Source organism: Aegilops tauschii, chromosome 7 (genome assembly GCF_002575655.3).
Source record: "Aegilops tauschii subsp. strangulata cultivar AL8/78 chromosome 7, Aet v6.0, whole genome shotgun sequence".
In the NCBI taxonomy this organism is placed as follows: Eukaryota; Viridiplantae; Streptophyta; class Magnoliopsida; order Poales; family Poaceae; genus Aegilops; species Aegilops tauschii.
In genome coordinates, this window is record NC_053041.3 from 106,847,222 (window position 1) to 106,918,568 (window position 71,347).

Here is a 71,347-nt window from a genome sequence, read left to right on the forward strand (position 1 = left end):
TTTGGTGCAAAACAAAACGTGGTCTCTGGTTGCTTGTCCCGCAGGTGTCAACTTGGTGTCCGGCAAATGGATTTTTCGCCACAAACTCCACCCCGACGGCTCCCTCGCTCACTATAAGGCACGTTGGGTGCTTCGAGGTTTCACTCAGCAGCCCAGCGTCGACTACGGCGAGACCTTCAGCCCGGTGGTCAAGCTGGCCACCATCCACGTCATCTTGAGCGTCGCCGTCAGCAACAACTGGGCCATCAACCAGCTCGACGTCAAGAATGCGTTCCTTCACGGGACGCTCGACGAGGTCGTATACAGTTAGCAACCGGCCGGCTTCGTCGACAGCGCGCGGCCTTCTGCCGTGTGCAAGCTCCACAAGTCCTTGTATGGGCTCAAACAGGCTCCCCGGGCCTGGTTCCACCGGTTCACCACGTTCCTGAAGGAAATATGCCCTAGAGGCAATAATAAAGTTATTATTTATTTCCTTATTTCATGATAAATGTTTATTATTCATGCTAGAATTGTATTAACCGGAAACATAATATATGTGTGAATACATAGACAATCAGAGTGTCACTAGTATGCCTCTACTTGACTAGCTCGTTAATCGAAGATGGTTGAGTTTCCTAGCCATGGACATGAGTTGTCATTTGATTAACGGGATCACATCATTAGGAGAATGATGTGATTGACTTGACCCATTCCGTTAGCTTAGCACTCGATCGTTTAGTATGTTGCTATTGCTTTCTTCATGACTTATACATGTTCCTATGACTATGAGATTATGCAACTCCCGTTTACCGGAGGAACACTTTGTGTGCTACCAAACGTCACAACGTAACTGGGTGATTATAAAGGTGCTCTACAGGTGTCTCCGAAGGTACTTGTTGGGTTGGCGTATTTCGAGATTAGGATTTGTCACTCCGATTGTCGGAGAGGTATCTCTGGGCCCTCTCGGTAATGCACATCACTTAAGCCTTGCAAGCATTACAACTAATGAGTTTGTTGCAAGATGATGTATTACAGAACGAGTAAAGAGAGTTGCCGGTAACGAGATTGAACTAGGTATTGAGATACCGACGATCGAATCTCGGGCTAGTAACATACCGATGACAAAGGGAACAACATATGTTGTTATGCGGTCTGACCGATAAAGATCTTCGTAGAATATGTGGGAGCCAATATGAGCATCCAGGTTCTGCTATTGGTTATTGACCGGAGACGTGTCTCGGTCATGTCTACATAGTTCTCGAACCCGTAGGGTCCGCACGCTTAACGTTTCGATGAAAGTTATATTATGAGTTTATATGTTTTGATGTACTGAAGGTTGTTCGGAGTCCCGGATGTGATCACGTACATGACGAGGAGTCTCGAAATGGTCGAGACATAAATATTGATATATTGGAAGCCTATGTTTGGATATCGGAAGTGTTCCGGGTGAAATCGGTATTTTACCGGAGTACCGGGAGGTTACCGGAACCCCCCGGCAACATAATGGGCCTAGGTGGAAGAGAGGAGAGGCGACTAGGGCTGGGCCGTGCGCCCCTCCCCCTAGTCCGAATAGGACAAGGAGAAGGGGGCGGCGCCCCCTTCCTTCTTCTCCCTCTCCTCTTTCCCCCGTCCCAAGTCCAAATCCAACTAGGAAAAGGGGAGGGGGGGTCCTACTCCCGGTGGGAGTAGGACTCCTCCTGGCGCGCCCCAAGGCTGGCCGCACCTCTCCCCCTTTGATCCTTTATATACGGGGGCAGGGGGCACCCCATAGACACAACAATTGATCATTGATCTCTTAGCCGTGTGCGGTGCCCCCCTCCACCATATTACACCTCGATAATATCGTAGCAGTGCTTAGGCGAAGCCCTGCGTCGGTAGAACATCATCATCGTCACCACGCCGTCGTGCTGACGAAACTCTCCCTCAACACTCGGTTGGATCGGAGTTCGAGGGACGTCATCGAGCTGAACGTGTGCTGAACTCGGAGGTGCCGTGCGTTCGGTACTTGATCGGTCGGATCGTGAAGACGTATGACTACATCAACCGCGTTGTATTAACGCTTCCGCTTTCGGTCTATGAGGGTACGTGGACAACACTCTCCCCTCTCGTTGCTATGCATCACCATGATCTTGCGTGTGCGTAGGAATTTTTTTAAAATTACTACGTTCCCCAACAGTGGTATCAGAGCCTGGTTTTATGCGTAGATGTCATATGCACGAGTAGACCACAAGTGAGTTGTGGGCGATATAAGTCATACTGCTTACCAGCATGTCGTACTTTGGTTCGGCGGTATTGTTGGATGAAGCGGCCCGGACCGACATTACGCGTACGCTTACGCGAGACTGGTTCTACCGACGTGCTTTGCACATAGGTGGCTGGCGGGTGTCAGTTTCTGCAACTTTAGTTGAACCGAGTGTGGCTACGCCCGGTCCTTGCGAAGGTTAAAACATCACTAACTTGACGAACTATCGTTGTGGTTTTGATGCGTAGGTAAGAACGGTTCTTGCTCAGCCCGTAGCAGCCACGTAAAACTTGCAACAACAAAGTAGAGGACGTCTAACTTATTTTTGTAGGGCATGTTGTGATGTGATATGGTCAAGACGTGATGAGATATAAGTTTTTGTATGAGATGATCATGTTTTGTTAAAGTTATCGGCAACTGGCAGAAGCCTTATGGTTGTCTCTTTATTGCATAAGATGCAAGTGCCAAATAATTGCTTTACTTTATCGCTATGCGATAGCAATAGTTGCAAGAGCAATAGTTGGCGAGACGAACATGTGACGACACATTGATATAGATCAAGATGATGGAGATCATGGTGTCATGCCGGTGACGATGGAGATCGTGACGATGCTTTGGAGATGGAGATCAAAGGCACAAGATGATGATGGCCATATCATGTCACATATTATGATTGCATGTGATGTTTATCTTTTATACATCTTATTTTGCTTAGTTCGGCGGTAGCTTTATAAGATGACCTCTCACTTAATTATCAAGGTACAAGTGTTCTCCCTGAGTATGCACCGTTGCGAAAGTTCTTCGTGCTGAGACACCACGTGATGATCGGGTGTGATAGGCTCTACGTTCAAATACAACGGGTGCAAAACAGTTGCACACGCGGAATACTCAGGTAAAACTTGACGAGCCTAGCATATAACAGATATGGCCTCGGAACACTGAGACCGAAAGGTCGAGCGTGAATCATATAGTAGATATGATCAACATTGTGATGTTCACCATTGAAACTACTCCATCTCACGTGATGATCGAACATGGTTTAGTTGATTTGGATCACGTGATCACTCAGAGGATTAGAGGGATGTCTATCTAAGTGGGAGTTCTTAAGTAATATGATTAATTGAACTTTAATTTATCATGAATTTAGTCCTGGTAGTATTAGCATATCTATGTTGTAGATCAATAGCTCGCGTTGTTGCTTCCCTATGTTTTATGTATGTTCCTAGAGAAAACTAAGTTGAAAGATGATAGTAGCAATGATGCGGACTGGGTCCGTAATCTGAGGTTTATCCTCATTGCTGCATAGAAGAATTATGTCCTCGATGCACCGCTAGGTGACAGACCTATTGCAGGAGCAAATGCAGACGTTATGAACGTTTGGCTAGCTCAATATGATGACTACTTGATAGTTTAGTGCACCATGCTTAACGGCTTAGAATCGGGACTTCAAAGACGTTTTGAATGTCATGGACCATATGAGATGTTCCAGGAGTTGAAGTTAATATTTCAAGCAAATACCCGAGTTGAGAGATATGAAGTCTCCAACAAGTTCTATAGCTAAAAGATGGAGGAGAATAGCTCAAGCAGTAAGCATGTGCTCAGATTGTCTGGGTACTACAATCGCTTGAATCAAGTGGGAGTTAATCTTCCAGATAAGATAGTGATTGGCAGAATTCTCTAGTCACCATCACCAAGTTAGCAGAACTTCGTGATGAACTATAGTATGCAAGGGATGACGAAAGTAATTCCCGAGCTCTTCGCGTTGCTGAAATCGACGAAGGTAGAAATCAAGAAAGAACATCAAGTGTTGATGGTTAACAAGACCACTAGTTTCAAGAAAAGGGCAAAGGGATAGAAGGGGAACTTCAAGATGAACGGCAAGCAAATTGCTGCTCAAGTGAAGAAGCCCAAGTCTGGACCTAAGCCTGAGACTAAGTGTTTCTACTGCAAAGGGACTGGTCACTAGAAGCGGAACTGCCCCAAGTATTTGGTGGATAAGAAGGATGGCAAAGTGAACAAAGGTATATTTGATATACAGATTATTGATATGTATTTTACTAGTGTTCGTAGCAACCCCTCGGTATTTGATACTGGTTCAGTTGCTAAAGAGTAGTAACTCGAAACGGGAGTTGCATAATGAACAGAAACTAGTTAAGGATGAAGTGACGATGTGTATTGGAAGTGGTTCCAAGATTGATATGATCATCATCGCACACTCCCTATACTTTCGGGATTAGTGTTGAACCTAAATAAGTGTTATTTGGTGTCTGCGTTGAGCATGAATATGATTTGATCATGTTTATTGCAATACGGTTATTCATTTAAGTTAGAGAATAATTGTTGTTCTGTTTACATGAATAAAACCTTATATGGTTACACACCCAATGAAAATGGTTTGTTGGATCTCGATCGTAGTGATACACATATTCATAATATTGAAGTCAAAAGATGCAAAGTTAATAATGATAGTGCAACTTATTTGTGGCACTGACGTTTAGGTCATATTGGTGTAAAGCGCATGAAGAAACTCCATGCTGATGGGCTTTTGGAATCACTTGATTATGAATCACTTGATGCTTGCGAACCATGCCTTATGGGCAAGATGACTAAGACTCCATTCTCCGGAACAATGGAGCGAGCAACTGACTTATTCGGAAATAATACATACTGATGTATGCAATCCGATGAGTGTTGAGGCTTGCGGCGGGTATCGTTATTTTCTGACCTTCACAGATGATTTGAGCAGATATGGGTATATCTACTTGATGAAACATAAGTCTGAAACATTAGAAAAGTTCAAAGAATTTCAGAGTGAAGTGGAAAATCATCGTGACAAGAAAATAAGGTTTCTATGATCTGATCGCGGAGACAAATATTTGAGTTACAAGTTTGATCTTCAATTAAAACAATGTGGAATAGTTTCACAAATTCGTGCCACCTGGAACACCACAGCTTAATGGTGTGTCCGAACGTCATAACCGTACTTTATTGGATATAGTGCAATCTATGATGTTTCTTACCGGTTTACCACTATAGTTTTGGGGTTATGCATTAGAGACAGCTGCATTCACATTAAATAGGGTACCATCTAAATCCGTTGAGACGACATCTTATGAACTGTGGTTTGGCAAGAAACCAAAGTTGTCGTTTCTTAAAGTCTGGGGTTGCGATGCTTATGTGAAAAAGTTTCATCCTGATAAGCTCAAACCCAAATCGGAGAAATGTGTCTTCATAGGATACCCAAAGGAGACAGTTGGGTACACCTTCTATCACAGATCCGAAGGCAAGACATTCGTTGCTAAGAATGGATCCTTTCTAGAGAAGGAGTTTCTCTCGAAAGAAGTGAGTGGGAGGAAAGTAGAACTTGATGAGGTAATTGTACCTGCTCCCTTATTGGAAAGTAGTTCATCATAGAAACTGGTTTCTGTGACGCCTATACCAATTAGTGAGGAAGTTAATGATGATGATCATGGAACTTCAGATCAAGTTATTACTGAACCTCGTAGGTCAACCAGAGTAAGATCCGCACCAGAGTGGTACGGTAATCCTGTTCTGGAGGTTATGTTACTAGACCATGACGAACCTACGAACTATGAAGAAGCGATGGTGAGCCCAGATTCCGCAAAATGGCTTGAGGCCATGAAATCTGAGATGAGATCCATGTATGAGAACAAAGTATGGACTTTGATTGACTTGCCCAATGATCGGCGAGCCATTGAGATTAAATGGATCTTCAAGAGGAAGACGGATGCTGATAGTAGTGTAACTATCTACAAAGCTAGAATTGTCGCAAAAGGTTTTCGACAAGTTTAAGGTGTTGATTACGATGAGAGTTTCTCACTCGTATCTATGCTTAAGTCTGTCTGAATCATGTTAGCAATTGCCGCATTTTATGAAATTTGGCAAATGGATAAACAAAACTGCATCTTAATGGATTTATTAAAGAAGAGTTGTATATGATGCAACCAGAAGGTTTTGTCAGTCCTAAAGGTGCTAACAAAATATGCAAGCTCCAGCGATCCATCTATGGACTGGTGCAAGTATCTCGGAGTTGGAATATACGCTTTGATAAGTTGATCAAAGGATATAGTTTTATAGAGACTTGCGGTGAAGCCTGTATTTACAAGAAAATGAGTGGGAGCACTACAGCATTTCTGATAAGTATATGTGAATGACATATTGTTGATCGGAAATAATGCAGAATTATTCTGCAAAGCATAAAGGAGTGTTTGAAAGGAGTTTTTCAAAGAAAGACCTCGTTAAGCTGCTTACATATTGAGCATCAAGATCTATAGAGATAGATCAAGACGCTTGATAAGTTTTTCAATGAGTACATACCTTGACAAGATTTTGAAGTAGTTCAAAATGGAACAGTCAAAGAAAGAGTTTCTTGCCTGTGTTACAAGGTGTGAAATTGAGTAAGACTCAAAGCCTGACCACGGCAGAAGATAGAAAGAGAATGAAAGTCATTCCCTATGCCTCGGCCATAGGTTCTATAAAGTATGCCATGCTGTGTACCAGATCTATTGTATACCCTACACTGATTTTGGCAAGGGAGTACAATAGTGATCTAGGAGTAGATCACTGGACAGCGGTCAAAATTATCCTTAGTGGAATAAGGATATGTTTCTCGATTATGGAAGTGACAAAAGGTTCGTCGTAAAGGGTTACGTCGATGCAATTTTTGACACTAATCTAGATGACTCAAAGTCTCGGTCTAGATACATATTGAAAGTGGGAGCAATTAGCTAGAGTAGCTCCGTGCAGAGCGTTGTAGGCATATACATTTGCAAAATACTTACGGATCTGAATGTGACAGACCCGTTGACTAAAATTATCTCACAAGCAAAACATGATCACACCTTAGTACTCTTTGGGTGTTAATCACATAGCGATGTGAACTAGATTATTGACTCTAGTAAACCCTTTGGGTGTTGGTCACATGACAATGTGAACTATGGGTGTTAATCACATGGTGATGTGAACTATTGATGTTAAATCACATGGCGATGTGAACTAGATTATTGACTCTAGTGCAAGTGGGAGACTCAAGGAAATATTCCCTAGAGGCAATAATAAAGTTATTATTTATTTCCTTATTTCATGATAAATGTTTATTATTCATGCTAGAATTGTATTAACCGGAAACGTAATACATGTGTGAATACATAGACAAACAGAGTGTCACTAGTATGCCTCTACTTGACTAGCTCGTTAATCGAAGATGGTTGAGCTTCCTAGCCATGGACATGAGTTGTCATTTGACTAACGGGATCACATCATTAGGAGAATGATGTGATTGACTTGACCCATTCCGTTAGCTTAGCACTCGATCGTTTAGTATGTTGCTATTGCTTTCTTCATGACTTATACATGTTCCTATGACTATGAGATTATGCAACTCCCGTTTACCGGAGGAACACTTTGTGTGCTACCAAATGTCACAACGTAACTGGGTGATTATAAAGGTGCTCTACAGGTGTCTCCGAAGGTACTTGTTGGGTTGGCGTATTTCGAGATTAGGATTTGTCACTCCGATTGTCGGAGAGGTATCTCTGGGCCCTCTCGGTAATGAACATCACTTAAGCCTTGCAAGCATTGCAACTAATGAGTTTGTTGCGAGATGATGCATTACATAACGAGTAAAGAGACTTGCCGGTAACGAGATTGAACTAGGTATTGAGATACCGACGATCGAATCTCGGGCTAGTAACATACCGATGACAAAGGGAACAACGTATGTTGTTATGCAGTCTGACCGATAAATATCTTCGTAGAATATGTGGGAGCCAATATGAGCGTCCAGGTTCCGCTATTGGTTATTGACCGGAGACGTGTCTCGGTCATGTCTACATAGTTCTCGAACCCATAGGGTCTGCACGCTTAACGTTTCGATGACAGTTATATTATGAGTTTGTATGTTTTGATGTACCGAAGGTTCTTCGGAGTCCCGGATGTGATCACAGACATGACGAGGAGTCTCGAAATGGTCGAGACATAAAGATTGATATATTGGAAGCCTATGTTTGGATATCGGAAGTGTTCCGGGTGAAATCGGGATTTTACTGGAGTACCGGGAGGTTACCGGAACCCCCCGGCAACATAATGGGCCTTAGTGGGCCTAGGTGGAAGAGAGGAGAGGCGGCTAGGGCTGGGTCGTGCGCCCCTCCCCCCTAGTCCTAATAGGACAAGGAGAAGGGGGCGGCGCCCCCCTTCCTTCTTCTCCCTCTCCTCTTTCCCCCCTCCCAAGTCCAAATCCAACTAGGAAAAGGGGGGGAGTCCTACTCCCGGTGGGAGTAGGACTCCTCCTGGCGCGCCCCAAGGCTGGCCGCACCTCTCCCCCTTTGATCCTTTATATACGGGGGCAGGGGGCACCCCATAGACACAACAATTGATCATTGATCTCTTAGTCGTGTGCGGTGCCCCCCTCCACCATATTACACCTCGATAATATCGTAGCGGTGCTTAGGCGAAGCCCTGCGTCGGTAGAACATCATCATCGTCACCACGCCGTCGTGCTGACGAAACTCTCCCTCAACACTCAGCTGGATCGGAGTTCGAGGGACGTCATCGAGCTGAACGTGTGCTGAACTCGGAGGTGCCGTGCGTTCGGTACTTGATCGGTCGGATCGTGAAGACGTACGACTACATCAACCACGTTGTATTAACGCTTCCGCTTTCGGTCTACGAGGGTACGTGGACAACACTCTCCCCTCTCGTTGCTATGCATCACCATGATCTTGCGTGTGCGTAGGAATTTTTTTGAAATTACTACGTTCCCCAACAGTTCCTGCTCACGCTGGGGTTCCAGGCCTCACGCAGCGACTCCTCGCTGTTCATTCTCCGGCGAGGCTCGTCCGTGGCCTACCTACTCCTATATGTCGATGACATAATCCTCACAGCCAGCACCGCCGCGCTCCTCGCCTCTCTCACCACCGAGTTCGCCATGACTAACCTCGGCGCCCTCCATAATTTTCTTGGCATCAACGTGCAGCGCAGCTCGCGCGGCCTCTTTCTCTCGCAGCAACAGTACACTCTCGAAATCCTCGACCGCGCCTCCATGCTCAACTGCAAACCCATAGCCACTCCCGTCGACACCAACGCCAAACTCTCCGCCACCGACGGTGCTCTCGCACCGGATCCCTCTCTCTTCCGCAGTCTCGCTGGGGCACTCCAATACCTCACGCTGACCCGCCCTGACATAGCCTATGCCATCCAGCAGATCTGCCTGGTCATGCACTCCCCTCGCGCACCGCATGTCACCCTGCTCAAACGCATCCTCCGCTACCTCCGTGGCACAGTACATCTCGGGCTTCACCTCCGCCCATCTCCCTCATCTCAGCTTGTGGCCTATACAGATGCTGATTGGGCGGGGTGCCCTGACACCCGCCGGTCCACCTCCGGATACTGCATGTACCTCGGGGACAACCTCATCTCCTGGTCCTCCAAATGACAGGCGACGGTGTCTCGCTCCAGCGCCGAGGCTGAATACCGAGCCGTCGCCAACGCAGTTGCTGAATCATGTTGGCTGCGCCAACTCCTGCAGGAGATCGGCCGCCCCCCGGAACGAGCGACCATCGTCTACTGCGACAACATCTCTGCCACGTACCTCTCCTGCAACCCCGTCCAGCACCAACGCACGAAGCATGTGGAGATCGACCTCCACTTCGTTCGTGATTGAGTGGCCTTCGGCGACGTCCGCGTCCTTCATGTACCATCATCCTCCCAGTTCGCCGACGTGTTCACGAAAGGGTTGCCGACGAGCGTCTTCCTCGAGTTCAGGTCCAGCCTCAACGTCATCGCCGATCCCGTTTCGACTGCGGGGGGCTGTTGGAAAACGGCTCCTACGACCACGACTGCACCTCCTGACCGAGTCCTGCGGCTGCACCAGATCACTCCCACGACGCCTCTCTTCGTGCGTCTGTTACGCACGTCGCCCTTGAGTATAGCTCGGGCTGTTGTAATCTCAAGTGTATATATTGTAACTCTGTATCAATGATAAACAGTGCGTGAAATATATCTTCCAACTGCCGGTTGGCTGCTTGCTTGCTGATCCTTTTGCTGGAACGGAAGGATAACTACGGCACGTGCGCTGACTGCTCCGCCAATACTAGACTAGGCTTCGTGCCAGTTGGAACTTGCAACGAGTAGCTAGTAGTAATAAAATGTATAATATTCAGTACAACTTAACCTGGCAAACAAGCCGTCATAATGGAGTACTCACGAGCTCGGGACAACTTAGTACGATCCATTGTCGATGTATACCACGAGTTCTCGACAAGTATTTGGCAGATTATGAAACCACATCTTCTGCTAGCTACTCGTAGCTTTATTGTCTGGTTAACTAACCTCGAACTAGCGAGAGATGGGTGGTCGGTCAGGCTAGGCGATGGAGACGTAGGAGGCGGCGGCGGCGGGGTCGTCCTCCTCGTCGACTTCTCCGTTGTCGCCGTTGCTGGGGTAGCGGACGAATAGGGCGAAGACACAGACGGCGCCGAGGTAGCTGTGCAGGTAGTCCTTGTTGGGGTGGTAGCCGAGTAGGAGGAAGACACCAAGGAAGGCGAGCAGGTTGTGCAGGTAACAACCCTTGCTGCAGTGGCAGAGTAGCACCAAGGCACCAAGGAGGGCGAGGTAGTCGTGCAGGTAGCCCATGAAGGGGGCCTCAGTGACGAAGAAAAGGCAGGCGAAGTAGCCGAGGACGGTGCACGGCACGCTGATCCAGAACCGCGTCTGTTCGGGCAACAAGCGGCGAGAAAGAGTGGCAGCGTCCGGTGAATCAGCTGGTGAAAGGGATGCATGGAGGGGAAATGAATGTGTGAGTTGCGTACGTACGGAGTAGCAGCCGTGGCGGAGGTAGACGCCGAGCGGCGGGAGGAGGACGTCGCACAGGATCTCCAGCTACCGGCGGCGCCGCGAACCCGGCCCCATCTCCATCTCCTCCTCCGGCGGATGCTGCTGTACGGTGCTGCTCGCCTGAGCGGTTGTGGAACGAGCTGTAGGGGGGACGCTCGGTGCTTCTCTTCTTCTTGTTGGAACGGAACGGCGCGTGCGCTGACTCCTACGTGAACGCCAGACTAGACTATTTCAGGCTTTGTAGTACGAGTACAACTGTGCCAGTCGGAACTTGCGATGGGCAGCACACCAAAGTTGTAAAGTTAGACCCGCCGAGTCCACACGTTCCGCAGCAGCTTCCGAGGAAGCACCTCCCTTGGACTTGAACTACAAATGAGCAACCTCCATGCGGAAAACTTCCATCGGCTGAATTCGGCGAATATTGCTCTCATCCTCAAGAAAGATGGTGCCGAGGACATCACGGATTTCCGACCTATCAACCTCATTTATGGGGCCAATAGCTCCTGTGCGACACATTTGAGGTGAATCGGCAAGAGTGCGACGTTGTTCGAGCGAATGGCTGTGATGCGACAATTTTGAGCAAGTAAATAGCCCACGTGCGACATGGCTGTTAAACTCAACTGATGCCCTCGTTAGCTGTTGGGGGCTGGACTCACCACTTATCCACGTAAGCGCGGGACCCATCACTTGTCTATTCGCGGGACCCACCTCCTCGCAGCTAGAAGAGACGAGTGCCCGTGCCCGTCTGCCCGCCGCCGCCCATTCATCCCCTTTCCCCAATCTTTCTCTTCTCCGGCGACCTAGCGCAAATGTCTACCTCCTCCGCCACGCACTCAAAATGGCGACAGTATGGACCAGTGCTGCTCACAAGGTGCCCTGACTGCCCACGCCCAGACCCTCTTAAACGGTTGGTCACTAAGAGGGATGACAATGGCAATCTTGGGCGGGAATTTGTGAAATGCTTGAGCAAACCAATGGCAGGAAGGGATGGCAAGGTTAGATCTCAGTTCTTAGCCCGTTCTTTCGCTGTCTTTTGCTCTGATTTCTCCATATTTTGTTTTTTCTCCTCAAATTTGGGATTTAGGGTTCATGTTGTTCTTTTCAGATCTTGAAGAAATGTTACCATTTCGAGTGGATTGATGAATATGTTGATAGGATTCAGTTTGAGGGCTACGTTGATTCGAGCGTGGCCGCAACCTGGGAGCTCAATTTGGGCGAGGTGCCTCCGATTGCTGTGGAGAATACGGGGAGCTCGGGCGGAGGGGCGAGCAGAGTCGTGCCGATGGCGATGTATGCACGCAATGCTGAACTGCATGCGGAGTCCGAACTGACCGAGGAACTGAAGAAGATCAAGAAACATCTAATGCAGATGATCGATTTGCAGAAGCAAGCAAATATTATGGCAGGGGGGTTCTATTGTTGTATCATTGCTCTGTTTTTGTTTTATTTGTTGTTCATTCGTTATTAGAATGGGCATTTAGGCCTGTCAGGGTAGAGGATGTGATCTGTGCGCCATGCCAAGTTATGTATCTGAATTGAAGCAGCAATTTGGAACACAAATTATTCAGTGTTCATGCATGCTCTGTTTCCTCTGTTTTTGTTCTTCAGTTAACACAGTACACACCCAAATTCAGTTTCTAGTAAAAAACAAAATTGGGCTGCCGAATAGATGTTGGGCTGTGACCAGCCCACCCGCGTAGGGGCACCAGCCCACCTCTAACTTCGGCAAATAAAATGGGGCCCAATAAAATGTTACTTGTTTTTATTTTGGCCTTTTTCTTGCACTAAATTTTGTGATGGATCATTTTTTGATGCACTAAAACTAAATGTTAATTGTTTTTATGCATGTCTACGGTTCCATGAACTAAATGAGTTGATGCTTGCATGAAGTGCCCGAAGTAAATTAGTTTGCATTTCCTAGTTGCACCCATGTCCATAGTGGGTTTGCATGGGGCTCCTAGTTGCATGTCCATGGTTTGGCCAATATTTTAAAGATGGTGTGTGTGGTGATTGTGGTGTAGAAAGCCGGGCCCGTAGCAACCCATAGCAATACACGAATAATAAGCAAAAACAACCCATAGCAATCCACAAATAATAGCACGAAACACACAATATATATAGTAGCATAACGATTATATAGAAGCATAACGATTGCAACCCATAGTTCCACGATAGCCTTACAACTCCATGATAGCCTTACAACTTAAAGTACTAATAAAACTTAATAATAGTAGCATAACGATTACAACTTAAAAAAACTAATACGACAGATCTATAGCAAGCTAGATAGATAGGGGGGCACCAAACGCGGGTTCTTCGGGTTCTTCTTCTCCTCCTCCTCCGGGGCCACCTCGCTCCTCCGGGCGCCGCCCTTCACTCCTCCCCGTTGTTGATGGGGTACGGGAGCGTGTGCATAACGCCGTTGTTGGGGAAGATGCCGTTGAAGTCGGTGAAGATATTGTAGGTTGTGAAAGCTATGAACTCACAACCAACCCAATACGCTCGCCCGAGGAGATGGAAAGCATCGAAAGGGTTAGTGAACGTGGCGAGGAGCCCAACCACAACGCCGTTGTGGTTGACCTCCTCAAGATGGTACATCCGAGGAGAGCCGCGGGGGAGGTGGCGGAAGCCGGCCGCAAGGAAGAACTCCGTTAACTCCCTTGCGCCCCTCCACCTCGAGATCGCCCAAACCCTAAGGGTTCTCTCTACATACACTCCGGCCGGGTAGAGCCTTTCCGGCACGGTTGGGGGGAAGCGGTAGGTGGGGCCGTTGTACTGCATGGTGGCGGGGTGGCTCGAGGGCTCGATCGGGTTTGATGGAGAAGAAGGAAGAAGGAGGGCAGATGAGGCAGAGGATGGGGTGTGGATGACGAGGGAGAGGAAGACGATAGTGCCCGGCTTAAATAGCCCAAGTGTGACGTGGTTTCACCCCGTAGAATTAATGGGCGGGCGGCGTTTGGTGGCGCCCCATGAAAGTGTGTACACGAGCGTGGGAAACGGGCTGCGATCCTTCTATGCCACCGGTCGCGGGTCAAGGGGGACGGGCTCACGCACGCGTCTGTGCCGTCATGGGTCAAGGGGACACGCCAGCCCCGGGTTCTCTGCGTGTGCCGCCCGTGCATTCATGCCGTAGCCCATTAATTTGCACATCTTGCTAGGGCCTGGCTAGAGGGCAACGTTTGGTCGATGGGAGACGTGACAATAATGGACGCCTTCATTTGCCCATCTTGTAACGGGCAGCACGCCATTTGAACTGCATCGATACCCACATCGATACCCCATGCCAGTATTGCGTCCTCAAAGAGGAGCACCCCATGTACAGCACGCAATTCAGCGTTGGCTTTTTGGTTGTCTTCATCGGGCTGCTGCATTGTGGCCGGGTGCATGCTTTCATGCGACGATGCATCAGTTCTAATGGTAGGCATGCGACAGGTTACTGCGTCGATAGGGGTGGCGGAGCAGGGCTACGTCGAGGGCATGCATGCAACGCACGGGCGCAGTTCTGCGGGTGGGCATGCATGCTGCGGGTAGGCACGGGCACGCATGCAACGATGGAAAGGGCACTGTGTAGGCTTGGTCCATGCACCGCGTCAACTCTTGCCGTTGGATTCAAATGAACGGTCCTGATGCCCCAACGAGAGAGGCTGATCCAAACCCCACTGATTCAACCAATCAGCGCGTCTCATGCGGATCGATGCACACTGATTCAACCAATCAGCGCGTCTCATGCGGATCGATGCACACTGTAGCTAACCCTAGCGCCTGATCTCAACCGTCCACGCATAACGATCGACGACCCGGTAGTGTGCGGGGTTTTGAGGGGTTTTCAGAGGGGTTTTGACTGATTAGGGTTGAGCATAACTAATTCAAAAAAATCAAAAAAATATAAAACTTGCACACATAGTCTTATTATGTCATATAGTAACGAGAAAAAATATAAATATGGTTTACATACATTTTTACGAAAAATCCTTCACAAAATTGTCATTCCTCAAACAATGTAGTATGGAGTTCAAGGGAGAGAGTAGTGGGCACCCGAGAGTAGGTGGGGTTTGAAAATGAAAAGTGTGAAAACCTCACCAAAACTTCATTTTGGATTGACTAAGAAAGATCTTAACTTACTTTTCTCATTTTCATGTTTTAAACTTGTTTTATTTATAATTTTCTATTAAACCTTGTTTTTTCAAAAAAAGTAAATAATAGAAAATTAATTCAATAAATAGTGAGACTTTAGATTTACACTATATAGGTAGAATAGATGTGTAGAAAAATTATTTGGCTGGTTTAGACAAGGGCAAAAAAACTTGCTTAAATATGAGGCCGTTTATCCTACCTTTGGAGGTCATTTGAGACACACTTTTCATGACTATGAGTTCAACTTACCAAAAGGGCTCGGAATGATCAGCAAGCAAACATATTTCAGTTGAGATACTTTAGATAGCATTAAAACATCAATACCCCATCCCTAATTCAAATTTGAGCCCAAATTTGAATTTTATTTGGCTGGTTTAGACAAGGTACCAACAAACAAGTTCGAATAGAAATACGGGGATACATAGTGACTACCAATACGCACCAAGTTACAAATATTATTACATGCCCCAAGTTTTCAAAATGTTCTCTGTTCTACCTCTTCCTACCATGTCGCGTGCCCTTCTTCGCCTTAGCACTTCTTGTTTTTGGTTCTACTACACACACAAGTTCACTGATCATCTTGGTTTTCTTCACTGGTCTTTTCAACACCTCGCCAACACCCTCGTGATCAGTGTCTTCAGTCTCAATGTTGACAGCAGTTTCAGTTTCTTCGGTGTGTACCTCAACATGGGTTTCTTCAGTCTGAACCTCGAAACGCTCAGGTTCAGTTTCAACCTCGAGAGCAGTTTTTTCAGTCTGAATGTTGACTGCAGCAAGATTTTCTTCAGTCTGCTCAGGCTCAGGCACACTTCTCTTCTTTCTACCGCCATTGACTCTTGCTTTTTTTGTTGGCCAACACTGTTCAACAACAAGGGGTTGACTTGCTCGCTTCCTCCTGGCCATTGGGAAAATGTTATAGATATAGTAATTGGAAAAAAGCACCAAATCAAAACACAAACAAATACACAAGAACATACTTTGGCTTATCAGGAGTGTAACGGCATTTGACAGATCCCACTCTGTGCCCAAGTTCCTGGCACAACTTAAATCTGTTCTTGTTACCTTTTTGGGCCCTTTTTGGCTTTCCATCTTTCTTTCCCTTCTTACTACTCCCACCTTTCTCAAACCATGCCTTGAATCTACTCTGTTTAGGCCCGCCAGCCTTTCTTTTCGTCAAGGGAGGACACATGGAAAATTCAATGTCCACTTCAGGCCACTGAGACTGATCTGTAAGTGCGGGAATTGGAGTAGCATATGCAGCTTTGAATCTTGCTACCGAATAATATTCATGCAAATATGGGTGCATGTTTATCTTCGGTTGGGATGCTAAGAAGAGAATGGCATGCTCACATGGTTTACCAGTGTGTTGCCACTCGAGGCAAGTGCAATCATGCAATTCAGTGTTAACAACATGTCTCCTTCCAGTTTTGTTATCTCTAACTTCAGCACCCCAAGGTGAAGATTTTTCAACAAACAAATGTGAAAGACATCTGCTCCTATTGACCACCTGTTGTACCACTGCTGGAAGCTTATCACCTTGCAGACAATCACCTATCCTTCTTCTCAATTCCCACAACCGCATGAGCATGATCCTGATTTGGTCAACCATGTCATGCACAGGCAAATCTTTTAACTCCTTCACCTTGTTGTTGAAACTCTCTGCCAAATTGTTGTTGATGTGGTCACACTTGATGGCAGTGTTGAATGCTGACCTGTACCATAACAAAGAATGGTAGGTGTTCAGCCATGGACCAAACTCATCACATGCTGCCATTATCTTATCAAGATGATATTTGTGTGTCTGTCTAGTGTAAGATCTTGCTGCTGGCCACATGCGCCCAAATTCTTCTCCTCTAATTTTTTTTATCAAATTCATCCACAAATGACCGAAGCACTCCCTCTGCTCAGCATGTGGGAAAACATTTTTCACTGAATTTTCAAGCCCCTTACATGCATCTGTGTGTATAGCCAAAGGTGACACTGGCCCTAGGCATCTTTTCAACTGGATCATGAACCATGTCCATGAAGCCTCTGTTTCTGACTGAAACAAGCCAACAGCAATAGGAAACATCCAGTTGTGTCCATCTAGAGCATTGCATCCTGCCAACTGACCATTCCACTTGCCTGTCAAAAATGATGAGTCTATGCTCAAATATGGACGGCACCCTGCTTTGAACCCATCGATGCAAGGCTTCAAAGCCATAAAAAACTTGGAGAACTTGACTTCACCTTCGGCTGATACCTCTGTATCTATCTCCACAACACTGCCAGGTGACCTCTTTTCCACCTCTGCTTTGAAGTTGTAAAGCATCCTAAATGTATTTGCCCAATCACCATATAAATTTTTCATTGCCCTTTGTTTTGCCTTCCACACTGTGGTATATTTCAGTTTAATGGGGTACATCGTTTCCAAGTCTACTTTGAGTTTCTTGGCAGTAGTGTTTGGTGTTTTGGCTAAAATTGGGGTGATCTTTTCTGCAACCCAAAGTTGTGATGTCATGGTTGATACTCTCTGTGAACTTGTAATACAAGTATGTTGATTGGGGATTTGGTTAACCCTGACAGTACTTCCATCGGGTTGCAGTCTAGCAGATATGTACCACTTGCAAGGCTTCACACTACCATCAAATCCTCTGCACCTCGCATAAAACTTCTTTCTATCAATCCAAACAGTCTTGGCATCAAACTCATGTTTCACTGCATAAGTCTTGAAACACATCCTAAACTCCTTCATGCTTGGAACAACTTGCCTACTTCAATGACATGGTTTTCTTTGTCATACACATGCACCAGCTCATCATCATGCGCATCATCTACTTCATCCGCAGCTTGTTCCATCAACTGTCCATCTACTTCTTCATCAGCATTAGCAGGCAAACTATATTCGCCCCTCTGCTGCTTATCTCTGTCATCGACTGGAATGCCAAAAAGTTTGGCCATCTCAATGTCAGGCATTGGTGCAATGACCAAATCAGTAGGCTCATCTAATTCAACTACATTCCAATCAACAGTTGTTGCAGTTTCAGTTTCAGTTCCAGTCACCTGTCCCTCTTCGGCTATTACTGTAAGTTCAGTATACATGGGAATCAATGGCCTCTGTGTAGCCCAATCATCATCTACCATCTGCGCAGCCAATTGTGATGGCACATATCCAACCTTCGAAAAAATGTTCAGATCAACGAGCTCAGCAAAAAAAATTAGCCCGTTTGCTTGTCCAGCCGTTTTGCCGATCGATTTCTTCAACAATCTGTTCACCATCTTCTATTCTCACATACTCTCCTTTCCAATCATCAAACCGCAACAGTGATACTTCTTTCTCTGGACCCCAAACAATATTCTCCCCAATTTTTTCCACCCATTTCTTCACTGCCGTCTCTCCCATGTTCTGTAGAACTCGTGGATCAATCTCTGTAAACTCAACCTCCCATTTAACAATTGTGTCTCTCTCAATGTTCTGTATGCTACCATCAACTAATTTTGCCTTTGATGGAAAGAAATTGACTATCAATTCGAAGGTCCGAGCGGCAGCATCCCCTCTGTCAGTGGCGGACAGTGTGAGCCCGTGAGAAAGAGCAAACGAGGCCACCCCCTAATTGCATGCAAAGTTGGATCGGAGAGAGGCGCATTACCTATTCGAAGTTGAATCTGGCGGCTCCATCTCAGTATGCCCACGGGCTCCCCTCACAACCTATCGATTCCGCAAGCGAAAACAGAGGAAACGAGCTGAGATCTACGGGCCCGAGAGAGGAACGGGAGGGCGACTAGGGTTTGAATTCACTCACCATTTTCTTATGATGAAGGCTCCGCTGCCATTGAGAACGAGGGCTCCGCCGCCGCCACCGAGAACGCAAGATCCGCCGCCACCGGAGAAGAAGGGGGGCAGAGTGGTGGGCCCGGCACGGTCGGGCGGCAGGGCACGGTCAGCTGTTTTGAGGAACAATTAAGTTGGACCCACATGTCCTAACATAAATGGGCGGGCTTGGTTGACGACCAATTTAACCACATTTAACACCCCATGTGGCCCTGGGCTATTTACACGCTCAAATATGTCGCACCACAGCCATTCGCTCGAACAACGTCGCACTCTTGCCAATTCACCTCAAAAACGTCGCACAGGAGCTATTGGCCCTCATTCATGCCGTGGCCAAGCACATTGCAAAAATTATTTCTATTCGGTTAGCTCCGCACATCAACAGATTGTTTCAATTGCACAAGATGCCTTCATCAAAAAATGAAGCATACGTGATAACTTTCTATTTGTGTGTAATCTGGCCAGAAGATTCCACTGCATCAAAAAATCCAATGTTCCTTCTCATGCTCGACACCAAAAAGGCTTTTGATTCCGTTAGGTGGCACTACCTCATGGACATGCTCAACCACCACTGCTTGGCTTCACTGCTCGCTTCCGCGGATGGATCTCGGCCTTTCTATCATCGTCATCTTCTCGGGTCTTGCTAAATGGGATTGTGGAGGACATGATAAAGCACAGATATGGCCTCCGGCAGGGAGACCCACTATCTCCGTTGCTATTCGTGCTAGCCATCGACCCGTTGCACCACATTCTAAGCAAATCGACCCGCTCCACCACATTCTAAGCAAGGTTGTTGATCAGGGGAAACTTCACCCTCTGGGAAGACGACGCACGTGCATTCGAGCTTCTCTCTACGCCAACGGTGTGACTGTTTTCTACGCCCCGATCAAGGAGGATGTCTAATTCCTTGCTGCCACTTTTGCCTCCTTTGAGAATCTACCGACCTAGTCACAAACTGCGCCAAGAGCCTGGTTGCACCTATCCGGTGTGAGAACATTGACCTCGATGACACGCTACAATCATTTCCAGCCTGTCGGTCCTCCTTCCCCATCAGGTACCTGGGGTCTGCCACTCATGATCAGAAGGTTACAGAAGATTCACCTACAACATTTTGAGGACAAAACCACAGGGAAGCTTGCACCATGGAGGGGGAGGCATGTGGCCAAAGGCGGTCCTCAGGACGGTGACCATATATCATCTCACGCCACTTGATCTCCCGGTCGAGGTGCTTAGGAAAATTGATCGTTTGTGGCACGCCTATCTTTAGGCTGGCTCTGACACGGTGATCGGTGGGAAGTGCAAGATCAATTGGGAGAAATTGTGTAGGCCTAAAGAGTTCGAAGGCTTGGGAATTTAAAACCTTGAGAAGTTCGCTATTGCAATTCGGTTGAGATGGCTATGGATAGAATGGAACACGCACCGGCCGAGAGCGCCGCCCACGTTGCGTCCCTGTTGTCCATGTCTGTTCAATGTCTCCGAGATGTTTACTGTACGGGACAAGACGGATATCTACCACGCCCATTCAATGCCCGTTCGTCCGTATGCCGCCATCAAGCAGGCTCACCGGCCGAGGAACCAACTCCGGCGTTGCGCATTGACGCACCCGGACGCTTGGCCTTACTATAATCCACTATTTAAAGGAGGCGACACCTGGCTAAACTCCACAACGCAACACTTTCGCTCCACATCCTCGTCCCTTGGACCGCATCCACCATGACTGCAACCTCTAGCACGATGTAGGAGAGCCTGTCATCAGAAAGAATCACGAGATGGTCGCCCTTGCAGCTGCCTAGCAGACTCACCGTGCCTGGCGGATCGAGCATGGTATGTCGACCAGCTCGCCCAAGGTCTCCGACGATGACACGACGTCAGACCCCGCTCCTGTGCATGCCAGCATGACTATGAAGTAGGCGTAGGCACACTACAACGTCGCCATAACGGAGGAGGAGCCTGCCCGACTCCTATGTTGACCTTCCAGCAGGTGCAGGAGGAGCAGAGGTACAACATGTTCCTCCCCGAGTAGCACTGGCAGGCGGAGGGCCAAATCTACGGCAAGAGCGCAATTGAGTAGGCCGGGGCCGCCATGAGCGCGGCGAACCCGAACTTCTTTGTGGAGCAGCGGGCGCTCTACGAGGCCACACGTGCTCAAGGTGTCGCTCGAAACACAAAGCAAACGCAGCCGTGCCCGCACAAGCACCGGCGGCGCAGGCGGTCGTGGACTCCAGCACCGCCAGCTACACATCCTACGCGTCACCGTCCAACTTTTGGGGGCGCATGTGGCATGTGGACAGTGACGGACCGTCCATGTCCATCATCGACCTCACGTCCACTGGCGCTGGCGACGGACAGGTCGGGGACACCTCTGAGGATGAGTAGGGCATGGGAGGCGACAGGGCACTCTGTCCCAAGTGGGCCGGTCTGTCTCTCATGTTCTATCCTTCCTCGCCGGAGACTGTACCTTCACTTCACGGGTTTTGAACCCTGCCGTCGCTCATGGAAGCAGCAGATGGAGAATGTGGTCACCGATGCGGAATACAAAGGAAGTGGACGACGGGCGCCGCCGTAGGATAGGTTTAGGGTCCGGCTGCTTCTTTAATGAAAAATGTCTGAATTGTAACGAATGTGCTCCGGTTTATATGAAAATCCGTCGTGCTTGCATGAAATTTATCTGGTTAGTTGAAACCGTGTTTGAAATGTATGCGGCTAGTGTTGGATGGCCAGCTCCCATATCCATGTCCACGGACGAATGTAGAAGCAAATTTACGGGCCAGCGCTAACTATGCAAAGACCGGGTGTGTGCTAATTGTATATCACTTTGATGCTCCGTTTTTAAGCTAGAATTCACCCTTTTGTAAAAAAACACAAGGAGGCACAATAAGGAGGTTGGATTTAAGTGGGTCAACTCAATTTTGGTACAGTGACAAGACCTCGCCCAAATAATCTCGTTGTGGGCCTGGCAATCCACACGGCATGGAATCTTCAAACACGGTCAGGCGACCAGGACGGAGGAGGCGGCGGTGGCGGAGTCGTCGACGTCGTCGTTAGCGCCATTACTGGGGCAGTTGAGGAATGCGACGAGGAGCAAGACACAGAAGAAGGTGAGGCAGTTCCGCACGTAACCCATGACGGGGGCTTGAATAACGAAGAGAAGGCAAAAGTAGTAGCCGATGATGGTGCGCAGCACGCTGATCAAGAACCGCATCTGCTCCGGCACCAAGCGGCAAGAAAGAGTGAGCGGCAGCATGCATCGGGTGAATCAGCCGGCGAAAGAGATGCACGCATGGAGGAAACGAAACATGCACGGGGATTTCGCCAACGAGCGTGAGCGTGAGTGTATCTTGTGTACTTACGGAGCAGAAGCCGTGGCGGAGGTAGACGCCGAGCGGCGGGAGGAGGACGGCGCACAGGATCTCCAGGCACCGGCGGCAGCGCGAACCCGGCGCCGTCTCCATCTCCTCCTCCGGTCCGGTGGGTGCCGCTGTCCCCGGTGCGGCACGCGGTCGCCGGAAGCGGAAGCGGGGGTGGGACGAGGAAAGGACTGATGGAGCACTCCTTGCTTCTGTCCATTCGGTGGAACGGAAGGGTATAAACTCCTCCACCAGCGACCGACCGCGCGTGCGCTGACTCGTGTCATGATATTTGGACTAGACTTTTCCGGGTACATATTTCCATACTCGTGCCGCTGTGCCAGTTGCAACTTGCAGATTTTAGACCAGGGTTGCAAAGTTAGACCCGTCCCGTCGCCAGGTTCCACGGGAGCTTGCGAGAAAGCATGATGCCCCTTGAACTTGAGCTACAAATGAGCAACCCTGCAACTGGCACACCACGGCATCACAATCACACCCTGATTTACCTCCGTCCGGAATTACATCCATCTGCACGACAACTAATTCCGGACGGAAGGAGGGAGTACGTGCTTGACTTACCAGAGAACTGAACCAACACCGAGATCTGATACTACATCCCCTCAAAGAACAAAAAACAAAAACAAAAAATGATACCACACACCAGGATAGCAATATGCAGGATTTCGTGTCTGGCTTGCTACGATTGGCAAAGGATCAAAACTCAATCCATTTGTTACTACCGATATAATCGACCAATTTTTGTTGGTTCCAGTGCTGGACACTGCACAAACACGGATGTTGGTAAAATTCAGAAGAAAACCACTTGTGCGAATTCACATGCACAATATAAAAGCGAGGCCTCACCATGGTGAAGGTTGCAATAGCTTCCAGCCTACTGTTCATTTCATAACAATAAATCATGTTAAACTGTCTCCAGCCACACTCTCTGGGTAGTTTCTTACCCAGAGAGTTGAATGATGTTGTACACCCGAAATCCTGGAACATAAGGATGAATTGCGTTCTCATTTGTTATATCAAGAGATGTAATGCGGTATGAAGGGTGTATTGACAGACCATACTATTTCGGAAGGGGAAAAAAGGGGCACATGATGCACTATTCTCACAGATAAATATCTATCATGAACAAGGTTCTACAATACAGATTGTGTTATCAACACCAGGTAGAGAAACAAAGAGCAAATTCTCACAGGCATAAACACTTATTCTGTGACTGAACTTTACGAGCAAAAAAATTAAAAATGTACCACACTAAAGTATTGTTGTGTAGTTCTTCATATCATACAGTACATGATACCTGGAACAACCTTTTCTAGATGCCACACGTGATTTACTTCGGAAATTGCTATTGTCAAGCAAGTCCAGCGACCGTTGCTGCCAGCAACAAGCAATATTTTTTCTGATCCCACATCTCCAACAAAGACATTTTGTGTATCTTCTCTACCCCGTGGGTATTGCATCAATCATGACAAAAGCCGTAATTGTGCATAAGTTTGAGTCAACCAGGTCAAGGCAGTTCCTCCTTATGCTCTTCCGCATTTCTGCATCAAAACATATTGAATCTATCAAGCAGAAGTACATTCTTTCATGAATTAGAGCTTCTATGACTGTGATTCGCCACTCGATAGCACCAAGACATGCAATTTTCATCAAAGTATTTCAGTCATGAGATCCCCTATCATCAGAGGCAGAGCCCCTGTCACGGCGAGGAAGACTATTATTCTGTTGTGGCTGAGAAATCCAGTGCAGCCCATCGAGCAATTCCGAGTACATCCTCTGGTCCAATGCTCCTCGCTTCCGCTCTTTCAGCTCCTCCAGCAACTGGAACGCATCCTCTGTCCGCGTAGCTCGGCACAGCTCCTCGAGCAGCGTCCTGTAAGTGATCATATCTGGCTTCCGCTTGCTGTCCAGCATATCCAAAAGCACCTCTCTCGATTCCTCGAACCTCCATTCCAGTGCTAGCGCGGCCACCGCCGACATGTACACGCCGCCGCTCGGCACGAACCCCTTCTCCCTCATCGTCTTGAGATACACCAACCCGTTGTCGGTCCTGCCCTTCTGGAACATGGCCTTGACGATGTAGCCGTAGGTGAACTCGTTGGGCTCGCAGCCGTAGAGGGGCATTTCGCGGAACACCTTGAGGGCGTCGTCCACCTCCAGGCAGCGCCCATACGCCTTGATGATGAGGTTGAGCAGGTAGGTGTCCGGGACCACGCCCGTGGCCTTCATCTGGCGGGAGAGGGATCTGACGGCGTGGAGGTAGACCAGCGACGCGGGCGGGCGGCGCACGCGGCGGACGACGGTGCTGAGGAGCAGCGTGAAGGTCTCGACGTTGGGGCGGCAGCCGGCGTTGGCCGGGAGGGCGCGCATCTTGTTGAACATGTCGAAGGCGATGGGGAAGAGGCTGCGGCGGTCGCAGCAGAAGCGGAGGCAGGCGTTGAAGAGCTGGAGGTCGGGGGCGCAGGCCCCCGCGAGCACGTCGTGGATGAGGTTCTCGGCGGCGACGGGGCGCTTGCCGGAGGAGGCGGCGTTGAGGGCGGCGATGTAGGAGGCGGGGCCGTGGCGGAAGCCCGGGCGGAGCGCCGCCCAGCGGAAGAGCGCGAGCGCGAGGTCCGGGTCCTGCTCGGAGTTGATGGCGTCGGCCAGGTCGCACGCGGTGAAGCCCGGGCGCAGCCGCGTGACCCACGCCGCGAACTGGTCGTCCGGCGGGGAGCGGACGGGGGACCGCGGCTCCCAGGCGGGCGCAGGGCCCTCGGAGTCGCCGAAGAAGGTGGAGGAAGAAGTGGTGCTGAGGTGGTGAGGCTTTAGGAGCCGGACGGCCCGAGGAAGGCGGCGGACGGCGGCGAGGAGCGCCATAGCGGGTGGTCGGCGGCGCGGCGGCGTCTCCCTAAAGCGCAGGAGGAGGGGGAGAGATCGGAGCGACGGTGGAAAGGTCACGCGCTCGAGAAAGGCCTCGCGACGCGGGCCGGTGAAAACGGGCCGGCAAAAGAATTAGGCCCAGCGACCCATTTGACTCGGACTTACTCAGACCATGGAGATGCTGCCGTCCATATCGTCGTCGGCCTTCTCGCGGCGCCGTTCACGGCGGAGGCGGCGGGCGAGGGAGACGAGGACCGCGGCGAGGGCGACGCCGAGGAGGTCGGCCGCGGCGTCCCTGAGCGAGGCGCCGGAGGACCCGAAGAGGCGGGCCTCGTCGGCGGCCTCCTTGGCGGCGCCGACGGCGAGGGAGGCGGCGCAGCCGAGGGCCAGCGCGCGGCGGCGGAGGAAGGGGCGGGAGCTCCGGCCGGCGAGCGCGGCGGCGGCGAGCGTGATGAGGAGGCAGGCGAGGACGTGCTGCAGCTTGTCCGGGGCGAGCCACTCGTCGCCCCACTCCATCAATTAGCAGCCGCTGCCTCTGTCGATGCAGTGGAGTGTCTCTCTGTATGTCTCTCTCCGCCTTTGTTCGTGCTTTTAGAAGGTATAACTTTTTTTTTGCATGATACACAAGGTAGAACTTTTTTTTTTCAATGTAGAACTTTGATAGATGCACTACACATACCAAATGCTTTGCGTCATCAATTACGAGTAGTTTTTTTTTCTAGAACCATCAATTACGAGTACCACCTCCGTCCTGATTTATTAGTCCCCTTTGTAATTTATGCTAAATTTTGACAAAGATTTAACTGACAAAATGTAAGTGCATGTCAACAAAAATTATATCGTTTGATTCGTATTTAAACATAGTTTTCAATGATATAATTTTTGATGACATACATGAATATTTTGTTAACTAAATTTATGATCAAAATTTGGCACAGACTACAGTGGAGACCAATAAACCATAATGGAGTAGTAGTAGACTAGTGGTGGTGCTTTACAGCATTTAAGGCTAAACTAGAATAAACTGCATTCTACCCAACTTATTTTAGAAGCCCAATTAAACTTCTTTTAGAAATCTATTAACATACTAGTTAAGAATTAACTAGTTTGGTTGGCCTTCTAGAGTAAGCTGAGTAGGGCAGCTTATTCTAAAAGCCCCCAAAATAACACGAAAGAACTAGCCCTTACAGCGGAGCTCCACAAATGCCTCATATATGTCGCATACGACCCAATCAGTGACCGGTCAGAAAATTGTGACCTACCCGAGCTCCTCAAACCGGCCCTATAAATTTGGGCTAACCGGTAGCCCCATATCTAGCCCATATCAGGGCGGATGTTACTAAAAAAATCTGGGCAGATACGAGGAGGCTCGGGCGCATCATGTTGGATCCAACAGCTAGGGCTCATCACAAATTCCACCAAATCCCCCCGACCTCGTCCAACGAGCCATTTTCTTTCCTATTTTTTCCCTCGTCTGCCCCGGTCCTCCCCTAGCTCCACTGCCACCCTAGCCGTGTCGTCGTCTCGACCCCTGAGCGCCACCACCACTGCCACAAAATTCCTACCCGGTCGTCTCGCCGCTCTAGACACCGTCGCCAGCCTCTTTCTGTTCGACAAATTGTCCGAGCAGTTTTTTGTGATTTTTTTGTAGGCAAAACGATGGATGCGGATGGCTCATCGGATGAGGAGTATGGAAACACGGAGCTTGGTAAATTAATGCAAAAGGAGTTCTTTGATTCGTCAGAGTCAAACAAAAATGTCGAGATGATGATGATCATGAGCATCCAGGAGGAAATGGACAGGGATGTGGAGCACATTATTAAGTTCGAGAGTTAAATCAAAGGGAGAAGAGTTTTGAACCATGGCGCTGGATCACAGCCGCTCTATAGGAACTACTTTGATCCCAAACCAACATTACCTAATACATCCTTTCGTTGACGCTTCTTGATACGTCACTACTAGGAAAAGGGCTATAGATGATATGACCACTAATGGCGCACCAGACATGTGGTGCGCCATTACTATATAGTAATGGAATGTGTTGGTACGCCATTAGTGTGAAAATACTAATGGCGCACCACATCCACGGTGCGCCATTAGTAATTTTTTTTTAATTTTTTCAAAACTACTAATGGCGCACCGTGGGATGGTGCGCCATTAGTAGTTCAACTAGTAATGGCGCACCATCCCACGGTGCGCCATTACTAGTTGAACTGAACTACTAATGGCGCACCACCCCCACGGTGCGCCATTAGTAACTTGGCCCATTCCACCGAATGCACCCCCCGGACCGCCTTTTCAGTTTAAAAAAATAAATAAAAGAAAATGATGGAAATGTCAAAAAAATAAAATAAAACAAGTTTCCCATGTGATATGTGGTCTAGTTGTTGGGAAAATTAACAAATATGAATTTCGACTTTATTTGCAAAATCTCTCTGGAATTTCTTAAAATGGGCATAACTTTTGCATACGAACTCGGATGAAAAAGTTTTTATATGAAAAATCATCTACTCGAAAAGTTACATCCGAATTTAACAGGGGGAACTTCGTTAAACATTTTCAAAATCCTCAAAAACCTAACAGAAAAAAAGATACGGGGCTTTTAAGATCTGGAGAGGCAAAAAAATTAAAAAAAATCAAACTTACTAATGGCGCACCTGCCCATGGTGCGCCATTACTATCTTCCCGCCTTCAAAATCTAAAATAAATTAAAAAAATAAAAAAAAAGTTACTAATGACGCACCTGCCCATGGTGCGCCATTAGTATCTTCCCGCCTTCAAAATTCAAAATAAATCAAAAACATAAAAAAAAGTTACTAATGGCGCACCTGCCCATGGTGCGCCATTAGTATCTTCCCGCCTTCAAAATTCAAAATAAATAAAAAAAATAAAAAAATAGTAATGGCGCACCTGCCCACGGTGCGCCATTACTATGCCGTATATATGGCTGGGCGTGTCCTCTCCTCCTTACCTCTTCATTCTTCTCCACTCCACCTCTCCTCCACTTCATCTCCTTCTCCCTCCTCTTCGGTGAGCTCCTCCTCCCTCCTCTCCGGTGAGCTCCTCCTCCCTCCTCTCCGGTGAGCTCCTCCTCCCTCCTCTCCGGTGAGCTCCTACTCCCTCCTCTCCGGTGAGCTCCTCTTCCCTCCTCTTCGGTGAGCTCCTCCTCCCTCCTCTTCGGTGAGCTCCCCTCATGGTTTCTCCTTCCTCCTCTCCGATGCTCTGGTGAACTCCTCTCCGGCGACCTCCTCCTCCTCTACGGCGATGTAGGCGAGCACCTCTCCGGCGACCTCCTCCTCCTCCTCTCCGGCGAACTCCTCTCCGGCAAAAGAACACGGCAAAAGAACGTACAAGATCCAAAAACAGGAACAAAATTTGAAATAATATCGTGCAAAAAAAACGAGCCAAAAGAACGAGCAACAAATGGGCAAAAAAATCGCGATCCAGATCCAAATTCAAAATTCAAAAATAGCAATGGCGCACGGTGGGGGTTAGACAGTGCGCCACTACTATTTTCCCGCCTTCAAAATTCAAAAATACTAATGGCGCACCGTGGCCTATACTAATGGCGCACCAGTGGCCTATACTAATGGCGCACCATGGCATATACTAATGGCGCACCAGTGGTGCGCCATTAGTAAAATATACTAATGGCGTGGCACTAATGGCGCACCACTAATGCGCCATTAATGGCCAAATTAGGTGCGCCATTAGTAGGCCTTTTCCTAGTAGTGCGTCTTCAATATATCTATAATTTTTTATTGATTCATGTTATTATATTATCAATCTTAGGTAGTTTATATACAATTTTATATCATTTTTGGAAACTAACCTATTAACCTAGTGCCTAGTTCTAGCGTCGTCGGAGGGCGCGTGGAGGCAAATCTCGCGGGATTAAGTTAGTGTTTGTCTTCGGTGGATCCACATGGATCATGTCTTCGTTTGCCTGCGTTCGTGTGTCTACAGGTTCAGTCCCTCTAATCTATGCTTCTCTTCATTGGCGACGGTTGATGTTCTGATGCGTTGGTTATGTGCGGCCTTAGCACGACAACTTCCCAACTGTCTACTATAATAAGGTTTGCCCGACTCCGGTGAGGGGGACGTTGGCGGCGGTGCGCTTTCGGCTCGCTCTAGTGCTTGTTGTAGTCGTTGCTAGATGATATATGGACCTGGATTGCTAGATGGTGTCTGGACCTGAATGTACTTTTTGTTACTTCTCGGGTTCTTTATACTGTCATGATAGTTAATGAATAGATTAAAAACATTTTTTCCAAAAAAACACAAACAAGTCCTATGAATTTAATAAAAATAGACATTCTAAAGTGTTGCCCGGGCACATTGAATAAGTGAAAATAGGGACCGGTTATATACGAGTAATGCTACACGCACCGGCTTGTTTTCACGGATTCAACGGACTGTGAATAGGTGGCAGTTTTTGATTGGAAATTAGGGGTGAGGCAGGGCCCACCCCATGAAAATCAGGGGGGAGAAGATTGGTTAGTGTTTAGATGCCCGTGAGATGCCCGTACTCGTCCGTGCGTCTAGGATTATCGGTTATATACTTCAATCCTGAAAAATTATTTTGGGCAAGTCATTAGATTATAAGAGATTCAAGTGTCGTCCTTGTTTCTCCATCTTTCTTTCTCTCCCAACGGTTCTTTCTTCCACAGAATCTACTTACCCAAACTACAAATTCAATCAACTTACGTATACGTAGCTACTATGAAAAATAAAACAGCCTATAGCACACGCAACCACTATACAATCCATGCAACGAACGTCGACGATGGTCGTGCCTCTAGGTACGTAGTGTACTACACCTCGAGACGGGCCAGCTCGTGGGTGAACACCTTCCTGAACTCCGGCATGCTCTCCGGCTCCAGCGACAGCGCGAGCGTGAGGGCGCCTTCCTTGCCGGCCGCGTTCATCACGTACACGAAACCGCTGTAGTACATGAGCGCGGGGCCCATGAACGCCGGCGCGCCCCATCCGAAGTCGGCGTCGGAGAGCGACATTCCCATCCAGCTGATGGCGCGCAGGTGCGCGCGAGAGATGCCGCTTCGTGGCAGGTTCATCACGTCCACGCCATCCAGGTAGTCCACCAGCGACCGCGCATATTCGTCCCCCTGGCTCGTCGCCGCGCGCGCCCGCCGAGCGCCATAGTCCACCGGGTTAGACACCACCTCCCCGACGGTGGCCACGGTCGACGTCCGGATCACCGCATTCCCGAAGTAGCCCTGCGGGAGCGGCGGCGCCAGGCGCGGGCGCATGTCGATCATGGAGTAGAGCCGCGTCTCCGCGTCCAGCGGCAGCCCCCGCGCGCGGCACGCGCACTGCCACACCAGCGCCACCACGGCGCGGAACGTGGACGCCCCTGCGCACCGCGCCCTTAGCGCGCTCACCTGCTGCCTGCTGACCGTGATCAGGGCGCTCGCGTACGTGGACGCGGTTGCCGCGTGCACCGGGGCCGGCTCCGCCTTGTACTCCGGGTGGTCGTACGGCACCGCGCGCTCCTGGCGCGCGGCGAGCAGCCTGTGGTCGAAGCTAGGCGGCACGGGCGCGTCCTCTTTGGTGGAGCCGCGGGCGACGCTCGCCCACGTCTCGACAAAGAGCGCCGCGCTCCGGGCGTCGACGACGGAGTGGTGCAGCGCCAGGCCGAGCACGACACCGCCGCAGCGCAGGTACGTGACCTGAGCCAGCAGCAGGACGCACGGCGCGTTCGGTGCGGGCGTCGGAGGCACGAACAGGTCGCGCATCTCGCCGCACGGCACGAACTCGTTCATGAGGTCCTCGAGCGCGTAGTGATCCGAGCGCGCGGTGACGAAGACCGCGCCCTCGCCGGTGCAGTCGATCTGGACACGCCCGGTGCCGTCCAGCCCGAGGCGGCCGGCCAGCGGGTAGAACACCACCAGAGCCCTGGCGAGGCTGTCCTTGACGGCGTCGGCCGCGAAGAAGCCCGCATGCTCACCGTTCGGCCGGTAGAAGTAGACCGTGGGCGTGTAGCCCCGGCGCGCAGCCAGGTCCAGGTTGGACAGCCAGACGGCGGCCCCCGGCGTTGCCTCCGCCGGGACGACCATCTCCGTCGACAACACCTGGACAGCTGCCATTGTGTGCCTCGTGTACGTGTCTCTTGCTCTCTTGTGCTGTACGTGCTTGGGACTAGGGAGTGCTCTACTGCTGTGCGTGGACGTGGATGTTGTGTCTCCGAGCTCTTTGGGTGGTTTATATAGGCAGAGGATCAACTGTGCAGTAAGAGCAACTCCAACGGGGTTTCAACCACCTATGTTCGTTTGGATCGTGACGGACAAAAACACCGGCCCGACGCGCCGACCCAAACCAAAATGTTGCTTTATGTCCGCACCAACGCATTTCCGGCTCAAATTTGAGCCTGAAATATGTCGGCGCAAACACGAAGCGGACGTGCCTCCTCGGTGTCCGCCGCGGCCCCACATGTCGGATGACCAACTACCCCACGTGGTCGTAATTAATGGCGACTACCTACCGCTGCCTCCGTCGGCGACTGACCGCTCGGCGAGACTGCGGCTACATGTCCCAGTGCACCAGGCGAGGTGGCACTAGGAGAAACGCATCACCCTATCGTCCGCCGACGTGATGTTGCCACATGACTGGCATTTGGATCCAGAGCGGATCCCGATGCCGGCGGTGCCGCGGGCGCACGCGGAGGAGGTGCGGCGCCGGCGGGAGCTGCTGACGCCGAAGCAATGCCTCAACCCGGCCTACGCGCTAGACTCTCCTGATTGGAAGGCCTGGTTCGGCCTCAAGAACGAGGAGCAACGCCGGCGCGGCGTCCAGCACGTTCGTGCTGGCATCCCGCCGCCCCCCGTCGTGCGCGAGGAGGACTGGGAGGAGGAGGCCGCCTGTTAGGCGGCTCTGGCGGCCACCATGCAGAATAGTGTAGAGGACGAGCGGCGCAAGGCGGCGGCGGAGGAGGAGGCGTACCAGGTGTGACTGCATGAGGCCATCGCGCTCTCCGCTTCCGGCGACTGCTTCGTGTTGCCGCTGATGCCGCCATCCCCTGTCAAGGCCGAGCCGGCGCCGTCCCCTGTGCCAGCGACCCAGCAGTTCACCTGGGATGGAGTGGTGCGCGAGTGGGTCTGCGCGCCCCCGATCTGGTTTGGGGCGACGCCAAGGCAGGAGCAGCTCTACCTCGAATAGTGGCGGGCGTGCTGACTGGCGGAGGAGCGCGCTGACGGCGAGCGCTAGATGCATTTGGAGCGCAAGGCGGAGGAGGAGCGCCGTGCCCGCGGTGGGGCAGCCCAGCCGGCGGCGGAGGACGTTGCCCAAGCCTGGGAGACGGTGTTCCCCTGGGCTGGCCCGCCGCCGACGCTCGTCGACCTCACCGGCCCCGACGATGACGATGACGACGAGGACGTCTAGGGCAGCGCGCGTTTTTTTTTTTATTTAATGTTTTAATTAATATAATGTGGACTCTTGTCGGCCTTTCATGCTGGCATTATGTTTAATTATCGTTTTAGTTTCAAAATATTTCTGTTTTTTCATATTTTTTTCACGGGTGAAAAAAAATGAATCGGGTGAGGGTTGGACGTAAACACCGACCGAAACACGAAACTGGACATGAACGTCCATCGGGCCGACCCAAATGAAAAAAAACGAATATAGCACGCGTCCGTTTGGTTTGCCCGGTTGGAGTCTGCTCTAAAGGCAGCGGAGACCAGGGAGTTCAGTGGGAGACCGATAAAGTGAAGTCATCACATGTTTCAAGTGCCAAAAAGTTTGGCCGTTTGAGCAAAGACCTATCGTGTTGGGACTTGCGATGCATTGACGTGGATGTTGTTGTGTCTCCGAGCTCTTTGGAGTATATAGGCAGAAGCTCAGCTGTGCAGTAAAGGCAGTGGAGAGCCAGCAGGGGGCTCAGTGGGAGGCCGAATAAAGTGAAGGTAAAAGTTTGGCCGTTTGAGAAACACCTATCGTGTTCATATTCTTATTGACCCACTTTCGTAAATGCGCAGACCATATGCTTTTTTACTCTTCTCCTTTCATAAACGCGCACACCTGATTCACTTTCCAACACTTCCACGAAATTTCTCCTTTTGTTCCGGTTGCAAAGAACCAGACCATCTGAGCTCTTACGAGTCACGCCATATGGACAGTTCACTGGAATTCCGGTAAATTCTTAGCTCTCCGACTGAATTCTGTGAGATCCGTCGAAGACTCATCTCAACATGTTCTCCGACGTTGCTAGACACAATGCCAGAACGAAGGCTAAGTAGGGAGAACGCAAGTCTGATGCCCCCCTTTCCCTAAGATTTTAGGGCACCCTCTAAAAACACCTTTCTAACCCAAAAGTGGTTTTATAATCCCGAGCCCAAATGCTTCTGCATGAACAATAAAATCCAAAAAATAAAAAAAAACTGAACTTATTTGGCAACAAACACTGCTTAGTTTCTTGCCTGTGTGTAAATTTTCGTGATGACATCAAATTTGTGGATGTCTGGATGAAAATTACTAAATCAGTTCTCCAAAATGCCGTCAAAAATATATTTTTTGGAGTATGAATTTTATTATTTTTGGTCCAGGCCTCCATGGATGTAATTGCGCCACAAAAATTTGCATGTAAGAAGATAATTCAACAATGTTTGTTGCCAAAAAAAAATCAGAAGTTTTTGAAACATGAGGGTGCATTTGAGCTCAAGTGTAGAAGTTCCTTGTCCAGTCTCTATCCTCCAAATATATAGAAAAAAGAGAGGGAAATATACATGCAACTTTATCATCTTGATTTTCGATGGGTAGGAAGTCTCAGCATCTTCCTATGCTCCCATGTCGGCCACCTCACCATGCAAATCGCTGCCAAACGGCTCCGCCTTCCATTGCAAACTCGTTCATGTTCCCGTGCCGCCAACCCGCCTGAGCTTGACGTGACCCACCCAACTGCCGCCATGGCCACATCGTAGGAGTACGCCGCGAACGTCCCTCTATTGCTTGGGCATTGTTGCCATGGAAGGAGCCCTTGCTCTTGAAGATCAAAATTTTTGTTTGGCAATTACTGAGGGATCACCTATCATTTGGGATGGAGGTGATCAAGAGAAACAACCCAGGGAATGGGCTATATATGCCCTCTGTGTGAGGTCCCGGAGACAGGGACCCACATACTCTTCTCTTTCACGATAGCAAGGTTTCTTTAGAGTTTTGTCTATGAGGATCTAGGACCTGGCTGGGAGGTCCTGGATCTGGCTAGGTTCATTCAAAACAGAGCCAACCAGATCGGTAGGAGGAGACGCCTCTTCTGGCTTGTGTTGACAGCATTAGCTTGGACTCTGTGGATGATGCGTAATAAGAAGGTGATTGAGAGGGTCTTTCTTCAACGGGCCTTTGACTCGATCTTCACATTCCTATCGTTTTTGCAGCACCGGCACCCGCTATCTAGGCAGCGCGACCGCGAGCGACTGGGACTAATGAAGGACGTGATGCATGATGCCGCTCGCCGCCTTACCTTGCAGCGGGCCCCCTGAGACCGAGGCCACTTGGTGGCCTTTTTATTCTTTTATGCTTTTCCTTGGGCGTGTTTGTGTTGTTGCCCCAGCAGAATATACAATTTCTATGCACTTAAAACTCTTGTATGGAAGAGGTGGTGGCTTTATTTGTAAAGCGGGGCGAAAGCCTATTTCGAGAGAATGTGACCGCCCAGACCTCCTCTTTTCGCAAGGCTAGCAAAATGGGGATGCTGCAGCATGCAACTTTAAGGTCAATGGCCATGGTTCTGATGTGAGATACTATCTAGTTGATTCCATCTATCTTGCATGGTTAATATTTGTGAAGACATTCTCAACCCCCCAATGTAAGAATAGTGACCACTTTGCCAAGGCTCAAGAAGCTTGCCAGAAAGATATCAGGCTTCTGGTGTGTTGCAAGCTTGGTTTGCAATTGTCTGGGGTCCCGCTACTTCTGAAAATACATTTAATCATATGTAATTTGTTGGGAAAAGATGATTATAATGTATATTTCCAAAAACACCATATTAATGAAGATACTCATTTGTGTATGAGACTAAATCGTTACATAAAAGTTTATACTTGTACATGAGGCTAAATCAGTATAAGAAAGTTTATATTGTGACCTTGCTAGTAGTTCGTATGTGATGTTAGATCAATATGTGAGGTCAACATCCATATTATCAATCATTTGTATTAGAAGTACAAAAGTGAGAAATTTTTATATATGTCGTGGACTTGATAATAATTAGGTTTCACTTGTGCAATAGCTACATAGTGATCTTTTGGATGGGACAGACAAACAAATTTGTTTAAGTAAATTTTCCTCCTTAATAGGAAGACAACATAATGGTAAGTGTATTTGTTTTACTTTGTCCAAATCTTGTTTCCTCTCATTACTTTATCCATTCTAAAATACATGACACATTAGAATCGAAGAGTCTTTGAGATGTAAACTTCATTATTTGGTAAATTATTATATTGCTAAAGGGTTGAGAAGTTTCCCTATAATTTTTTGTAATCCATTATTTATTTTTGAAATGCACAAGTTGTATTTTATCTGTATACTTGATAACTCTCTGCCCATTATACTAATTCTTCAATCAAGTTGCTCGGAGCTACCACTCGCTTCCATCTATTTGTCATGTAACACGACCAAACTTATCTACAAAAATAACATGACCAAGCTGACATGGATAATGTAGTTTTAACATCTGAATTCATTCCTTTCAATGACATGGTGTCTTAAATTTCAAAGAATTAGAAACAACATAATTTGAACAAAAGTGTATTAAAAAACCATTCACTGAAAAAATATAGAAACTCATGAGCCATAGATATTTTCTATGATAGTAAAAAAACATACATTTGGTCTAAAAGTTATACCAAAAAAGCTTTTCCTTACAAAATTTGGGTAATTTTTCACCAAATCAGGTATGATTGCTAATAAATTAAATTACACTATTTTTAAAATTTTCTTGATAAAAAGGGTTGTAGATCTGCATTGTGGATAATGATGAGAAATAAATTCTCCTGACAATGTTGATCTTAATATTTCTATAGTAGTATCAACCTCTGATTTGTGCAAGAACATGCCCTAGTTACTACCCATCAAGCCTTCACCTCCATGCACATCTTGTGCTTGATCTCTTTCTTTTGTTAGTGATGGCTAACTATGCCCAAATGCTATGGGTGATCATGCCATCAAGTTTGATTTCAATTACAAAAATCTAGTCGATTTCACCTGACATGTTGTCATGAAGACATCGCAACAAAGGTGAGAGACACTTTGTCCAACTGTCGCCGAAAATGGTTCATGTCACATTGTCTTGGACATGTAGCCAAGTGTTGAGACAACTCTTCAAGCAAGCACCAATAAACTAATTAAGTACTAATCCACGTTTTGTCATAGATAGAAGGAATCCAATCTTTGACTATGTGCCACATGTGATGAATGAGTCGGGCCTAACTAGTTGCACGGGATAACCCACTTCTATACTCCGAAGTAAGGTCCAAACGATCAACGAAATCCTCATGTGCTGAGGTTTGACTAAAGAAATAATGACTGACCTAGTGAAGCGTGTAGAGTATGTGCTGTCTGGGTGACATAGTATGTTCTGGTTGAAGGGTGGTTGTTAGATGTAATTTAGAAAAGTTATTTCTCAATCATTTTAAATGTAACAAAACTTATAACATAGATCTATTTTTAGGAAACTTATAATATAAAGCTGGTTACAATATGTTTATGTAGTAGTTAGCTAGTTATGCAGCTTGTACTTTGCTTTCATTGCTTTTATCAATATATATACTACTAGATAGTGTATGAATAACTTTGAATATTTACCGTTGGTTGAAGCCAATCGATGAAAAATAGGTTGCAAATCCTAGCACTATTGGCCGTTGGATATCCATGGTTGAGCTTAATCTCTAGGCACAAATCTCATGATACAAGCACTAATCCTTTATTCTAGGATCTTCCATACTTTAATTATTTAAAAACATTGCAACATTGCTTTAAATGAATTACCTTTTGTTGACTTTATAATTTAGAATGCACAATATGCACAAGCTTGGAAACACAACCACTTCTCCTTTGCTCTATAATCATCCATCCTTTCATTATCCAAACTTTTTTGTTATTCATTTTTAGTGTATCATTTACAACGCACAATGCACAAACCTCATATTACAAACACTTCTTATTAGTTCTAGACTCTTCCATACTTTAGTTCTTCCACTTTTCTCCTCTTCTAAAATAATAGTCATTCATTTTTACTTTATGATTTATTTTTTGTCAAGGCTTATGACAACAGTAGCTACTCAAAATTGCAATATGAGATACCTAATGACAAATGTGTTCATATATTTCACATGAGTTTCGTGTAGTATTATGCCATGCAGTCTTCAAATATTTTTGTAATGATTTTCAATAGGATAAACTATGAAAACTATATGTACATCCACGCCATGCATATATGACTCTCAATTTACATGTTTACCTCTATTATAATGTGGTATGTCGATAGTAATTCATAAAAAATTTGATTAATTCATACTTTGGTTATCTATATAAGCTACGTACAATGTCCATGTACCTTACTAGTATGGGCTTAAAGAGGCAATTAACATCAGTGATTTCGGAGCTAGAACAGGAAGTGCGTGAGGAAAAGGTAAAGTCGTAGGTGGCCGGTCAGTTGGTGGGTGTGAACCACGATCAACGATTAATCTATGACCACGGCCGGTCGACCATCAAATTAGTTTTTAGCTCAAGGTTCACACGAGCCACTTCTGTCAGCACCCTGAACGCGATAGATCAAGTTGGCATTGGTATAATAGGACCCGGCAAGAACTCTCAGCTTTTGGTTTTGATAACACAGATTTCAAGTCTTCGCTCGTCGTCCAAGTGCGCGACATTTTTCTTTAGAGGAAGTGCGCGACAGCTTTTGGTTTTGATGGTAAAGATTCCAACTTCCATGTCTTCTCTATATGACGATCATCGATGTCATGTTTTGTCATCAAGATGAAGTCGTTGGCAAGCAAAGCAGCGCACGCCTATCGGCGTAATCATAAACATACAGAAATTTCAGAAAATATACAGTCAAAGTAATTTTTATATTACAATTTTTTAAAACATAACTTACAAGTTTAGGAAGTTACTTGCGATGGAGACAGGAGTTGAAAACTTTGTGAGCTATTTCTTTTGGTAATAATACAGGTACCAACTCTTCATTAGCTGGTCTCATCAAAATATTCAACACTATGCTCATCATCGATGTTACTAAAGAGAAGACGGCGGGGAGACGAAACAACTTCACACGCCGTAGTTCTTTTTAGGGGAAGAAGGCCAAGAAGCCCCGCAACTTAGGCCAACTCCAATGTAGACCCGGACGCATGTTTTGTTCATTTTTCGTCTGTTTGGATCGCCACTTTAGCCGCTGTCTGGTCTTGTTCGTGCCATTCTGACCAGTGCACCCAACCAGTCGACCAATTGGTCCGGCTCGGCCATTTTGTTGCCAATTTTTCTCAAATTAAACATTCTATACATATAAATCAAATGAACAAATAAAAACAAAACATTGCTCACTGTTGAGTATCGTGATTATTAGAAAACATAGAATAGACTATGAATTATTGTAGCTTGTCTTGTACTTCAAGAAGATCATGTATCCTATATATATGTCCACGAGGCTCAAGCAACAAACATCCAACACATTACACCAATCAATCATTCTCTGTCCCTTCTAACATGGTATCATCCTAACCACGATCCAAACCCTAGCTGCCGCCGCTTCCTCACCGCGCCACCCCCGGGGCGGTCGATTTCCATAATCGCCGCCAAGGGCCGCGCCGTCCATACCTAGGGTTCGTCCGCCGATTACGTTGATCGGCTGCCCTAAAAAGTCTTTTTCCCAATCATTAATTGAGGTTTTTCTCTCTCGCTGATCAATTGATCGGTGCTATTTTTTCTTTGGTTTTTCGATCTATGATGGGTAGCCGTCGTCCTCCATCATCTCCAACGCGCTACTACTCGATCATAGGCGACGACTCTCGCCTTCGCCCGGCTGCAACGCGTGCATTGGTACGGTGGCCGGTCGCGTTTACACTGGCCCATCGTCCTGCTGGCCATCCACTGCGCTGTTAAAGCATGCCCACCAGGCCATCCACGACGCTGTTAAAGCATGCATCCCGTGCAATGCATGGCATGCGTTTCCGGCCGGTTGATTGCTGTTGGCAAATCCGACCGCGCGAACATCAGATGCAGTCCTCATGCCACGTCCGGCCGTGCACAGGCACGTCGCGGATGTTTCATCGTCGGCTCGCGTCTTTTGGATCTCGCTCGCCACGTGTACGATCAGATTAACCGTCTACGTGCAGCTTCGGAGGATCTCATGAAGATTGTTTTCGAGTACAACGTCCCCCTATCGATTGAGCAACTGGCCGCCGTTCCGTTGCCTCGTCGGTTGCAGCGCCGCCACCTTGTGGTTCTTTCCGCAGTTGCATCGAATCGTGCGCTGTCGCTGCGTTGCCCTTTGGACCATAATGCTGCGGCCCGCGGTCCACCGTTGTCTTGAAGCCGTCCGTCTTGGTGGCTGCACCGACCCTCGCGTTGTCGCTGCATCACATCATTGGGCCGTAGCGAGTGTGGCACGCGGTCCCTACCGCCGCCCGTGGTTCATCCCGCGGCCGCACCGACCCGCACGCTACCGCTGCGTCGCCCCTTCGGGCTGTAGTGTCGCCGCCCGCGGTCCACCGCCGTCCCGAAGCCATCCGCTCTAGGCTGTCTCCGTGGCTGCACCGACCCTTGCGCAGCCGCTGCATCGCTCCATCGGGTCATAGCGAGCATGGCACGCGGTCCCTACCGTCGCCCCGGCCCACACGCTACCGTTGCGTTAGCCTTTCCGGCTGTAGCGCCGCGGCACGCGGTCCACTTCGCCATCCACGTGTGTCGACTTCTGTGTGGTATGCACCGCCCCGCCTTCCTAGGCACGGGAACGGCACCGTCCGCGTCAGTCTTCGTCATGCTGTCAGGTTTTTCTTCGCCTATTTCAAGCACCGCCATCGCGCTCCTAACCGCCGCCTCCTCAGGTCGCCACCGCCGCTCTTCTTCCCATTCCGGCGACTACCTCGACACCAGCCACCCCGACTCAACATCGACCATGGCGTCCCTCGCACGGTTACCTCGATCACGGCTACATCGACATCGGCACAAAGAGCTATCGCTTTGCTTGAGCAACCTCGTCGGTTTTCACTCCAGCCACAACTTCCGTGATGCGTCGACCGTTTCGATTGTGGGGGGATGTCTGTCGGCTTACCTTCAGATTATTCTCCAGTCTCACCGTCTGCGTCGCTACTACTGTGATCGCGGGGGAATGTTGAGTATCGTGATTATTAGGAAACATAGGATAGACTAGGAATTATTCTAGATTGTCTTGTACTTCAAGAAGATCATGTACTCCTATATATATGCCACGAGGCTCAAGCAATAAACATCAATTGCATTACACCAATCAACCCCTCTATATCCCTTCTAATACTCACGATTACACAAATATGTGAAATAGTTTTTTATTACAACACAATAAATAAAATCGCATAGTTTACAACCAAATGAATTTGAAATTGTAACAAATATATTGAAACAAAAAGAGCAGATATATCTATTGGTTGCCTTTGTGAGTCCACATATACTCAACCAAATTATTTTGAAGTTGAATATGAGTTGTCCAATCATGCATTCCCTGATAAAATTGGGTGAGTTGTGCATATGTTGCCACTCCATAAGGCTCGTTCTCACCCTGGAAATTAATCTTGTCAGGGGTTTGGGCGACATATGCCAAAGGATGGCTTATTATGGTGGGAGCTAGTAAGACGTCACCGGTGCCTGGAAACGGGATAAGGCGTAGACACGAACGCCGGCGCACTTTACCCAGGTTCGGGGCTCTCCTAGGAGATAACACCCCTAGTCCTGCTCTGCGGGGTCTCCGCATGATCACTAACTCAACAAGTGACTACAAGTGCTCCTTGAGCTGTTTGGCTAGAGGAGGAAGAAGGGCAGGGCTGGCTCTACTCCTCTCTCTACGTGGTGTGTGTAGTATCTCAGGGACTGAACCCTTTGCATGGGTGCCCTGGGGGGGGGTTATATAGGCCCACCCCCAGGGGTACAATGGTAATCTGGCCGGGTGGTAGGACCCGGCTGTCAGCGTCTCTAGTCGCCGGCTTCTTCGCCGGCAGCTGGGGCCCGCCGCCTGGTGTGTCCCGCCGGCTGTCTCGTACTCGGCCGACAGGGCGCTCCCACCGCTAGCGGGTCTTGCCGGCTGCTTAGTACTGTAGCCGTGCCGCTCATGATGTGTGCTTTGTCGGGGGGAGCGTGGCTACAGTCCTGCCGCCTGGTGGGCGTTCACTGTAGCCACTCCCCGTCTCTTCTGATTAATGGTGGAGGGCCGCCTGGTCAGGAGTCGGCCTCCCCACAAGCCGGCTGATCAAGGCTCGCCGTCTTCTGGCTTCTCACGGACAGGTGGGACCTGCCGCCTGTAGGCCGTACCGACAGTCCGTCATGGGAGCATGGCCTTCTCTGCCATGGATGATGTCATGGGCTGTGTGGAAACAGTGCCGCGCCGGGCGAGGGGTGTCCGCCCAGTTCGCTGCACTGTGGCCACGCTCCACCCTGGATTCGGTGGTGGCAGACTGCACTATAGCCACGCCCCGTCTCGTCGTGTTTATGTGGGTGCTAACTTCGAGGGCACGAGGGGCCGCCTACTAGGAGTCGGCCTCTCTAGAGTCCGCTTGCTAGGAGTCGGCCCACTCGGAGGTCGTCTTCTGAGTTTTGCTGCCTCCTGGCAGCCGGCCGTTTGGACTAGCCGGCCCCAGGAAGGCGGCCTTCCGCCTTTGATTCTTGAGGGGCGCAGCCGGCCCCGATGTCTTGAAATACCATGGGAGGCTGATGAGGCTACCCGTGGTCATTTACTCCGACAGTAGTCCCCGAAGCTGGTGGGGCGCCACGGCTGAGAGAGGTGAGGAGCCTCAGCGGCTTCCTACTCCGAGTGGTCTGGCTGATCTTGCTTCGTCCGTCTTCCGGAGTGCCGACTGTCAGGAGTCGGTCATGACCAGGCCGGCCGCCTGGTGATTTTGAAGCGTCGTGGTGGGAGCCAGGTGGCACGCCAGCCGGGCGCCAGGCTTGCCGCCCGCTACCCGCGTGCCACGCGGCGCCAGCCTGCCAGCCCACGCGCGCGACGGGACGTTGCTGTAGGCTGGGGCCCACCACTACCGTGCCCCGGCGAACGCGCGGATCCGCTGCGGCCGAGGCGGATGGTTAGGACTCCATGGCGCAGTAACTACACGCCGTTACTGCACGGTAATTGCAGGGTCGTGGGGGTCGTGGGCGCAGTTAATCCCACGACCTCCCACGTTCTCGCCCCCTCGTCTCCGCCGCTTGGGCTATAAGTAGGGAGAGGAGGGGGATGGCAGACGCACGCGCGCACTCCTCTCCCTTCTCCTTTCTCCTCTTTGCTGCTGCCGCCGCACTCCCGCATCTTGCCGAAGTGCTACCGTAGCCCATCGTCGCCGGGCCCGTATTCCCCGCAGCGTCGCTGCTCCGCCGTGGTCTTGCACGTTCATCACCGCGCCGTGCCTCCGTCGGCTCGAGCTCTTATGGCGCGCGAGCGGGCCGGCGACTGGGACGGCTCGAATGTCCACGACGACCACCTCTCCTTCCTCCGCCAAACGCGGCGGCTGCCTGGCGCGGGCTATGTATAGGTACGCACCCCGCCGGAGAAGGAGATCACGCCAGCGCCGGAAGACGGCGAACGCATCGTCTTCCGGTCGCATTTCCTTCGTGGCTTCGGCCTGCCGGCTAGCGGCTTCTTCCATTCCTTCCTCCAATTCTATCGCCTCCAGCGGCACCACCTCACACCGAACACGGTGGTGCTGCTGTCCGCCTTCGTTACTCTCTGCGAGGGTTACCTTGGCGTTCTCCCCACCCTTGAGCTCTGGGGGGAGTTCTTCTACACCAAGCTCGGCACCGCCGTCAAGGGGGAGGCGGCCCAGTGCGGAGACTTCATCGCGGTGCGACGTCCGAGCTCCGGGAACAGCTTCCCGTCCATCAGCTTGACACAGTCGGTCAAGCTGTGGCAAAAATCTTACTTCTATGTCAACAATGTCCACCCGATGGCCGACTTCGTGAACTTGTCGGCTTATACAGCCGGCCCGCCGGCTGAACCCCGCACCAACTGGACTTTCAAGCCGAGGACGCTGTCGGCCGCCTCCACCGTCGCCATCGCTCGGCTCAAGGAGATGACGGAGTCGGAGGGCCTCAAGGGGTCAGACCTACTAACCGCCTTCGTGGTGTACCGGGTGCTACCTCTACAAGGCCGGCCTCATCTGATCAGCCGGATGAGCGGGCATCGAGACCCGTGCCAGATGTGCACCAAGGAGATGCCGGACACGGAAGTGGCCCGGCTGGTGAACTATATCTCGAACTGCAAGCTCTCGGAGGCAGAGTGGCAGTTCGGCAAGCGACCATACTCCCGCGCAGACCCGCCGCCCGCGGTGAGTCCTCAACTCTTTTCTCTTTATTTGCCGGGTTCTGCTTTGCCGCCTGATCAGTCGTTCACGATGCAGATCTTCACAACCCAGCTGGCAGCCGACGCACTGGAACAGGGTCAGGAGTACCCGCCGGACCGGTCAGTGAGTGACGCGGACGCCCCCGACTTGGGGGCGGCCGCCCTGGAAGAAGACGATGCCACATGTGGAGGTGGCGGAGCAGGCGGAGTCGAGGACTGGCCCGACGACTACAAGAAGGAGGCCGAACCGCGCCACTCGCAGAGCGTCGATAGGCCGGGCGCGAGCTCCTCAGCGGCGCCGACCGCACCAGGCGGCGCGCCGAAGCGCCGAGCCGGCCCGGCGCTGTTCGACAGCCGACCAAAAAAGCCCCGAAACACGGCCGCCGCGACCAGGCGGCAGGAGGCCGCCGCCAAGGCGGCCCAGTTCCAGAAGGCCCCGAAGCAGCCACCCATGGTGTCTTCGTAAGTGTTTGCTATCTCTTGCGCTTTCTTTTTCTTCTTTCTTGCAAACTCCTTCTGAGTTTCTTCTTTTCCTTGTTTGAACAGGGCCCTGCTCTCTCTTGAGCGGTCAGACTCTGCTTTCGTGATTGGGGCGACGGAAGGTTCCGCCAGCACCCGCCGTGTTGACCCGCGCGCCGAGCTCCAGGCGGCAACGGAGTGGAACGCACAGGAGGCACGCAAGGAGCGGGAGGAGGCGGAGCGGCAGAAGGCGGCGGCCACCAAGGCGGCGCAGGATGAAGCCGACGCGGCCACCAAAGCTCAGGCCGACGCTGCGGCCAAGGAGCGGGCGGACGCGGCCGCCAAGGCGCAGGAGGGGGAGGTGGCCCACAGCCAGGCTCCGCAACTTGTCGTCCCACTGTGCTCCGCGCCACCCGCGCCCGAGATCCCGGCGCCGACTGGGGGAGCCGGCAATGACCAGCCGGTCATGGAGAGGGGAGGGGGCGACGTCATCATCTTGGGGGCAGAGGTGCTCCCGCAAGCGCCGACTGCCAATGCGCAGGGCAGTCGGCCTGAAGTGCCACCGGCGCCACCAGCTGACAACGAGTTGGTGGTGGGCTTGACTCCGGTGGTCCGCACTCTGGGACGCCGTCGTTCGGAGAAGGCGGCGTCCGCGCCAAGGCCGCTGGACTTTGGGCCGCAAGTTCTTCGACCCCTGACGCCGAGGCCAGCAGCGCCGCCCCACCAGGGTGGACTCCTGGGGGCGGGACGGGCGTGCTGAATCGGGCGGCGAATGACGTCTGGGCCCATCTTCAGGCCCAAGGCGCCGCCCTCCAACAGTACACAAAGGAGTTCTTGGCGATGCGCGCAGCCATCCGGGTATGTCTCTTGATTGCTTGTTTTTGATTCTTGCGATCTTCTCGAAATCTTCTATGGGGGCGCGCCAGCGCACCCACTGGGTGTAGCCCCCGAGTTCCGGGCCAGCTGCTGAGCAGGCGGCTCGGAACTTAAAAGGAAGTTCTGAGTGCCAACCTTTTTCTTTTCTCTTCTGTTGTCTTCGTTGTAGGACTACCACAACATCCGCGCGTCCGCCTTCAACTCCCATGTCTGGGAGCTGGCCAAGCGGACCGCCGACCTGTCCGACAGCCGGAGTGAGCACTCCGCCCTTATTCTCGCGGGGGCGCGCCAGCGCACCCGCGGGGTGTAGCCCCCGAGATTCGGGCCGACTGCTGAGCAATCGGGTCGGATCTTCCAGTAACTACTTTTTTCTTTTGTTGATTCACTGACTGTCTTTTCTTTCTTGTCTTCTGTAGGAGCCAATGCCACCTTGCAGCAGCAGCTGGGCGAGGCCCAAACCGCGCTGCGTGCTAAGGAGGAGGAGTGTGGCAAGGCGGCCAAGGAGCGTGACCGTCTGGCCAAGAATCTGGCTGACCAGGCGGATCAGCACAAGGCGGCCCTCCAGACAACGAAGGACGGCGAGGCCAGCCTCCTGGCCGAGTTCGAGACTGAGCGTTCGAGCTGGGCCAAGAAGGAGAAGGCGCTGAATGACGGCTATGGAGATATCGAAGACATGATCGACGGTGAGTTGCCTCTTCCTTTTGAACAGCCGCCGACTGCTGCAGAAGTCGGCTTCTGGCTTCTAATATTTTCTTCTTGTGCAGAATTCTTCCCTGGCTACGCCGTTGCTGCCAGTCAGGCCATTGAGGCACACCGTGACGAGCGAAGGAGCGAAGGTGCGGAAATCGCGCCCAACGCACCCCAGACCCTCAACGAGCAGCTTCTCGCCATCCAGGCGCGCCTTCAGCCGGCTCATCGAATGCTTCGCCGTTTGCAGCGCGTCGGAGCCCAGGTGGTGCCCGCCCTCTGGCCAGAAGCCAAAGTTCCGCGCACTCCTCGTCGAACTGCCGACTGGCTTGAAGTGGCAGTTGGCCGTCTTGAGGCGTGGAAAGGCTCTTCGGCCCGGGCGGGTGCACGCAGGGCCTTGGAATTCGTCAAGGCCTGGTATCCCGGGCTGAACCTCGACCAGTTGGCCACCTTCCGGCAGGAGGCCACCGGGGAGTTGGCGGTGGTGGCAGCTAAGCTTACTCAGCGTGCGGCGGCGATCGCCGAGTACACCAATACCGATAACTTCATCCCCGAGCTGGACGCGAAGGGTGTCGAGCTGCCACCCAACTAGTTCGGGCTGAACCCGGCTGATGACGAGGACTCGATGGAGGAGATCTCCTCCAGCGACGAAGGTGAGGACGAGGAGGGCGAGGATGGTGAAGACGACGCGCCGGAGGACGGAGTGGATGGGAAGTCGGAGCGGATGGCCAGCGTCAGCTCGACCGCGCCTCGAGCAACGAGCTGCGTGTGAGCACGTCAACTACTGTTGAAGGCGACCAAGCCGAGACCCGCCAGCCGACTGATGAGGACATATACCTGGGGTAGGGTAATAGGCCCGACCTATACGTCCTACCTAAGGTCCTTGTCCTAGAAGCAAAGAAGTTCAAGAGCAAATAGAGAGGGCTCAACAAAGGTGTCGAGTGTTATCCACTCGACCTACCATTGAGTCGGAGATCCCTCCTTATTTAGGTCACTCGACCACTCAACCACTCGACGTGCAGAAGACCTAAAGCCACTCCGCGCAGCAACGGTCGGGCGTTTACTCATAGACTTAATGATCATTTATAGCACTTTATTATTGACGTTACCTAAAACGCTCTCACTTTATGTACATTGAATCCTGTGTAACAGAGGGGAGCTGGGGTCCTGGCGCACTCTATATAAGCCACCCCCCTCCTCTGAGACAAGGGTTCGCACCCCCTGTAACACACACACGCATATAATCCAGTCGACCGCCTCCGGGCTCCGAGACGTAGGGCTGTTACTTCCTCCGAGAAGGGTCTGAACTCGTAAAACTCTTGCGTACAACTTCTCCATAGCTAGGATCTTGCCTCTACATCCCTACCCCCCATTCTACTGTCAGACTTAGAACCATGACACCGACCGCTCCACCAGCTGGCGTAGCCGACTCCACCAAGTATGCTACCGGAGAAGAGGAGGATCGGCTCCGGAGATATGTCTCTGAGTCGAATGATGGAAATTGCAACCAAGTATGCTAACGGAGAAGAGGAGGATCGGCTCCGGAGTGGCAAGCACAAAGCAGTCGCCCATGAAACCGGGGGAGGGAACTCCAGTCGGAAGCAGAAGCGCAAAGCCGAGCCAGCTGCTCCTGGAGAAATCTTAGCCATGACTCAAGGAAAGTTCAAGGGGAAGCCCAAAGGGCCATGGAACCCCAGGAAAGTAAAAGATCAAGATGGAAATGATGTGTTGGATTTACCATGCCACATTCACATCAAAAAAGATGAGGAGGGTAATCTCATTTACCCGAAACATACCACTCGACAATGTCGGCTCCTAATCCAGCAATTCTGAGAGAAACAACCCAAAGAAAAGGAGAAAGAATCGGACAAAGTTGAGGATAAGAAAGAGGATGATGATGGTTACCCCATGTCAATTCCACTCTGATGATTTTTGCTGATGTTGAGACCAAGAGTCGACTGAAAGTCATCAACAGAGAAGTGAACATGGTCGCTCCGGTGATGCCCAGTTATTTAAAGTGGTCCCAGACTGCCATTACATTCGACCAGTCTGATCACCCGACACACATAGCCACCCCTGGGAGGCAAGCGTTGGTGGTCGACCCAGTCGTCGAAGGCACTCGGTTGACTAAGGTTCTGATGGATGGTGGCAGTGGTCTGAATATACTGTATGCGGAGACCTTGAAAGGAATGGGCATTCCGATGTCCAGACTCAGTGAAAGCAATATGAGTTTCCATGGGGTTATTCCTGGCAAGAAGGCTGAGTCACCCGGCCAGATCGCCCTCGATGTGGTTTTCGGTGATTCCAAGAATTACCGCAAGGAAAAGTTGACGTTTGAAGTCGTCGATTTTCAGAGTGCTTATCATGCTATTCTGGGCAGGCCGGCTTATGCACGTTTCATGGCTCGACCATGTTACGTTTACCTTAAATTGAAGATGCCTGGTCCTAAAGGAGTGATCACTGGCAATCGGAAGAAGGCAGAAGAGTGCTTCCAGAAGGGCTCAAAGATCGCCGATGCACAGATGGCAGTTGTGGAATTACAGGAGTATCAAAAAAATGCAGATCCGAGTGATTTGTTGGGAGCTAAGAAGCCTGCCACGGATTCAGCATTTCAGTCGTCTGGTGAAACGAAGCCGATTCATATTCACCCGACCGATCCCAATGCTGCCCCGACTCACATCTCGACAACACTCGACTCCAAATAGGAAGAAGCGCTCATCCAGTTCCTCTGTGAGAACTGAGACATCTTTGCATGGAAACCTTCTGACATGCCGGGTGTTCCCAGGGGGCTGGCTGAGCACCGTTTGCAAGTCGACCCAAAAGTGAAACCGGTCAAAGAACATCTTCAACGGTCCACCGTGCAGAAGAGAAAAGCAATCGGTGAAGAAGTGGCTCGGCTCATAGCAGCTGAGTTTATCCGAGAGATTTACCACTCCGAGTGGCTAGCCAATGTTGTCATGGTCCCCAAGAAGGACGACTCACTTCGCATGTGCATTGATTTCAAACATATCAATCGGGCCTGCCCGAAAGATCACTTTGCTCTCCCCCGCATTGATCAAATTGTCGACTCGACTGCAGGGTGTGAGCGCTTGTCCTTTTTGGACGCTTATTCCGGGTATCATCAGATCTGACTGTATGGACCCGATGAGATAAAAACAGCTTTCATCACTCCATTTGGGTGCTTCTGTTATGTCACCATGCCATTCAGCCTGAAAAATGCTGGAGCCACATTCATGAGGATGATTCAGAAGTGTTTACTCACTCAAATCAGTCGGAATGTGGAAGCATACATGGATGACATTGTGGTCAAGTCACGTAAAGGTTCCGACCTGTTGGCTGACCTTGCTGAAACTTTTGCCAACCTCAGAAGGTATGATATCAACCTTAATCCATCAAAGTGCACATTCGGAGTTTCGGGCGGAAAATTACTCGGTTTCCTCATTTCCGAACAAGGGATCGACGCTAACCCAGAGAAAGTTGGTGCCATTCTCCGAATGAAACGCCCTGTGCGTGTGCACAATGTCCAGAAGTTTACAGGTTGTTTGGCCGCCTTGAGTCGATTCATTTCTCGCCTCGGTGAAAACGCATTGCCTCTTTACCGACTAATGAAGAAGTCTGATAAGTTCGAGTGGACTCCTGAAGCTGATGCAGCATTTGCAGAGCTCAAAGCCCTGCTTTCCACCCAGCCGGTGCTTGCTGCCCCAATCAGCAAAGATCCTTTACTGCTTTACATTGAGCCACTGGACAAGTTGTCAGTACGGTACTCACGGTCGAGCGAGAAGAGGAAGGAAACGCCTATAAAGTTCAGCGCCCAGTATATTATGTTTCTAAAGTTTTGACTCCATCAAAGCAAAGATATCCACATTATCAGAAGCTTGTTTATGGGATTTATATGACCACGAAGAAGGTTGCACATTATTTCTCTGACCACTCCATTACAGTCGTCAGCGACGCTCCATTATCAGAGATTCTGAACAACAGAGATGCAACTGGTCGAGTGGCAAAGTGGGCGATTGAACTCCTTCCCTTGGATATTAAGTTTGAGGCAAAGAAAGCTATCAAGTCCCAAGCAATAGCAGATTTCCTCGCCAAGTGGATCGAACAGCAACTGCCGACTCAAGTCCACTCGGAGCACTGGACCATGTTCTTTGATGGTTCCAAGATCCTGAATGGTTCCGGTGCTGGGGTGGTACTGGTATCCCCCCGAGAAGACAAGCCCAGATATGTTCTCCAGATTCACTTTGATTCCTCAAATAACGAAGCGGAATATGAAGCACTCTTATATGGGTTACGTATTGCCATCTCACTCGGCGTCCGTCGCCTCATGGTCTACGGCGACTCAGATTTGGTAGTCAATCAAGTGATGAAGGAGTGGGACGTCAGAAGCCCAGCTATGACTGGTTACTGCAATGCAGTGAGGAAGTTGGAAAAGAAATTTGAGGGGTTAGAGCTCCATCATATACCCCGACTGAAAAATCAAGCAGCCGATGATTTGCCAAAGATAGGTTCCAAGTGGGAAGCCATTCCCAACAACGTGTTTTTAGAACACATTCATACACCTTCAGTTCAAGAAGATCCTTTCACTAAAGAGCCCCCGCAGCCTAAGAGTGCCACAGATCCGACTGAAGTCGAACTCCCAGCCATGGTCGACCTGATCATGGAGGTTTTGGTCATCACTCCTGACTGGACAGTGCCATACATTGCGTATATCCTTAGGAAGGAACTCCCAGAGGATGAAGAAGAGGCTCGACAGATCGTCCGTCGATCCAAAGCCTTTACTGTGATAGGAGGACAACTGTTCAGGGAAAGTGTAACTGGAGTCAGCCAGAAATGCATAATACCAGAAGAAGGTCGAATGATCCTCAACGACATCCACTCGGGGACCTGTGGTCACCATGCGTCCTCTCGGACCATTGTGGCCAAAGCATACCGAGCTGGATTTTATTGGCCACGAGCAAATGAAATGGCGAAAGATATAGTCGACAATTGTGAAGGTTGCCAGTTTTACTCCAATATGTCCCACAAGCCTGCGTCAGCCCTGAAGACTATTCCACTCGTCTGGCCCTTTGCTGTTTGGGGATTGGATATGGCTAGACCCCTGAGGACTGGTAGGAGCGGCTTCACTCATGTGCTTGTAGCAGTCGACAAGTTTACCAAATGGATTGAAGCCAAGCCTATCAAGAATCTTGAGGCCAATACTGCCGTCAGTTTCATCAGAGAATTGACATTCAGATATGGAGTTCCGCACAACATCATCACTGACAACGGGTCGAACTTCGATTCTGATGAGTTCAGAGCCTTCTGTGCTTCCCAAGGCACACGAGTCGACTATGCTTCAGTTGCCCACCCGCAGTTGAATGGACAAGCAGAAAGAGCAAATGGCTTGATTCTCAAAGGACCGAAACCCCGACTGATGCGTGATCTCAAGCACGCAGCAGGCGCCTGGGTCGATGAACTTCCATCAGTTCTTTGGGGATTGAGGACAACTCCCAATCGGTCGACTGGCCGAACTCCATTCTTCTTGGTTTATGGAGCTGAAGCTGTTCTGCCGAGTGACTTACTTCACAATGCACCCCGAGTCGAGCTCTTCTCTGAAGATGAAGCAGAACAGGCCCGGCAGGACGCAGTCGATCTCCTAGAGGAGGAAAGAGAGATGGCCTTAATCCGGTCGACCATTTATCAGCAAGACTTGCGACGATTCCACGCCAGAAACGTGAGGGGCCGAGCCTTTCAAGAGGGAGACTTGGTTCTTCGAGTGGATCAGCAGAAACCACACAAGCTCGCCCCTGCTTGGGAAGGTCCCTTCATTGTCACCAGAGTTCTCCACAATGGAGCATACCATCTTTACAATGTCGAGCATCAGAAAGACGAGCCACGGGCTTGGAACGCGGAGCTGCTCCGCCCCTTTTATACTTAAGTACTCATTCGGATGAGATGTAATAAGAAATACCTTTATAGTTTGTTTATCAAAGACAAGAGCTTTACAGTCTTCCTAAATGGTTGTTGTTACTTTTGTTTGCGTCTGAAATCCCCCAGTGGGTGACTTTGCCGCGAATCCGTTTCGCCTAAAGTTTGAAAAATCCTACCGAGTGATGAGCAAGCCTCTCACTTGGGGGCTTAGCCGCGAATCCGTTTCGCCTAAGTTTGAAAAATCCTACCGAGTGATGAGCAAGCCTCTCACTCGGGGGCTTAGCTGCAGTCCAGTACTCGCCTAAGTGTGAAAAAATCCTACCGAGTGATGAGCAAGCCTCTCACTCGGGGGCTTAGCTGCAGTCCAGTACTCGCCTAAGTGTGAAAAAATCCTACCGAGTGGTGAGCAAGCCTCTCACTTGGGGGCTTAGCTGCAGTCCAGTACTCGCCTAAGTGTGAAAAAATCCTACCGAGTGGTGAGCAAGCCTCTCACTCGGGGGCTTAGCTGCAGTCCAGTACTCGCCTAAGTGTGAAAAATCCTACCGAGTGGTGAGCAAGCCTCTCACTCGGGGGCTTAGCTGCAGTCCAGTACTCACCTAAGTGTGAAAAAATCCTACCGAGTGGTGAGCAACCCTCCCACTCGGGGGCTTAGCTGCAGTCCAGTACTCGTCTAAGTTTGAAAAATCCTACCGAGTGGAGAGCAACCCTCCCACTCGGGGGCTTAGCTGCAGTCCAGTACTCGCCTAAGTTTGAAAAATCCTACCGAGTGGTGAGCAACCCTCCCACTCGGGGGCTTAGCTGCAGTCCAGTACTCGCCTAAGTTTGAAAAATCCTACCGAGTGGTGAGCAACCCTCCCACTCGGGGGCTTAGCTGCCGTCCAGTACTCACCTAAGTTTGAAACACATCCCTATCCGCAAGGACGACGAGGTGCAGGTCGACTACAACCTTCTCCTCGGAGCTACGCCACAAATACAATGTACACTCCATCCCTATCCGCAAGGACGACGAGGTACTGGTCGACTGTAACCTTCTCCGTCGGAGCTACGCCACAAGTACAACGTGCGCTCCATCCTATCCGCAAGGATGACGAGGTGCAGGTCGACTGCAACCTTCTCCTCGGAGCTACGCCACAAGTACAATGTACGCTCCATCCTCATCCGCAAGGACGACGAGGTGCAGGTCGACTGCAACCTTCTCATCGGAACTACACCACAAGTACAACATACGCTCCATCCTCATCCGCAAGGACGACGAGGTGCAGGTCGACTGCAACCTTCTCCTCGGAGCTACGCCACAAGTACAACATACGCTCCATCCTCATCCGCAAGGACGATGAGGTGCAGGTCGACTGGAATCTCCTCCTCAGAGCTGCATCTCAAGTTCAAAGATTATTCCGAGTGAAGAACAAAACCCACTCGAAGACAAATGCAAGCATATTTCAAGGTAAACAAAGTTCAGATAAATCCTAAGGTTCCGGACCGCATATCAAAAGTACTCGAGCATCAAGTCCGAAAAAGTTTAAAGATTACACAATCACTCGGCATTCCGAGGCAAATAAAAGTGGAGCATAATGTTTTTTGGTCACTTGTCGGGAGAAGGACTGGCTGGGTCGCAGAAACTGTCAAGGTCTATGCTGTCTGCAATGCGAGTGGCAGCGTCAAGGAAAGTGTCCATAAAGGGCTGGAAAGTGTGCCTTTTTGTGTTAGCAACCTTGAGCTCCGCCAGCTTGTCTTCTTTGACATCCTTGCAGTGCACTCAGACCAGAGACAAGGCGACATCAGCACCGCAGCGAGCAGACGACTTTTTCCATTCTTGCACTCAGTCAAGTATTTGGTTCAGTCGAGCCATCAGAGACTCGAGGTCTTGAGATAGTTCCGCCTGAGGCCAGAGTTCGGCATCAACCCGAGTCATCGCCGCCTTCAGGCAGGCAAGATAAGCAACCGCACCGTCCATGCGAGATTCTAATCGCAGCACATTCATTGTGACATCATCCTTGACTGGACAATTTATGGGATCGAGACCCGTCTCGACCTGCCTAGTTTCCGCTTCAAAGTCTTGGCAAAGCTCTGCACTAAGGATCGAGACGTCATCCTTGAATAAATAGTGAGTCGACGATGATCAGGCTTGACAGTCGACCGCAATAAGTCAGTCAATCATCAATACCTTCAAGTTTTAGGACCAGCTTTGTAGCAAGCTGGCCCAGATAAGACTCCAACTCGCACTTCCTGGCCTTGAGGCTCCCAAGCTCGTCAGTAAGCTTGTCCTTGTCTTTCTTCAGTCGCTCGACCTCTCGATTGGCGTCAGAAACAGCAGTCTTCAGTTTGGAGTTCTCTTCTTCTAACTTGCCGACTGAAGCAAGCTTCTTGTCAGCAAGCGCCGTCTTCTCTCGCGCTTCCTTCTGTGCAGCAGCAAGATCCAGATCCTTCTTCTCCAAAGCCTGCTTCATTTTCTCTAAAGAAATAACATTCTTCAGACGGGCTTGGAGTTGACGGTTTTCACTACATACATCTGTTCGAGTGGAGTCACTCGGTTCAAAAAATGGAAAGGAAAAGTGCCAGCAGTGAGATAGACAGTTGACGATTGGTTACCTCCCATGGCAGCTACTTCATCACGAGTAGTCTTGAGATTCTTCTTGGCCAATTCCAGATCAAGGTTGAGGCTGATTTGCTGCTTGTTCATTGCAGAAAGTTGAGCCCCAAGATCACAAGATTTCTGCAGTATAAGCCATATCAGTTGACTGAGATAAAAAGTCATCACAGTGATAGCTACTCTAAGACTACCACCGAATCAAACATTCAACGGCAGTCTCGGGGACTACACCCAGTGGGTGCACTTAGCGTGCCCCCACTGGTTTGAATAAACACTCGACATGGCCTGCCCATCGCGAGAGTAAAAAAAAGCAGTTCTCAGACCATAGTCGACTGCCCGCAGTCAACCACGGTCTCGGGGACTACACCCAGTGGGTGCACTTAGCGTGCCCCCACTGGTTCTGATTTCATTCGACCTGGTCCGTCCAGACCGAGTGACAAAATTTAGATTCTCAGACCACAGTCGACTGCCCGTAGTCAACTATGGTCTCGGGGACTACACCCAGTGGGTGCACTAAGAGTGCCCCCACTAGTTCAAAGATTCAAATCAAGATGACTCAAATTGCCTCGTACAACTTCAAAACAGTCACACCCAGTGGGTGATCGGATGAGAAGTAAGATCAATCAGGAATCAACTAACGTGGACATTGGTCTGCAGAGCTGCTCCGGCGTTGAAGGCCACCTGACTGGCCTCATGCACCACTTTCATTTGCCCCATCACAAGGTTCAACTGAAGAAGAGCTTCTTTGGCGGCACCTGGTGGGTCGTCCGGAGTTTGATACGCAGTGAAAAGCGATGATGGCAGAGCAGTCGGTATTGGCGCAACAGAAGTCTGAGCAGCTGATCCTGATGTGCAATCAGTTGACAGCGGGATAGCGAAGTGACGTTGGTACGTGCCAGATCTGTCGATCGCTCGACTGCCGTCTCAGGCATTTCAGTCGACTGAGGAACCTGGACCTCAGGCGCTTTCCCGCTCAGTTCCTTGTCCCTCCTCCTCCTTCCCCTCAGCGGTACTTCTTCTTCATCGTCCGGGAGCACAACAACGTCTCGTGGTGCTACAACAAACAGAGAAAGTCAAAGAGATAGCTGAAAAACAACCCAGTCGTTCAAATAAATTCGAGTCGGGCAGACTTACTGGCTTTGGAGGTAGCCGCGTCGGCGGTTTCCTCATCGACTGGGGTCCTGTCGATATCCATATCAGTCGCAGCCGAGGCCGGGTTGTAAAGGTTCATCATCCACTCGGTCAGTACAAGAGAATCAGTCAGAACAAGAAAATACGGGGAGAAGATTTACCCAGAAGCAACAGGAACATCCATCTTGATTCTAGGCAGGGTCTTCCGAGCCTTCGAAGGATTGATCTTGGGCTGCTTGGTGACCTTCTCAGCCAATTCTGGAGTCGAAGACCGAGTGCGCTTTTGAGATGGAGCACTCGAGGCCACAGCCTTACCGCGCCTGCCCGCGGGATCATGGTGCTGCTTGGATCGACGTTCGGAACGAGGTGGTGAGTCGGCTACCTCCTCGTCGTCCGACTCATCGCTCTCATCTTCATCATCGTCGGCTGGTGACTCCCACTCGCCGCTCTCCTCCGCGCTGTCCTCGCCTTCATGGTCCTGCTCCAGAGCTTGCTCGCCATTGGGCATTGAGTACATCTCTGTATAAATCTACAAAACAAGGAGCCGAGTGGAAATCAGTCGGATCAACAAACAGTCAGAAAACACATCCAAATTCAATCAGGTGTAGTGGCCAAACCTTGTCTGGCTGGTTGCTTTCGCTGAAAGGTTTGACTCTCCTGGCACCCCTGGGATTGTCCTTGTTCCCGGTGATGCCCCTCAGCCACTCGGCCACTGTTTTGGCCTCCACCTCCTCCGGATGAACCCGAGCGGTATCACCAGCCCCGGAGTACATCCACATGGAGTGGTCACGAGCTTGGAGTGGTTGAATGCGCCGACTGAGGAACACCTCCAGCAGACCCATGCCGGTGACACCTTGGTTGATCAGTTGAACTACTCTCTCTACCAACATGCCCGTCTCCGGCTTCTCCGCGGCGGTCACTTTCAACGAAGATGGAGTTTGAACACGATTAAAAAAGAAAGGGGGAAGTCCAGTCGACTTGCCTGGGGTCGCGATATATTGGCAATAGAACCAGGTCGACTGCCAGCCCCTGACCGACTCAGGAAGAGTCATCAAAGGGAAGGAACTCCTCTTCCTCTTCTGAATACCCAGACCCCCACACATCTGGATAACATGGGTTTTCTCGTCGTTCGAGTTTGCTTTCTTCACTGTTTGGGAGCGGATGGTGAAAATGTGCTTGAAAAGACCCCAGTGCGGTCGACACCCCAGAAAATTCTCGCACATGGACACGAATGCGGAAAGGTATGTGATGGTGTTGGGAGTGAAATGATGGAGTTGAGCCCTGAAGAAATTCAAGAAACCTCGAAAGAAGGGGTGCGGAGGAAGCGAGAAACCACGGTCGACATGAGTGGCAAGCAAAACAACTCACCCGGTTGCGGCTGTGGCTCCGTTTCCCCCTCCGGCAGCTGCGCGGACAAATGGACGATCAGACCTAACTCGGCCATATCATCCAAGTCTGCCTGCTAAAGCGAGGATTGGATCCAATCTCCCTGGATCCAACCCCGCAACAGCCCCGAGCGCGATGAAGATCCCCGATTCGTCTTCTTGCCTTTCGCCGCCCCCGTCGCCTTCTTCGCGCGTTCCAGCACCACCGTTTTCTCCTTCCCCATGGCGGCGGAGCGGAGGCGTCGAGAGTGGAGAAGCTGGATGGGGCGGAGGAGCGAGAGGAAGAAGAAGGAGAATGGGCACGCACAGTGCGGACGCCTCGGCCTCGCCGCTTTTAAAGGCCAACTTCCGAGTGGCTGACGCGTGGGTCCAGGCGATCCTGTCAAATCCCACAACAGTCGCACACGGGGTACGTGGCGAAAAAGGTGGTGTAGAAATCAAAACGTCCTGTTTATCCACTCCGCTTACCACGGCACGCTCCGTCTGGCGCGCTTTCACCAAAATTTCGAATCCCGCGAAATCCGGGATCCTCTGCAATCGATCACGCCAAAGATTTCGCGTCAAAGACAACACTCGGCGGGTGACGTTATAAAAACTAATCGGCAATTCCTGAATCGATCAAGGCGACTGAAACGAAGCTGAAGTTCCAACACTAGCCTCCGTTCAGAGATGAATTCTTGAGAAAGGCAAGAGTCAAAGCAAGATTAACTTCAACCTTCTTTTCACTCGGACCTCAATCCATCCGGGGGCTAATGATGAGGACATAGACCTGGGGTAGGGTAATAGGCCTGACCTATACGTCCTACCTAAGGTCCTTGTCCTAGAAGCAAAGAAGTTCAAGAGCAAATAGAGAGGGCTCAACAAAGGTGTCGAGTGTTATCCACTTGACCTACCATTCACTCGGAGATCCCTCCTTATTTAGGTCACTCGACCACTCAACCACTCGACGTGAAGAAGACCTAAAGCCACTCAGCGCAGCAACGGTCGGGCGTTTACTCATAGACTTAATGATCATTTATAGCACTTTATTATTGACGTTACCTGAAACGCTCTCACTTTATGTACATTGAATCCTGTGTAACGGAGGGGAGCTGGGGTCCTGGCGCACTCTATATAAGCCACCCCCTCCTCTGAGACAAGGGTTCGCACCCCCTGTAACACACACACACACACATATAATCCAGTCGACCGCCTCCGGGCTCCGAGACGTAGGGCTGTTACTTCCTCCGAGAAGGGCCTGAACTCGTAAAACTCATGCGTACAGCTTCTCCATAGCTAGGATCTTGCCTCTGCATCCCTACCCCCATTCTACTGTCAGACTTAGAACCACGACACCGACCGCTCCACCAGCCGGCGTAGCCGACTCCACCAACCTGCCGGACCCCCTACTGCTCATGTGGCCTAGGCGACCAGTTTTATCTTTAACTTTTCCTGCTTCATAGTTTCTTTGAACAAAACTTGTTAAATTTGTGCAGTTCCACCCGCTGGGGGTGTATTCAAACTTCATTGAATGCTGGCCAAGGGCTTTTTGATATGTAAATTAATGCTCGCACAAGTTGTGCTTTTGCCGAGTTCTGACTTTTCTTGCTTTCTGTTCTTTGGCCTTTTTCCTTTGCCGCCCTCTCATGGCTGCCGTCTTGCCAGCCGGATAGCCGCTCTGCGGACTGTGGCTGGGTCAAATACTTAGCCATTTGGGAGGGCAAGTACTTTTGCCGACTGGAACGTAGCAAGCTAAGTAAGAAACCGGCCGGCCGGCTGCTCAGCAGCCGGTCGGTGAGGTGGGGAGCCGGCTTATCTTGTGTAGATGCTTTTGTCGTTAGCCATTTTTCATGTGGGCATCGTTTCCTGCCTTTAACTCTTGCCAGCCGGACGGTCGCTCTGCGAGCTGCGACTTGTGGCAAGAGAGGGCTTAGATGTCGGCACATTACTTGTCCGACTGCAGGTAGCATTGACATAATACAAGGCGGCAAGCCCCCGGGCCGACTGCTCGAACCCGGTGCCAGGCCGAAGAATGGAATAACACATTCATAGGCATAATAGTTATTATATAGATAAAAAAGGGTAGCCCCCGAGTGCTCCTCGAGGGATCCGATGTCTTAGCGCTTAATACAAAAGGTAGCGTGGTACATACTGCATCAACTGTAAAATCTTCGAAGGAGATTTGCATTCCATGGGCGCTCTGTTTCCTTGCCGGAGTCGTCCCTCTTGCGTGCCCTGGGCTTCTGTTCATCGATTAGGTAGTAGGATTCGTTGCCCAAGGCTTTGCTGATGATGAAGGGGCCTTCCCAAGGGGCCAAGAGCTTGTGTTGGAAGGCTGTTCGCTGGATCAGCCGGAGCACAAGGTCTCCCTCTTGGAAGGATCTTGGCTTGACCTTCCGACTGTGGTAGCAGCGCAGACTCTGCTGGTAGATGGCGGACCGGCTGAGTGCCAACAGCCGACCCTCTTCCAGCGGATCGACGCCGTCTTCTCGTGCTTCCTTCGCCTTCGCTTCCGTGTACATGGTGACGCGAGGTGAGTCGAACTCGACGTCAGTTGGGATGACGGCCTCGACTCCATAGGAAGAAAGGGGTGAAGCTGGTTGACTTGTTCGGAGTGGTGCGCAGACTCCAGAGGACGGCCTGTAGCTCGTTGATCCAGCAGCCGGCCGAGTCCTCCAGAGGCTCGACCAGTCGGGGCTTGATGCCGGACAAGATGAGGCCGTTTGCTCGCTCGACCTGGCCGTTTGACTGCGGATGGGCAACGGACGCTAGGTCCAGTCAGACGCCATGCGTCGCGCAGAAACGGGCCAAGGCGCCTTTGGCAAAGTTTGTGCCATTATCGGTGATGATGCTGTGTGGTACACCGTACCGGACGGTGATGTCTACGATGAAGGTCACAACAGTCAGGCCGTTCAACTTCCTGATTGGCTTTGCTTCGATCCACTTGGTGAATTTGTCCACAGCGACAAGCAGATGGGTCATGCCACCGCGTGCTGTCTTGAATGGTCCCACCATGTCCAGCCCCCACACGGCAAAGGGCCAAGTGAGGGGGATGGTCTTGAGTGCAGAGGCCGGCAGATGTTGCTTCGAGCTGAATTTCTGGCATCCCTTGCAATGTTTGACCAAGTCCTTGGAGTCTTCCAAAGCAGTCGGCCAGAAGAAACCATGGCGGAAAGCTTTGGCGACAAGGGATCTGGAGGCCGCGTGGTGGCCGCACTCGCCTTGGTGGATATCTTTGAGGATTGCCTTGCCCTTTTCTGGTTCCAGGCAGCGCTGGAAAACTCCAGTCACACCGCGTCTGACAAGCTCTCTGTTTACTATAGTGTAGGCTCCTGCTCGGCGCTTCACTTGTCGGGACGAGACCTCATCAGCCGACAGCTCTCTGTTCACCAGGAAATTGAGGATGGGCTGCGCCCATGATGGTGCTGCGACTTCTTCCACTGTCAGTATGGCCACTGCAACTAGGGTGGTTGGGTTGGGAGGCGGCGGGGTGGAGTCGGCCGCTGCTTGCTGCGTTGTTGAAGTCCCCGGACTGACTGCCACCGCCCCCGGGCCGAGTTCTGGAGTCCCCGGGCCGGGTGCGACTGCTGCAATCCCCGAGCCGCCTGCCGAAGTCCCCGGGCCAACTGCTGCAGCCCCCAAGTCGGATCCGACTATTCCGGGAGCAGCTGGCATGAAGATGGATTCTGATTCCGGTGAAGGCTTGATGGACGGCTTGAGGAGGCGCTGAAGGGAGACACCGGCTGGTATGGCTTGCCGGGTGGAGCCGATCCATGCCAGGGCATCTGCTTGCTCGTTGTCATTCCGTGGCACGTGAAGGAACTCGCACCCCTCAAAATATCGGCTGAGCTGCTGGACGAGGAAGCGGTAGTTCGCCATATTTGCATCCTTGGCGTCCCAGTCGCCAGATGACTGTTGGACCACCAAGTCCGAGTCGCCGTAGCATAGGATCCTGCGTATGCCGAGTTCTTTGGCCAGCCGGAGCCCGTGTACGAGCGCCTCATATTCGACCACGTTGTTGGAGGCGGCGAAGTGGATTTGCAACGCATATCTGAGCTTGTCACCTTTGGGAGAGGTAAGGACGATGCCGGCTCCCTAACCGGTGCACATCTTCGAGCCATCGAAGTGAAGGAAATATGCCCTAGAGGCAATAATAAAGTTATTATTTATTTCCTCATATCATGATAAATGTTTATTATTCATGCTAGAATTGTATTAAATGGAAACATAATACATTTGTGAATACATAGACAAACATAGTGTCACTAGTATGCCTCTACTTGACTAGCTCGTTGATCAAAGATGGTTGAGTTTCCTAGCCATGGACATTAGTTGTCATTTGATTAACAGGGTCACATCATTAGGAGAATGATGTGATTGACTTGACCCATTCCATTAGCTTAGCACTTGATCGTTTAGTTTACTTCTATTGCTTTCTCCATGACTTATACATGTTCCTGTGACTATGAGATTATGCAACTGCCGATTACCGGAGGAACACTTTGTGTGCTACCAAACGTCACAACGTAGCTGGGTGATTATAAAGGTGCTCTACAGGTGTCTCCGATGGTGTTCGTGGAGTTGGCATAGATCAAGAATAGGATTTGTCACTCCGATTGTCGGAGAGGTATCTCTAGGCCCTCTCGGTAATGCACATCACTATAAGCCTTGCAAGCAATGTGACTAATGAGTTAGTTACGGGATGATGCACTACGGAACGAGTAAAGAGACTTGCCGGTAACGAGATTGAGCTAGGTATTAAGATACCGACGATCGAATCTCGGGCAAGTAACATACGTATGACAAAGGGAACAACGTATGTTGTTATGCAGTTTGATCGATAAAGATCTTCGTAGAATATGTAGGAACCAATATGAGCATCCAGGTTCCGCTATTGGTTATTGACCGGAGTCGTGTCTCGGTCATGTCTACATAGTTCTCGAACCCGTAGGGTCCGCACGCTTAAAGTTCTGTGACGATCGGTATTATGAGTTTTTGTGTTTTGATGTACCGAAGGTAGTTCAGAGTCCCGGATATGATCACGGACATGACAAGGAGTCTCGAAATGGTCGATACGTAAAGATCGATATATTGGATGACTATGTTCGGACACCGGAAGTGTTTCGGGAGGTTTCGGGCATATACCCGGAGTACTGGGGGGTTACCGGAACCCCCCGGGGAGTATATTGGGCCTAATGGGCCCTAGTGGGAGAAGAGGAGGGGCGGCCAGGGCAGCCGCCCCCCCCCTCCCCCTCTAGTCCGAATTGGACAAGGAGGGGGGGCGGTCACCGCGAAAAATGAGCCCTGGGTACTGGCTTCCCAAGTGGACCAATGCTTCTTCATTACCGACCCGTCAAAGCCCAGTCGTGTTGTCGTGAGGAGAGGCAAAAGGAAGATCATCGGAATGGATGGAGTCGCCAATGAGCAAGACTTCTACAAGTATGGCGACCCGAAGATGGAACATGACGACGACGATGAAGTACCAGCATACACCACAAGAAGAAGCAGGACCACCCTACCTAAAGGACGTCCGTTCAAGAGAAGAACTCCATTTACGAAAAATAAGGGCAAGAAGATTGTGAACAGATAGCTAGCTAAGATCGATTGTATTTAAATTGTAGCCTTCATTTCTCGATTGTATTTCGACATATTGAAATGATATTTCTTCTGTTCTAGTGTCCTCATGAATATTTATTTATGTTTATTATGGTATTGAATTTCTAACACACAAAAAGTATTGAATTTGTTAATATTTTTTGAACTCATGAATATTTTTAAATTTCATGGGCACTTTTTGAATTCATGAATATTTTTTCAAATTTGATGATATTTTTTCATATTCAATATGAAAAAATATTGAATATTCATGAGGACACTCGATCTGGATCCCCCTCCATCTCGATCGCTATCCCCCCTCGCCAGATCCCCCTCGCCGCCGAGCACCCCCACCCTCCCCCGCTCCACCGCCACCGCCGACCCCCCGCACCCTCCCCCGCTCCACCGCCGCCGCCGACCCCCCGCACCCTCCCCGGCCCGCTCCACCGCCGCCGAGCACCCCCCGCAACCTCCCCCGCTCCACCGCCGTCGACGACCCCCCGCACCCTCCCCGCTCGACCGCCGCCGCCGACCCACCGCACCCTCCCCGCTCCACCGCAGCCGACGACCCCCCGCACCCTCCCCTGTCTCCTTGCTCAGTTCCCCCCCCGAGCGCCATTGCTATACAAAAAAAAGATTACTAATGGCGCACCTCTCTGGGGTGCGCCATTGCTATTCAAAAAAAAAAGATTACTAATGGCGCACCTCTCTGGGATGCGCCATTGCTATACAAAAAAAAGATTACTAATGGCGCACCGCGTGTGGATGCGCCATTGCTATAAAAAAAAATTCTAATGGCGCACCGCTCGGGGGTGCGCCATTGCTAACCCTTCCCCCCACTAAAATCCCCAGTCCCCTTTCTATCTCTCACCCGCCCACTGCCCTGCCCCGACCCGACCCGTACTGCTCCGCCGCTGCCCCCGCGCCCTGTGCAAACCGCCGCCGCCGCCCCCGCACCTTCCCACTTCCCCTCCCCTCGCGCTGCTTCACCCGACTAGGTCGTCGCCGTCACCGCATCGTCCCCGCGACCACCGTCGTCCCCGCACCCCACCAAGGAGTCCAGGAGCTCACCGCGGATCGAGGTCTTCTTCCACCTCCGGCCACCGCGGTCTCACCGTCGATCCGCGTCACCTCGTCAACCCCGGCCCCGCACGAGCTCGCCATCGTCTTCCTCTCGGTGAGCTGCACCGGTTCCCCTTTTCCCCCCCTTTGATTTCGTCGCCGTAGACTGTCGCACCACCGCGCCCCAGCTCCTGGTTGCCGCCCCCCGTGGCCGTGCTCCCCTCGACCCCTGGCCGCGCCCTGGCCCCGCCCAGGCGCGCTCGCCGCCCTCTTCTCCATTCGTTTGGATTTGACCGCCGCCTACTTCAGTATCCCTAACGTGGTCACCTCACGCGCAAACCACAGCGTGCCTCTTCCCGGGGCGCCGTGCTCCCACTGTTGCAACCCTAGTGCCAGCGCCATTTACCTCGTCAAAGGTATCATTCCCCTCCCTCCCTCTCTCTCCCCCTCTGTTTCATTTCCTTCCTCTGAATTTGATGTCCAAATTGGTTGCTCCGCTGCAATAGTAGACGTGAGAAAACTAAAACCTTTCTTCAGACAAATCCTATCTAGAGTGCATCTGCTCATGTGCATGTCATACTAGTGAAACTGATTGCAGGGATTCGAATATGTTGTCGTTTGGCATTCCTGCAAAAAAAGAAAAAGAAAATGAATGCGTCCGTTAGCTGCTGTAGGCGGGCGATCTTAGTTGGTGCTGTCAAAATTAGTGACAAACAAACATGTGTGTGGCCATATAGCCTTCTCCATTAACCATTCCATGCTACATTAAGTGATGCATCCATACAAGTTACTAATCCAGATTTGTTTTGTTTTGTTTTGGACAGTAGATGCACTGCAGATTTTTGTTCATGTTTTGGACAATTCAACTTATAGAAAAGGTGTCTTGTTGGTTAGTGGAATTTAGAACCTGTTATTCTTTTTGAAAAGTTTTATGTTGATTCTCTAGGATCTTGTTGGTGCCTTTTAAATTTAATTCTTGCCTAGCTAATGCCCAGATTGTGATATATTATTCATTCTACGGGGATGTTTTTGTCGACTACTACATTGCTCCAGTCTTATGTGCTACTGTCAATGTGGGATGTATAATAGGCCAGGCTGATTTTTACTCATTCCATCGCTTCATTGGCCTGCCAATGAACTGAGTTGGAATAGAAAAAATAGTTCTAGGTTTATTAAATTTGTTATAAAATGGTAAAATGGTGATGTCTCCTGCTGTAACATGTACCATCACATATGGTATCTTGTTTGAATTTGGCAATGGTATAACAGTGCTCCTTGGGGTTTCTACCACTAGGATCTGCTGAAGTGCTATTTTTTTACCATGCTCATCCGTTCCAGTAATAAAGATAACCCTCTTCTCTAGCAAGAAAAAAGTATTCTTGTTGATTAGTGGGATTTGCATACTGTTATTTTTTTTCAAAAGATCAAGTTGATTCTTTGGGATCTTGCCGGTTCCTTTTAGATTTAGTTCGTGTATAGCTAATGCCCATGGAGTGTAATCTGTTTGTTTGTTCATTCTATGGATATTGTTTTTCCAGTTACATTGCTCCAGTATGTAGGTGCTACAATTTGGGATATATAATAGGTCAAACTATGTAGTGCCTCTACACTTGAACTTTATGTTGAGCTGCTAACACTGAGTAGTTTTGAGCTGTTTTACATCGAATATGAGTTTTCCGAACTGTTTTTGCTCTTAGCTTCCGATTCTATAGTCCTGGAATCTGTTAGATAAGTTGGAAAGAACTGGAATGTAGATCTGGAATGTTTCTTAGCCTGCAAGTACAAGTGAACAACTTGCTGCTATTAGATCTAGAATGGAAGCTCACATAAGTTGAGCTGCTTTTTGTCCATATGAAAGCAGAGGACCATATGGTCTGTGGCCTTTTCATCCATATGAAAGTAGAGGCACATTGTGGTGCTAGTTTGCTGGGTTTTGTCTCCGACCATCGTGTCGTGATGATTTTGTAGGTACCCCGAGAGGCCCTTGAGTTTGCCGGAATGTCGATTAACTTCCGTTCCGGCAAATTCGGGTACTCCATATGTCCTATTGTTAGCAAAGGTCATGCTGAAATTTTCCGTGAATTTTAGCATGACTTTGCTAAAAATAGGACATATGGGGTACTTGCGACTAATGCATGGGCCGGGGTATCTTAGTACTTAATTAAGTAGGATCAACTGCCCCTTTATTCTGGCTGCATTAAACCATAGGTGGCAATAGAGCCAAGTGATTAGGCTCAACTTAGAATTCTCGTTCCCTTTTCTTGATAGGGTATATTATTAGAAGATACCCATATATATCAGTCAACCTAGGGTGCCTCGACATCGATAAACCCTAAATGATGAAAACTTAACTTAGCATTTAGGGTGCCTCAGCGTCGACAAACCCTAAATTATAAAACCTTGGCTTTTAGGGTGCCTCAGTGTCGATAAAAACCTAAATGATGAAAGCTTAGGCTTTTAGGGTGCTTCGGCGTCGACAAACCCTAAATGATAAAAGCTTAGCTTTTAGGATGCCTCGGTGTCGACAAACCCTAAATGATGAGACCATGATCTTGTTCCTTGACAATAACCAACTTTTTGACCAATTGTTTTTCCTATTTAGAGCGAAAGATGGCCCACAACGATGAGGCCGGCGGTTCGGGCGGCAAGGCATTCTGGGAGCTGTCCCAGGAGATGGAGGAAGAACCTCACCGCTACGAGGACGCCGCGGAAGACACCGATCCTTACTACACAACCCCTAGTGGCGTCGGGGATGACACCACTGATGGTGCCGCCGAGGATGCCACCAACTAGTGCATAGAGACGTGTTGCTTTTCTCTTCCTATCCTTTTGTTGCATACTTATATTGCTACTAACGTTTTGTTTGGCTAGTGCATAGAGATGCCATCGTATGTCGTGTACAAGGGTAAAGTTCCCGGAGTCTATGACGACTGGGAGGAGTGTCGGAGACAGGTTCACCGTTTCAGCGGTAACAGTTACAAAGGGTACACCACTAGGGCGGAGGCGGAAGCTAGATACGCGCGCTATCTAGCGGGAGAGAGGAGGGAGCGGAGGAGGAACCGGATGAAGACCAGTTTCATCGCGATGATGCTAATCATGATGACCGCAACTCTCTTCTATGTGATGGTAGTTTAGATGATCGATATCGACTTGTAATGTGAAGACAAACTCGCTACTCGCGGTTTCGAGACTTGTAATTTTCTAACTTTGTTCGGTCTTTTGAATTCAGAGACTAATATGATGAATTGTATTTGGAGACTTATCTTCTATTGTATTCGATAACTCTGCTGTTTATATGTTGTGCTGTCTATATTCTGTGCAGTAATATGTTTTGTAACCTGTGCAAATATCAGAAAAGAAAAAAATCCCTAATATTCATACTAGTGGCGCACCACCCAGCACTTTAGTGGCGCACTGCAAAATGCACACTAGTGGCGCATCACCAACCAGTGCACCATTAGTAAGCCAGAGCACATGGTTAAATATGGCCCCCTGGGAGGCATACTAATGGCGCACCGTATGGTATACTAATGGCGCACTACCTGGTGCGCCATTAGTATCTGGTATACTAATGGCGCACCTGTAAAAAATCTAATGCGTGATGCTAGTGGCGCACCTTTAGTGCGCCATTAGTAGGCAAAACAGGTGCGCCACTAGCAGGCCTTTTCCTAGTAGTGACAGCTGCAAGATGGAGGAGAATAGTTTTGTCAGTGAACATATACTCAAAATGTCTGGGTATAACAATCACTTGATTCAACTGGGAGTTAATCTTCCGGATGATAGTGTCATTGACAGAATTCTTCAATCACTGCCGCCAAGCTACAAGAGCTTTGTGATGAACTATAATATGCAAGGGATGGATAAGACAATTCCCGAGCTCTTCGCAATGCTAAAGGCTGCGGAGGTAGAAATCAAGAAGGAGCATCAAGTGCTGATGGTCAACAAGACCACCAGTTTTAAGAAAAAGGTAAAGGGAAGAAGAAGGGTAACTTCAAGAAGAACAACAAACAAGTTGCTGCTCAGGAGAAGAAACCCAAGCCTGGACCTAAGCCTGAGACTGAGTGCTTCTATTGCAAACAGACTGGTCACTGGAAGCGGAACTGCCCCAAGTATTTGGCAGATAAGAAGGATGGCAAGGTGAACAAAGGTATATGTGATATACATGTTATTGATGTGTACCTTACTAGAGCTCGCAGTAGCACCTGGGTATTTGATACTGGTTCTGTTGCTAATATTTGCAACTCGAAATAGGGACTACGGATTAAGCGAAGACTGGCTAAGGATGAGGTGACGATGCGCGTGGGAAATGGTTCCAAAGTCGATGTGATCGCCGTCGGCACGCTACCTCTACATCTACCTTCGGGATTAGTTTTAGGCCTGAAAAATTGTTATTTGGTGCTAGCGTTAAGCATGAACATTACATCTGGATCTTGTTTGATGCGAGACGGTTATTCATTTAAATCTGAGAATAATGGTTGTTCTATTTATATGAGTAATATCTTTTATGGTCATGCACCCTTGAAGAGTGGTCTATTTGTGTTGAATCTCGATAGTAGTACACATATTCATAATGTTGAAGCCAAAAGATGCAGAGTTGATAATGATAGTGCAACTTATTTGTGGCACTGCCGTTTGGGTCATATTGGTGTAAAGCGCATGAAGAAACTCCATACTGATGGACTTCTGGAATCACTTGATTATGAATCACTTAGTACTTGCGAACCATGCCTCATGGGCAAGATGACTAAAACGCCGTTCTCCGGAACAATGGAGCGAGCAACAGATTTATTGGAAATCATACATACTGATGTATGTGGTCCGATGAATACTGAGGCTCGCACCGGGTATCGTTATTTTCTCACCTTCACAGATGATTTGAGCAGATATGGGTATATCTACTTAATGAAACATAAGTCTGAAACATTAGAAAAGTTCAAAGAATTTCATAGTGAAGTGGAAAATCATCGTAACAAGAAAATAAAGTTTCTACGATCTGATCGTGGAGGAGAATATTTGAGTTACGAGTTTGGTCTACATTTGAATCAATGCGGAATAGTTTCGCAACTCACGCCACCCGGAACACCACAGCGTAATGGTGTATCCGAACGTCGTAATCATACTTTACTAGATATGGTGCGATCTATGATGTTACTTACTGATTTACCGCTATCGTTTTGGGGTTATGCTTTAGAGACGGCTGCATTCACGTTAAATAGGGCACCGTCGAAATCCGTTGAGACGACGCCTTATGAACTGTGGTTTGGCAACAAACCAAAGTTGTCGTTTCTTAAAGTTTGGGGCTGCGATGCTTATGTGAAAAAGCTTCAACCTGATAAGCTTGAACCCAAATCGGAGAAATGTGTCTTCATAGGATACGCAAAGGAAACTGTTGGGTACACCTTCTATCACAGATCCGAAGGCAAGATATTTGTTGCTAAGAATGGATCCTTTCTAGAGAAGGAGTTTCTCTCGAAAGAAGCGAGTGGGAGGAAAGTAGAACTTGATGAGGTAACTGTACCTGCTCCATTATTGGAAAGTAGTTCATCACAGAAACCAGATTCTGTGACATCTGCACCAATTAGTGATGAAGCTAATGATGTTGATCAACCAGAGTAAGATCCACACCAGAGTGGTACGGTAATCATGTTCTGGAGGTCATGTTACTTGACCAAGGTGAACCTAAGAACTACGAAGAAGCGATGGTGAGCCCAGATTCCGCAAAATGGCTTGAGGCCATAAAATCTGAGATGGGATCCATGTATGAGAACAAAGTATGGACTTTGGTTGACTTGCCCGATGATCGGCAAGCCATAGAAAATAAATGGATCTTCAAGAAGAAGGCTGACGCTGACGGTAATGTTACTGTCTACAAAGCTTGACTTGTTGCGAAAGGTTTTCGATAAGTTCAAGGGGTTGACTACGATGTGACTTTCTCACCCGTAACGATGCTTAAGTCTGTCCGAATCATGTTAGGAATTGCCGCATTTTATGATTATGAAATTTGGCAAATGGATGTCAAGACTGCATTCCTGAATGGATTTCTGGAAGAAGAGTTGTATATGATGCAACCAGAAGGTTTTGTCGATCCAAAGGGTGCTAACAAAGTGTGCAAGCTCTAGCGCTCCATTTATGGACTGGTGCAAGCCTCTCGGAGTTGGAATAAACGTTTTGATAGTGTAATCAAAGCATATGGTTTTATACAGACTTTTGGAGAAGCTTGTATTTACAAGAAAGTGAGTGGGAGCTCTGTAGCATTTCTAATATTATACGTGGATGACATATTGTTGATTGGAAATGATATAGAATTTCTGGATAGCATAAAAGGATACTTGAATAAGAGTTTTTCAATGAAAGACCTCGGTGAAGTTGCTTACATATAGGGCATCAAGATCTATAGAGATAGATCAAGATGCTTAATTGGACTTTCACAAAGTACATACCTTGACAAAGTTTTGAAAAGGTTCAAAATGGATCAAGCAAAGAAAGGGTTCTTGCCTGTGTTACAAGGTGTGAAGTTGAGTCAGACTCAATGCCCGACCACTACAGAAGATAGAGAGAAAATGAAAAATGTTCCCTATGCTTCAGCCATAGTTTCTATCTTGTATGCAATGCTGTGTACGAGACCTGATGTGTGCCTTGCTATTAGTTTAACAGGGAGGTACCAAAGTAATCTAGGAGTGGATCATTGGACAACGGTCAAGAACATCCTGAAGTACCTAAAGAGGACTAAGGACATGTTTCTCGTTTATGGAGGTGACAAAGAGCTCGTCGTAAATGGTTACGTCGATGCAAGCTTTGACACTGATTCGGACGATTCTAAATCACAAACCGGATACGTGTTTATATTGAACGGTGGAGCTATCAGTTGGTGCAGTTCTAAACAAAGCGTCGTGGCGGGATCTATGTGTGAAGCAGAGTACATAGCTGCTTCGGAAGCAGCAAATGAAGGAGTTCATATCCGATCTAGGTGTCATACCTAGTGCATCGGGTCCAATGAAAATCTTTTGTGACAATACTGGTGCAATTACCTTGGCAAAGGAATCTAGATTTCACAAGAGAACCAAGCACATCAAGAGACGCTTCAATTCCATCCCGGATCAAGTCCAGGTGGGAGACATAGAGATTTGCAAAATACATACGGATCTGAATGTTGCAGACCCGTTGACTAAGCCTCTTCCACGAGCAAAACATGATCAGCACCAAGACTCCATGGGTGTTAGAATCATTACTGTCTAATCTAGATTATTGACTCTAGTGCAAGTGGGAGACTGAAGGAAATATGCCCTAGAGGCAATAATAAAGATATTATTTATTTCCTCATATCATGATAAATGTTTATTATTCATGCTAGAATTGTATTAACCAGAAACATAATACATGTGTGAATACATAGACAAACATAGTGTCACTAGTATGCCTCTACTTGACTAGCTCATTGATCAAAGATGGTTGAGTTTCCTAGCCATGGACATGAGTCGTCATTTGATTAACGGGGTCACATCATTAGGAGAATGATGTGATTCACTTGACCCATTCCGTTAGCTTAGCACTTGATCGTTTAGTTTACTGCTATTGATTTCTCCATGACTTATACATGTTCCTCTGACTATGAGATTATGCAACTGTCGATTAACGGAGAAACGCTTTGTATGCTACCAAACGTCACAACGTAACTGGGTGATTATAAAGGTGCTCTACAGGTGTCTCCGATGGTGTTCGTGGAGTTGGCATAGATCAAGAATAGGATTTTTCACTCCGATTGTCGGAGAGGTATCTCTGGGCCCTCTCGGTAATGCACATCACTATAAGCCTTGCAAGCAATGTGACTAATGAGTTAGTTACGGGATGATGCACTACGGAACGAGTAAAGAGACTTGTCGGTAACGAGATTGAGCTAGGTA

General features: G+C 49.6%; 4 protein-coding genes across 5 annotated transcripts; all 4 read right to left on the reverse strand.

Annotated features, from left to right (window-relative positions):
* Positions 1-13,134: 13,134 nt before the first annotated feature.
* LOC109736505 (uncharacterized) lies at positions 13,135-23,364 on the reverse strand. Of its 2 annotated transcripts, XM_073506050.1 has the most exons (4): positions 23,231-23,364; positions 22,370-23,147; positions 16,186-22,221; positions 13,135-16,103 (listed from the first exon to the last, which is right to left on the reverse strand). In XM_073506050.1, the coding sequence occupies exons 3-4, from the start codon at positions 17,940-17,942 to the stop codon at positions 15,701-15,703; spliced, it is 2,160 nt and encodes a 719-aa protein (XP_073362151.1). In that variant the 5' UTR covers positions 17,943-22,221; positions 22,370-23,147; positions 23,231-23,364; the 3' UTR covers positions 13,135-15,700. The 2 variants fall into 2 exon arrangements, with proteins under 2 accessions (XP_073362151.1, XP_020151307.1); XM_020295718.3 differs by lacking the exon at positions 13,135-16,103 and having other exon boundaries at positions 21,815-22,221.
* Positions 23,365-23,487: 123 nt separating this feature from the next.
* On the reverse strand, positions 23,488-25,759 carry LOC109736503 (uncharacterized). Its single transcript, XM_040395273.3, has one exon. It carries the CDS (start codon positions 25,757-25,759, stop codon positions 25,409-25,411), a length of 351 nt encoding a protein of 116 aa, XP_040251207.2. The 3' UTR covers positions 23,488-25,408.
* LOC141020536 (pentatricopeptide repeat-containing protein At3g25210, mitochondrial) lies at positions 23,488-25,818 on the reverse strand. The gene has a single exon (XM_073506051.1). The coding sequence runs from the start codon at positions 25,238-25,240 to the stop codon at positions 24,044-24,046; it is 1,197 nt and encodes a 398-aa protein (XP_073362152.1). The 5' UTR covers positions 25,241-25,818; the 3' UTR covers positions 23,488-24,043.
* Positions 25,819-29,879: 4,061 nt separating this feature from the next.
* LOC109736509 (hydroxycinnamoyltransferase 4-like) lies at positions 29,880-31,452 on the reverse strand. Its single transcript, XM_020295722.4, has one exon. It carries the CDS (start codon positions 31,348-31,350, stop codon positions 30,058-30,060), a length of 1,293 nt encoding a protein of 430 aa, XP_020151311.1. The 5' UTR covers positions 31,351-31,452; the 3' UTR covers positions 29,880-30,057.
* Positions 31,453-71,347: the final 39,895 nt, after the last annotated feature.

Excerpts from the sequence above, each read along its gene's own strand:
- LOC109736505 (XM_073506050.1), bottom strand. The coding sequence starts at position 17,942 with ATGAAGGAGTTTAGGATGTGTTTCAAGACTTATGCAGTGAAACATGAG. Across the intron at positions 16,104-16,185 it reads TACACTCCTGATAAGCCAAA|GAGGAAGCGAGCAAGTCAAC; the intron begins GTATGTTCTTGT and ends CCCAATGGCCAG.
- LOC141020536 (XM_073506051.1), bottom strand. The coding sequence starts at position 25,240 with ATGGCGCTCCTCGCCGCCGTCCGCCGCCTTCCTCGGGCCGTCCGGCTC.
- LOC109736503 (XM_040395273.3), bottom strand. The coding sequence starts at position 25,759 with ATGGAGTGGGGCGACGAGTGGCTCGCCCCGGACAAGCTGCAGCACGTC.
- LOC109736509 (XM_020295722.4), bottom strand. The coding sequence starts at position 31,350 with ATGGCAGCTGTCCAGGTGTTGTCGACGGAGATGGTCGTCCCGGCGGAG.